The sequence below is a fragment of the Oncorhynchus mykiss genome, chromosome 1, assembly GCF_013265735.2.
Source record: "Oncorhynchus mykiss isolate Arlee chromosome 1, USDA_OmykA_1.1, whole genome shotgun sequence".
Lineage (NCBI taxonomy): Eukaryota > Metazoa > Chordata > Actinopteri > Salmoniformes > Salmonidae > Oncorhynchus > Oncorhynchus mykiss.
The window spans coordinates 18,074,256-18,146,344 of NC_048565.1; the positions used below are offsets into that span (position 1 = coordinate 18,074,256).

General features: G+C 43.4%; 1 protein-coding gene, 1 long non-coding RNA gene and 1 pseudogene across 2 annotated transcripts; 2 read left to right on the forward strand and 1 right to left on the reverse strand.

Moving 5' to 3' along the window:
• The first annotated feature begins 1,721 nt into the window (after positions 1–1,721).
• LOC118943582 lies at positions 1,722–22,152 on the forward strand. Its single transcript, XR_005038806.1, has 3 exons — positions 1,722–1,876; positions 2,338–2,607; positions 21,705–22,152. It is a non-coding gene; the product is annotated as an uncharacterized LOC118943582 (long non-coding RNA).
• On the reverse strand, positions 15,265–24,423 carry LOC110497564 (annotated as a pseudogene).
• Positions 24,424–32,566: 8,143 nt separating this feature from the next.
• Positions 32,567–34,571, forward strand: LOC110497621 (protein FAM43A). Its single transcript, XM_021573900.2, has one exon. It carries the CDS (start codon positions 32,814–32,816, stop codon positions 33,852–33,854), a length of 1,041 nt encoding a protein of 346 aa, XP_021429575.1. The 5' UTR covers positions 32,567–32,813; the 3' UTR covers positions 33,855–34,571.
• Positions 34,572–72,089: the final 37,518 nt, after the last annotated feature.

A 72,089-nucleotide genomic window follows, 5' to 3' on the forward strand; every position in this document is an offset into this window, starting at 1 on the left:
ATGACTCTATATGATGGCCATAACACAGCACGTGTAGAGCAACATAATAACAGTTTCAATAACAATAACTGTTGTTATAACTGTTCAATAACAGTTTGGGAGCGCATACCACACACACACACACACACGCACACAAAATGTGTAAATTTCAGAGCAACTACAAAGAAGTCAAAATCTGTGTGACATTAAATAAAAAATGATTGATTGCAAGGCAATCAAACAAGCTAAGCGTCAGTATAGAGACAAAGTAGAATCGCAATTCAACGGCTCAGACACAAGAGGTATGTGGCAGGGTCTACAGTCAATCACGGATTACAAAAAGAAAACCAGCCCAGTCACGGACCAGGATGTCTTGCTCCCAGGCAGACTAAATCACTTTTTTGCCCGCTTTGAGGACAATACAGTGCCACTGACACGGCCCGCAACCAAAACATGCGTTCTGAGCCCTCTCCTGTACTCCCTGTTCACCCACGACTGCGTGGCCACGCACGCCTCCAACTCAATCATCAAGTTTGCGGACGACACAACAGTGGTAGGCTTGATTACTAACAACGACGAGACGGCCTACAGGGAGGAGGTGAGGGCCCTCGGAGTGTGGTGTCAGGAAAATAACCTCACACTCAACGTCAACAAAACTAAGGAGATGATTGTGGACAGCAGAGGGAGCACCCCCCTATCAACATCGATGGAACATTAGTGGAGAGGGTAGTAAGTTTTAAGTTCCTCGGTTTACACATCACAGACAAACTGAATTGGTCCACCCACACAGACAGCATCGTGAAGAAGGCGCAGCGGCGCCTCTTCAATCTAAGGAGGCTGAAGAAATTTGGCTTGTCACCAAAAGCACTCATGAACTTCTACAGATGCACAATCGAGAGCATCCTGTCGGGCTGTATCACCGCCTGGTACGGCAACTGCTCCGCCCACAACCGTAAGGCTCTCCAGAGGGTAGTGAGGTCTGCACAACGCAAACTACCTGCCTTCCAGGACACCTACACCACCCGATGTCACAGGAAGGCCATAAAGATCATCAAGGACAACAACCACCCGAGCCACTGCCTGTTCACCCCGCTATCATCCAGAAGGCGAGGTCAGTACAGGTGCATCAAAGCTGGGACCGAGACACTGAAAAACAGCTTCTATCTCAAGGCCATCAGACTGTTAAACAGCCACCACTAACATTGAGTGGCTGCTGCTAACACACTGACTCAACTCCAGCCACTTTAATAATGGGAATTGATGTAAAATATATCACTAGCCACTTTAAACAATGCTACTTAATATAATGTTTACATACCCTACATTATTTATCTCATATGTATACGTATACTATATGATACTGTACTCTATATCATCTACTGAATCTTTATGTAATACATGTATCACTAGCCACTTCAAACTATGCCACTTTGTTTACATACTCATCTCATATGTATATACTGTACTCGATACCATCTACTGCATCTTGCCTATGCCGCTCTGTACCATCACTCATTCATATATCTTTCTGTACATATTCTTTATCCCTTGAAACTTGTGTGTTTAAGGTAGTAGTTTTGGAATTGTTAGTTAGATTACTTGTTGGTTATTTCTGCATTGTCGGAACTAGAAGCACAAGCATTTTGCTACACTCGCATTAACATCTGCTAACCATGTGTATGTGACAAATAAAATTTGATTTGAATAATATAATTGAATGGCACATAGCATTGAACAACAAAGGAGCTGATTGGCTGACACTGCCATTCCAAAATTGCTGCAGTGGCTACAACTAGCTAGCATTAGGACGTAAAGTAGTATTTCAATCTCCTCGGTGTATCATTGTGGATCAAGTTACAATATGGAGAACAGTGGCATAACCCATCCCTGCATTAAGGTACGTTTTCTGACCCACCTCTCCCGCTGGCTCCATGGTGTCTTACGTTTCGAACACACCGACTGTGTCATTGCGTTTTGATACACCAGAACAAGTACATTCATTTCCAATGGAACGCCACGTTTCCTGCAGCATTGGGTTGCAGAAGCAGTTGCTGTGCGTTCTGTGTGGTGCATACTTTAGATTTATCGAACGTATGCATCAAATTGTATGCATAGACTTACTTGACAGAAAGTAACGAAATGTGAATGTTGAATTTTTGTTGCACATATATCCAGAAAAAAAAGTGGGATAACATAATAAAAACAGTTTGACTAGCATTTCTTAAAAAAAAAAAAAAACATTTATTTGCCAAATATATTATTTATTCGATGACATCCACAAATTAATTATGAGAGCATATAATATAATTTCCCTCCAAAATGCAGTTTTGGAGCGAAATGCAATAATAGTCAAGATAGCAGATTACGTTTCAACGTTGAGGAAGGTGGTCTTGATCGCGCTGTTGGGCCGGGACCCAGAGATGGTTGAAGTCCCGAAAGCAGGCAGGCGGAGTTCCACCGTCTCATTCAAGAGCTTCGACTGCTTGGAGAGCAATTCCGACGTTACTTTCGTCTGGACCGAAGCCAGTTCGATCACCTGCTCCAGATCGTTGGAGCCAGGATCGCCCGGATGGAAACCAACTACCGGGAGTCCATTAGCCCAGTTGAACGCCTGATGATTTATCTCAAGTAAGCTAAATTCAAGTACATTTTTAAAGCCTTTAATACCATAATTGATTGATATTTGATACATTGTTTTTATGTGCAACCTAGCTAGCTAAAGGGCTCTCTAGTTAATAATCCCTATTTGACATCAGATGTACTTTTACAGAATGTTCATTAGGACTATAACTTTTCCCGAAGTTGGTTTATAATCCTTTTTTAATTATGCAATGTACCAAATGAAAAGAAAGTTGAGGTGCCTTCTGCCCTGATGAAAGTAGGAGTTTCAGTATGATATGTTGGATAAAGGAATAAAGACAGACACCAATGTCAAGTTCAATAGCCTTGTTTGTGCATTGTACAAATCCCTACACATGGAGTCCGGGGAACATCATCCTCTTCAATAGAAAGTGCAAACATAAAGGCATAACATTAAGTTCTTAACAGTCAGGTCATAACAATAGAAAAAGCATTACATTTTCTTTTTACTTCAGTTGTCATCTTCCTTTTTTAATTTAATTTAATTATTTAAGAAAAAATATATATATTTTAATTACCCGAGGGCAAGTTAAGTCTCTTGCTTACAGAGTAAGCCTGTCCGGTGGCTTGCACAGCCAACCCATCCGTGAGTAAGTATTGGCTCTGACAGGGGTAGGATTAGGGGCACAAGCTGGAGAGCTTGGTGGGGTAGAAGCCTCACCTTCAGTTGGCTCATATCTCAATTAGGTGAGTGTACGCGCAGATCCACCCGATTGCGACGATAGAGGGAGCCACCAACATCCACCAGGTAAGAACATGGTGCAACTCTCTATAGGCATGTGCCCAGCTTCCAAAGTCCTGTGTGGTCTCCCGGCAGCGGTTTCATCCTTATCGTTTCACCCACCTCCAGCTCTGGTAGGTCTCGAGCAGTCCGGTCGTAGAAGCACTTAGCGAGCTGCTTTCTGTGATGCAGTTTGTCCGTGACGCCAACCATGACGCAGGGCTCAAGTAGCTTGTTAGCTATGGGGATGGTAGTCTTCAGACGTCTGGACAGAAGGGCGTTGTGCTGGGCTGCTGTCCATGTTTTCGGTGGGTGTGTTCCTCCACTGTAAGATCGCTTTCCATGGGTCGTTGCTGTCGCGCAAGGCCCTGCTTAACAGTTTTTTTGCAATCTTGACAGCCGATTCTGCCTTACCATTTGCTTTTGGGTGTCTTGGAGAGGAGGTCACATGGTCAAACTCCCATTCTGAGACGAAACGCTTGAACTGTGCAGTGACTTGTGGGCCAATGTCCGTGATTACCTTGTCAGGCTGACCTTGCAGCGCTTTATGTTCGTCTCTGCAGACAAGTCAGGGAGCAGTTAAATTTCCCAAAAGTCAGAGTAGTGATCAACGATGAGAAGATATTCAGCCACAGACAAAAGGACTAAGTCCATGTTGACGATTTGCCAGGCCCTTGTGGGCAGTTCGTGTGACATCATGGTTTCCATTTGCTGTTCATGAGCGTACTCGTTGCATGTGGAACAGTTGCTGACAAAGTCTTTAATTTCTGCTTGCATGTTTGGCCAGTATAATGTTTCACGAGCCTGGCGGTAGCATGCGTCACCTCCAACGTGACTGGAGTGTATGCGGGTAAGCATCTCTGGACGTAGTGATTTGGGAATAATGACCTTCTGACCTCTAAACAAGATGCCATTTTGTACGCTGATCTCATCTCGAAAGGTCCAGTATTGTCTCACTGTGAAAGATGTCTCCTCTTTCAGGTATGGCCAACCTGTGAGAGCCATGGACTTCAGTGACTAGGTGTTCGTCCTTGTCAGTGTGTTGCCTGATCTGGGCTAGGCGGTGATCTGTGACGTTTAAGTAGTCTGCCTGATTGATCTGTTGAACATCTTGTTGTTCCTGCTGTAGCGAACAGATGGCCTGCCGCTGATAGACAGTGCCTCTGCCTGTACATTGTGTTGTTGCCCTGCTCAGTGTGTCGCTGATGTACATCTCTGGTCCTGGCTTGTAAATTACCTTCAGGCTGTAGTTTTGCAGAGTCAGGAGCATGCTTTTTTAGCCTCGCTGGCAGGAGAAGACGATGCTGAGGCACTCTTTCTCAATTTGTGCATAGTTTTGTTCGGTGGGGGTGAGCGCTCTCGAGGCAAACGCAACTGGCTGGTCTTCCTGCATAACGCAGCATCCAAGTCCCCTTTGGCTGGAGTCGCTCTGGATTGTGACAGGCTTCATGACGTCGTAGTAGCGCAACACTGCCAAGGATGAAGCCAGAGATTTAATCTCCTGCACTGCGGCCTCGTGCTTGGGTAGCCAGTGCCATGGGGTGTCTTTGTCCAGCAATCGGCGCAGAGGCGCAAGATAGTTTGCAAAGCCGATGAGACGCTGTACTTCTTTTGCATCAGACGGGTTTGGCATGTCGAGGATCGCTCTGACCTTGTCTGGGTCCAGCTTCAGGCCTTTTGCCGAGAGAATGTGGCCATGGAAGTGGACGTCTTTCACCTTGAACTGCAGTTTCTTCTGGCCAAGGCCAAGCTTAACTGATCGGCAGCGCTCCATCAGTGCCAGGAGCTTCACATCGTGGTCGCGTTCTGCTTCTTCGTCTGTGTCACCACAGCCTACGATCAGGACATCATTGGCGATGGGTTCAATATCCTTGAGCCCAGCCAGTAACTCGTGCTGCTTGCGTTGGTATATCTTAGGCGCCACTGAAACACCAAACGGGAGCTTGAGCCAGCGTTTCCGACCCCAGGGGTCCAGAAGGTAGTCATGAAGTTGCTTTCTTCGTCCAGCTTGCATTGAAGGAATGCATCTCGGGCATACACCAAGGTGAAAATCCTGGCCTTGGGACGCTTATAGAGGACATCCTCTAGTGTCGGCATGATGTAGTGGGATCGTTTCAGTGCTTGGTTCAGATGCTTTGGGTCGATGTAGACCCTCAGCTTCTCTGTTTTTTTCACTATGACCATATTGCTGATCCAGTCAGTTGGTTCAGTCACAGATGTCATGTGGCCATACTTGTCCAGCTGGGCCTTCACAGCCATTTTCATTGCAATGGGCACATTGCGAGGAGCACACTGGACTGGAGTGATGCTCTCATCCACTTCAAAGTGTACCTCCCCAGGCACAGATTCAACGGGCATGTTGAATACATCGTCATATCTGCTGAGTAGTTGTTCTTTGGACAGGGGTCCATGCTGGACATGATCCACAATATGCAGGTCATTTGGTACAGTGAACTGCATCAGTCCCAGGCGTTCGCATGTAGAGCCTGAGAGGAGAGGATGTTGACTGGTTTTCACAATCTCAAACCCCAGCTTGTGTTTGCGTCCCCTAATAACACAGTCGGTCTCAAAGGTGCCCATAGAGCTCATTAGCTCTCCTGAGTACAGCTTTAGTCTAGTATCGCTGGGCAATAGATGTGTGTCTGGTGCCAGATTGATTTTTGTCTTTGTAGCTCATTACGTTGCATGTAGCACCGGAATCCAGTTGACATTGTTGTTGCTTGTTGTGTAATCGTAGTGTCACAAACCATTTCTTCCCTCTTGAGTGTACAGCCCCAATGGATTCATGCATGAACTTTCACTGTTCAGCTCTGAACATTGAGTGACATCATCAACACAGTGAATCTTGCCCTCACTCCCCGTTCTTTTGCTTTTGAGACACACTTTTGCAAAGTGATTATTAGTTTCACAAGATCTGCATGGTTTTCCGTAGGCAGGGCAGTGCTCTTTGCCACGTGTGTGTGTATTCCCACAGTATTTACATGCTACGGGGCTCTCTGTGTTCACCGTTCGTGGTGAATTACTCTGCCTCGATTGGTTTTGTCTGAATGTCTGCCCTGCCTACGGAAATCTGCGATTTCTATTGCTCTCATTCTCATGTCAGTGACTTCAGCAGTGCGGCACATTTCGATGGCAGTTACTAATGTTAAGCCTCTCTCTCTCAGTAGACGCCGGTGCGTATCCTCATTTGCAATTCCCAGTACTATTTTGTCACGAATCAATTCATCTTTCAATCCCCCGTATTCACAAGTGGCGGATTTCTCTCTCAAACGGGTTACAAAGTTGTGTACTGACTCACCCTCTTCCTGTTTGCAGCTTCCGAAAACGAACCGCTCGTAAATTACGTTTCTGGCGGGTTTGAAGTAATTCTCCAATGCATCCAATATAGCCTTTGCATCACACTGTTGTCCTGCTGTGAGGGTGAGATTGTGCCGGTAGATATGCCTGCATTCGCTGCCCATTAAACTCCTCAGAGTTGCAGCTTGTACCTCGTTGGGTTTCTCATCTAGACCGGTCGCCAGCGCATAGTCCTCGAATTAATTCCTGAAGTTGTCCCAATTAGTATTCCAGTCCCCTGTGAGAACCATGGGATTTGGTGGTGGAATGTTCGCTGCCATAGCAATGGAATAGGAGATTTCTTTGCCTTCAGTCATCGAGGTAGGTAGTGATGCTAGCTAGCTAGCTAACAACGAGGTGATCAGTGTTGTGAGTAGAAAACGGCGTGTGTTCGCATATGGAACGTAACTGCGCCTATACTGTACTTAGCTACAAAAATAACAAACGTGTGTTTTCCGAGCCACTTCTGATACCATGTTTTGTATGATATGTTGGATAAAGGAATAAAGACAGACACCAATGTCAAGTTCAATAGCCTTGTTTGTGCATTGTACAAATCCCTACACATGGAGTCCGGGGAACAGTCCGGCTAGTCAAATACCTATCACCTAGACTCCGTAACAGTAGGCTAGTCTTCTCCAGGACCCATTGTTGTTAAAGACAGTTACAGTAATTCATTACATTCTTATTGGCTCACATACACTCTTAGAGAAAAAGGTTCCAAAAGTGTCCTTCTGCTTACCACATAGAATAACCCTTTTTGGTTCCAGGTATAACCCTTTGGGGAAAAGGTTATACATGGAACCCAATATATATATTTTTTATTTCACCTTTATTTAACCAGGTAGGCAAGTTGAGAACAAGTTCTCATTTACAATTGCGACCTGGCCAAGATAAAGCAAAGCAGTTCGACACAGAGTTACACATGGAGTAAAACAAACATACGGTCCATAATACAGTATAAACAAGTTTATATACGATGTGAGCAAATGAGGTGAGATAAGGGAAGTAAAGGCAAAAAAAGGCCATGGTGGCAAAGTAAATACAATATAGCAAGTAAAACACTGGAATGGTAGATTTGCAGTGGAAGAATGTGCAAAGTAGAAATAAAAATAATGGGGTGCAAAGGAGCTAAATAAATAAATAAAATAAATACAGTAGGGAAAGAGGTAGTTGTTTGGGCTAAATTATAGGTGGGCTGTGTACAGGTGCAGTAATCTGTAAGCTGCTCTGACAGTTGGTGCTTAAAGCTAGTGAGGTAGATAAGTGTTTCCAGTTTCAGAAATGTTTGTAGTTCGTTCCAGTCATTGGCAGCAGAGAACTGGAAGGAGAGGCGGCCAAAGAAAGAATTGGTTTTGGGGGTGACCAGAAAGATATACCTGCTGGAGCGCGTGCTACAGGTGGGTGATGCTATGGTGACCAGCGAGCTGAGATAAGGGGGGACTTTACCTAGCAGGGTCTTGTAGATGACATGGGGCCAGTGGGTTTGGCGACGAGTATGAAGCGAGGGCCAGCCAACGAGAGCGTACAGGTCGCAATGGTGGGTAGTATATGGGGCTTTGGTGACAAAACGGATTGCACTGTGATAGACTGCATCCAATTTGTTGAGTAGGGTTTTGGAGGCTATTTTGTAAATGACATCGCCGAAGTCAAGGATTGGTAGGATGGTCAGTTTTACAAGGGTATGTTTGGCAGCATGAGTGAAGCATGAGTGAAGGATGCTTTGTTGCGAAATAGGAAGCCAATGATGTGGGTCTGGAAGGAGAGTTTACAGTCTAACCAGCCACCTAGGTATTTGTAGTTGTCCACGTATTCTAAGTCAGAGCCGTCCAGAGTAGTGATGTTGGACAGGCGGGCAGATGCAGGCAGCGATCGGTTGAAGAGCATGCATTTAGTTTTACCTGTATTTAAGAGCAATTGGAAGCCACGGAAGATGAGTTGTATGGCATTAAAGCTTGCCTGAATTGTTGTGTCCAAAGAAGGGCCAGAAGTATACAGAATGGTGTCGTCTGCGCAGAGGTGGATCAGAGACTCACCAGCAGCAAGAGCGACATCATTGATGTATACAGAGAAGAGAGTCGGTCCGAGAATTGAACCCTGTGGCATCCCCATAGAGACTGCCAGAGGTCCGGACAGCAGACCCTCCGATTTGACACACTGAACTCTATCAGAGAAGTAGTTGGTGAACCAGGCGAGGCAATCATTTGAGAAACCAAGGCTGTCGAGTCTGCCGATGAGGATGTGGTGATTGACAGTTGAAAGCCTTGGCCAGATCAATGAATACGGCTGCACAGTAATGTTTCTTATCGATGTCGGTTAAGATATCGTTTAGGACCTTGAGCGTGGCTGAGGTGCACCCATGACCAGCTCTGAAACCAGATTGCATAGCAGAGAAGGTATGGTGAGATTCGAAATGGTCGGTAATCCGTTTGTTGACTTGGCGTTCGAAGACCTTAGAAAGGCAGGGTAGGATAGATATAGGTCTGTAGCAGTTTGGGTCAAGAGTGTCCCCCCCTTTGAAGAGGGGGATGACCGCAGCTGCTTTCCAATCTTTGGGAATCTCAGACGACACGAACGAGAGGTTGAACAGGCTAGTAATAGGGGTGGCAACAATTTCGGCAGATCATTTTAGAAAGAAAGGGTCCAGATTGTCTAGCCCGGCTGATTTGTATGGGTCCAGATTTTGCAGCTCTTTCAGAACATCAGCTGACTGGATTTGGGAGAAGGAGAAATGGGGAAGGCTTGGGCGAGTTGCTGTCGGAGGTGTAGTGCTGTTGACCGGGTTAGGAGTAGCCAGGTGGAAAGCATGGCCAGACGTAGAAAAATGCTTATTGAAATTCTCGATTATAGTGGATTTATCAGTGGTGACAGTGTTTCCTATCTTCAGTGCAGTGGGCAGCTGGGAGGGGGTGTTCTTATTCTCCATGGACAGTGTCCCAGAACTTTTTTGAGTTAAGTGTTACAGGAAGCAAATTTCTGCTTGAAAAAGCTAGCCTTGGCTTTTCTAACTGCCTGTGTATAATGGTTTCTAGCTTCCCTGAACAGCTGCATATCACGGGGGCTGTTCGATGCTAATGCAGAACACCATAGGATGTTTTTGTGTTGGTTAAGGGCAGACAGGTCTGGGGAGAACCGAGGGCTATATCTGTTCCTGGTTCTAAATTTCTTGAATGGGTCATGCTTATTTAAGATGGTTAGGAAGGCATTTAAAAAAAAGAAACAGGCATCCTCTACTGACGGGATGAGATCAATATCCTTCAAGGATACCCCGGCCCAGGTCGATTAGAAAGGCCTGCTTGCTGAAGTGTTTCAGGGAGCGTTTGACAGTGATGAGTGGAGGTCGTTTGACCGCTGACCCATTACGGATGCAGGCAATGAGGCAGTGATCGCTGAGATCTTGGTTGAAGACAGCAGAGGTGTATTTAGAGGGCAAATTGGTTAGGATGATATTTATGAGGGTGCCCGTGTTTAACGCTTTGGGGCGGTACCTGGTAGGTTCATTGATCATTTGTGTGAGATTGAGGGCACAGCTTAGATTGTAGGATGGCTGGGGTGTTAAGCATGTTCCAGTTTAGGTTGCCTAGCAGCACGAGCTCTGAAGATAGATGGGGGGCAATCAGTTCACATATGGTGTCCAGAGCACAGCTGGGGGCAGAGGGTGGTCTATAGCAGGCGGCAATGGTGAGAGACTTGTTTTTAGAGAGGTGGATTTTTAAAAGTAGAAGTTCAAATTGTTTGGGTACAGACCTGGATAGTAGGACAGAACTCTGCAGGCTATCTTTGCAGTAGATTGCAACACCGCCCCCTTTGGCAGTTCTATCTTGTCTGAAAATGTAGTTAGGGATGAAAATTTCAGAATTTTTGGTGGTCTTCCTAAGCCAGGATTCAGACACAGCTAGAACATCCGGGTTGGCAGAGTGTGCTAAAGCAGTGAATAAAACAAACTTAGGGAGGAGGCTTCTAATGTTAACATGCATGAAACCAAGGCTATTAAGGTTACAGAAGTCATCAAAAGAGAGCACCTGGGGAATAGGAGTGGAGCTAGGCACTGCAGGGCCTGGATTCACCTCTACATCACCAGAGGAACAGAGGAGGAGTAGGATAAGGGTACGGCTAAAAGCAATACGAATTGGTCATCTAGAACGTCTGGAACAGAGAGTAAAAGGAGGTTTCTGGGGGCGATAAAATAGCTTCAAGGTATAATGTACAGACAAAGTTATGGTAGGATGTGAATACAGTGGAGGTAAACCTAGGTATTGAGTTATGATGAGAGAGATATTGTCTCTAGAAACATCATTGAAACCAGGAGATGTCATTGCATGTGTGGGTGGTGGAACTAATAGGTTGGATAAGGTATAGTGAGCAGGACTAGAGGCTCTACAGTGAAATAAGCCAATAAACACTAACCAGAACAGCAATGGACAAGGCATATTGACATTAAGGAGAGGCATGCTTAGTCAAGTGATCAAAAGGGTCCAGTGAGTAGTGAGGTTGGTTGGGGTCACGGCGATTCAGACAGCTAGCCGGGCCATCGGTAGCAAGCTAGCATAGGATGGAGGTCTGTTTTTAGCCACCTCATGCGTTTCCGTCGGTAGGATTAGTGGGGTTCCGTGTGGTAGAGGGGATTAATCCAATTAGCAAAAAAAAAAAATATATATATATATATATATATATATATATATATAGGAGGCCCAAGAAAAAATTTAATTAATAGATAAATTGTCCGATAGGTCTATTCAGATACAGTGCCTTGCGAAAGTATTCGGCCCCCTTGAACTTTGCGACCTTTTGCCACATTTCAGGCTTCAAAGATAAAGATATAAAACTGTATTTGTTTGTGAAGAATCAACAACAAGTGGGACACAATCATGAATTGGAACGACATTTATTGGATATTTCAAACTTTTTTAACAAATCAAAAACTGAAAAATTGGGCGTGCAAAATTATTCAGCCCCCTTAAGTTAATACTTTGTAGCGCCACCTTTTGCTGCGATTACAGCTGTAAGTCGCTTGGGGTATGTCTCTATCAGTTTTGCACATCGAGAGACTGACATTTTTTCCCATTCCTCCTTGCAAAACAGCTCGAGCTCAGTGAGGTTGGATGGAGAGCATTTGTGAACAGCAGTTTTCAGTTCTTTCCACAGATTCTCGATTGGATTCAGGTCTGGACTTTGACTTGGCCATTCTAACACTTGGATATGTTTATTTTTGAACCATTCCATTGTAGATTTTGCTTTATGTTTTGGATCATTGTCTTGTTGGAAGACAAATCTCCGTCCCAGTCTCAGGTCTTTTGCAGACTCCATCAGGTTTTCTTCCAGAATGGTCCTGTATTTGGCTCCATCCATCTTCCCATCAATTTTAACCATCTTCCCTGTCCCTGCTGAAGAAAAGCAGGCCCAAACCATGATGCTGCCACCACCATGTTTGACAGTGTGTTCAGGGTGATGAGCTGTGTTGCTTTTACGCCAAACATAACGTTTTGCATTGTTGCCAAAAAGTTCAATTTTGGTTTCATCTGACCAGAGCACCTTCTTCCACATGTTTGGTGTGTCTCCCAGGTGGCTTGTGGCAAACTTTAAACAACACTTTTTATGGATATCTTTAAGAAATGGCTTTCTTCTTGCCACTCTTCCATAAAGGCCAGATTTGTGCAATATACGACTGATTGTTGTCCTATGGACAGAGTCTCCCACCTCAGCTGTAGATCTCTGCAGTTCATCCAGAGTGATCATGGGCCTCTTGGCTGCATCTCTGATCAGTCTTCTCCTTGTATGAGCTGAAAGTTTAGAGGGACGGCCAGGTCTTGGTAGATTTGCAGTGGTCTGATACTCCTTCCATTTCAATATTATCGCTTGCACAGTGCTCCTTGGGATGTTTAAAGCTTGGGAAATCTTTTTGTATCCAAATCCGGCTTTAAACTTCTTCACAACAGTATCTCGGACCTGCCTGGTGTGTTCCTTGTTCTTCATGATGCTCTCTGCGCTTTTGACGGACCTCTGAGACTATCACAGTGCAGGTGCATTTATACGGAGACTTGATTACACACAGGTGGATTGTATTTATCATCATTAGTCATTTAGGTCAACATTGGATCATTCAGAGATCCTCACTGAACTTCTGGAGAGAGTTTGCTGCACTGAAAGTAAAGGGGCTGAATAATTTTGCACGCCCAATTTTTCAGTTTTTGATTTGTTAAAAAAGTTTGAAATATCCAATAAATGTCGTTCCACTTCATGATTGTGTCCCACTTGTTGTTGATTCTTCACAAAAAAATACAGTTTTATATCTTTATGTTTGAAGCCTGAAATGTGGCAAAAGGTCGCACAGTTCAAGGGGGCCGAATACTTTCGCAAGGCACTGTAAATGTAACTATTGAAAGAGGTGTGTGTGTGTGTTTAGACAGCAAACTGTTGTTTTAGGATATGTTGTAATTCAGAAACAACAGCTATACATTTGCCTCATTAATACTTTGATCTGAAATACCAATTAGCGTACATAACTATACTGTAAAAATGACCTACTTTACTTCACTGTCGCAACATTGTGGAGGAAAAAAAAGACGTACCATTGAACTCGGCTTCGAAAAGCAGCTGATACATTTTATCCTTGACTGCTGCTTTTCTTTGCTGAGGCAGCCTCTTCAGTGTTGGCACCAGGCTCATGGTAAAGAGGGTCTCATCATCCTTTCTGTGAGAATCAGGTTGTGCTGCATCCCTCTCGACGGCTTGGAGCCTCTGCTGAAATTAGTTCAGTGGATCTGGGGGCTGGTACCTCCGATGACGCCTGGTGTGACGTTCCTCTTCGTTTCTCTCTCTGTTTCTCTCCACGGCCACATCCTGTTCAACGAGGTCCTCAGTGGTCACTTTCGTGAGGTTCATAATAATCTCAGGTGGTCCTAGATCCAGAGGTGCTTCCTCCATTTCATCATCTTCCATGGCTGCACCGGTGGTGGTCATACTTGTGGATGATGTAGACGTTGTAGAGGGTCTCGCTGCACCGGTGGAGGCGATGGTCGCACTTGTAGGTGACGTTGAGGGTCTTGATGCACCGGTGGCAACAACACTTGTGGATGACATAGTAGAGGGTCTTGGCTGTAAAATTGCCACTTGTTGCTCTAGGCACAATAAATGGATCCAGAAAAGAAAGAATGTGGCAGAAGCGCCAAGGCTGCTGGCCTGAAGCTGCTGACCCAGACTTCTTCTTCTCTTTCTCTGCCCTCATCTCTCTCTGATACCTGTCCCTGAGTCCTCTCCACTTCCTCCTAGTCTTCTTCTACATAGACATGAACATGATAAGCCAAACCATTACCTAGCATAACTATAGTGATTAGATAGCTATCATGGACATGTCACCTACTCTACACATAGACACACACACACGGTTATCTGACCAAATTATCAGGGTACAGTAGTATCTACCATTTCTATTTATCTGACATACACACTCACACTCTTTCAAACATGATTATTTGGTAGCAATCAGGGGTAGTAACTAGCATAATTTATTTGACTATTTCTTTCACACACACACGTAACAGTATAATTTACTGGCCACATCTAGCACAAGCTCACTACTAAACTGACAATCCTACTATCGTGGACACTTGTCTCTAAGCAGCATTTTTTTGTGTTTATGTCCCTGTAGCTGTCAGCAGTTATGTAAAAAATACCGTTTTGAGGATACTGCGAAAATGATTCTCTCCTCCATGTGTCCAACCGCATGCGACCATCTGCAAAAGAGACCTGCATCAGTATAGTTGCCTAGTTGCGCAAAATATTATGCAGCAGTGATGCCATGACACAATTGGTGTGTTCGAAGTGTTAATATAACCACGATTGCATTCCGACCCCAGTGCAGCTCAGTGTAAACAATCGTAATCGTAATCTTCGGGCAACACTTAAATATAAACATTACCGGCACACGAAATGAGTACCGGCAGTTATTTCAGTCCAAGTAAATCACTAGACATGCAATTCCTCCATATTTAAATGCGTATTTACCCACAGGCCTACTCACATAAAACATGCTATTATCAAAAGCACCGCCAAACAGATGAGTCAGGTCGGGATGCAAACTTTGTCGGTTTGAAAAACAGGTTTATATGTCGGGCACTACAAAGACATCACACCAAAGGCTTTCTGCTCTGTTAATTTGTGACAATGTGCGTCCTCTCCCATGTCGCTAAACTGTGCCTACGTTGTCCTAAAGAGAATATTTGGAATAGCATTGGCAAATACACCCAGTGGGGTGGAGCTGCGTCAGTAGTGCACAGCACAGGTATGTAATCTGGTCAATGCTATTTGGGATACTTGGGCCCTAAACCCTTACCTAACCATTTCAAATTTCAGCTTAAATGGGGGGTAGAGTCATCCCGATAATCACGGCGAGCACGGACCTATGAAAAAGGTGTGGGAAGTTGTGCCCTAATAGTATGCAAATTTACTTCACAAAAGCGCTGCCTGGTTATTCAAACGTAAACACATTTCCCTGTAGATTAGAGAATGACAATGAGATTGACATGATTTTGCCAGGGCATGGTGATGCTCTTACTCAATTCTTTGAGTTATAAAGACACTCGAGCTGGGCCAATTGAATGTTTATTAATGATAGTCACATTAAATAATTTATTAGTCCCATTTTATGTACTTTTCTTTGGACATAATGCCCCGATTTAGTGGACCAGTCATGTGCAACAAACCAAAGAACACCTTTCCTAATTTCTGCTGTTGCCCTACACTGAAAGATCAAGGCCATTTCTAAAAGATAAAATGTAGGTCAGCTTCAGGTAGCCCTAGCTCAATGAAGCCTCTGGTGGCAGTTTGAGGGTCCTTTGGGCACATAATCACAGCAAATATTAGAAACACTAATGAGAGCCAAAAACACCACAAAGTAACATTTGAAAACCATCTGAAATATATAATCAGGGATATTACTCAATTGTTATTGCTTCAGACATTTATTGCAGAGTTAGCAGTTGGTTGTAAAATCTTAGGGAATCCAACTACTGCCAAAATAATGGAAACACTTGAGTAAATGGACATAAAGTATATTGAAAACAGGTGCTTCCACACAGGTGTGGTTCCTGAGTTAATTAAGCAATTAACATCCCATCATGCTTAAGGTCAAGTATAGAAATACTGGGCAGGCTATTTATTATTTTGGCTACCATGGCCCCATAGGATGACAATGCCCCCATACACATGAGAGGACTTGAGTGGTCACTGAATGGTTTGATGACCAGATCTCAACCCAATTGAACACTTATGGGAGATTCTGGAGCAGCACCTGAGACAGTGTTTTCTACCACCATCAACAAACACCACATAATGTAATTTCTCGTGGAAGAATGGTGTCACATCCTTCCAATAGTTTCAGACACTTGTGAAATCTATGCCAAAATGCATTGAAGCTGTTCTTGCTCGTAGTGGCATTCCACTCCCTATTAAGACACTTTGTTGTTTCCTTTATTTCGGCAGTTACCTGTAGTTCATTATCTCTGTAAAGTTCAAGTCTGACCTTTCTGTATATGTAACAAACGCATATAACCAAATAAATCTTGATTGATCTCCTTAGCGATTACTTCTCTGGTTCAGAGTAAGGCTCAATTCCATTCAATTTCTGAAAATCCTGGAATTTAGTTGACCCCCTACTCTGCTCTTGTTGCTACACTCATAACTTCTGTGAGATTTGTTGCACAACTCAATCATAATCAAATGCTGGAATGTATCGTCACTGCAATGCATGATAATTCACAATATTCAGAATGTTTTTATATCAAAAGGCAACCTATCCCTGGTTCTCCATATTGCAAAATGCAATGGAGGTTACTGTTGTTGACCAGTATCTATGTACAACAAAGCACCAATACCTGTGGATTGCATTGAAAAGTCCTTTGTGGGTTAACAATCCATTCCACTCTAGACTATCAGCGACTTCTAACAGTTTATAGATATTCTTCAGGCATCCAGGTGCTTGGTGAGTTGGCGTACTTTCTCTTTCTTGTTTCTATTGCCATGCTTCTTCCAGGGTTCGATCACAGGCTGTTCCGTGCCAGGTTGCCCTATCTGTTCACGCTGGCCTATGCTGCCTAGCTTGTAGCCCATGTAAGACTGGACCCCCTTGGTGAGTGCTCAAACATTCTCCTGGAAACGAAATGCACAACAATGTGGTTAGTATAGTGATTCAATTCAAATTTATTTGTCACATACACATGGTTAGCAGATGTTAATGCGAGTGTAGCGAAATGCTTGTGCTTCTAGTTCCAACAATGCAGTAATAACCAACGAGTGATCTAACCTAACAATTCCAAAACTACTACCTTATACACACAAGTGTAAAGGGATAAAGAATATGTACATAAAGATATATGAATGAGTGATGGTACAGAACGGCATAGACAAGATGCAGTAGATGGTATCGAATACAGTATATACATATGAGATGAGTAATGTAGGGTATGTAAACAAAGTGGCATAGTTTAAAGTGGCTAGTGATACATGTATTACATAAAGATGCAGTAGATGATAGAGTACAGTATATACATTGGGGCAAAAAAGTATTTAGTCAGCCACCAATTGTGCAAGTTCTTCCACTTAAAAAGATGAGGCCTGTAATTTTCATCATAGGTACACTTCAACTATGACAGACAAAATTAGAAGTCCTCCACTCGTTACCTGTATTAATGGCACCTGTTTGAACTTGTTATCAATATAAAAGACACCTGTCCACAACCTCACAGCCACACTCCAAACTCCACTATGGCCTAGACCAAAGAGCTGTCAAAGGAGACCAGAAACAACAATAACAAAAGTTTCTCAATACTTTGTTATATACCCTTTGTTGGCATTGACAGAGGTCAAATGTTTTCTGTAAGTCTTCACAAGGTTCACACACGGTTGCTGTTTTTTTGGCCCATTCCTCCATGCAGATCTCCTCTAGAGCAGTGATGTTTTGGGGCTGTTGCTGGGCAACACGGATTTCAACTCCCTCCAAAGATTTTCTATGGGGTTGAGATCTGGAGACTGGCTAGGCCACTCCAGGACCTTGAAATGCTTCTTACGAAGCCACTCCTTCGTTGCCCGGGCGGTGTGTTTGGGATCACTGTCATGCTGAAAGACCCAGCCACGTTTAATCTTCAATGCCCTTGCTGATGGAAGGAGGTTTTCACTCAAAATCTCACGATACATGGCCCCATTCATTCTTTCCTTTACACGGATCAGTCGTCCTGGTCCCTTTGCAGAAAAACAGCCCCAAAGCATGATGTTTCCACCCCCATGCTTCACAGTAGGTATGGTGTTCTTTGGATGCAACTCAGCATTCTTTGTCCTCCAAACACGACGAGTTGAGTTTTTACCAAAAAGTTATATTTTGGTTTCATCTGACATTCTCCCAATCTTCTTCTGGATCATCCAAATGCTCTCTAGCAAACTTCAGACGGGCCTGGACATGTACTGGCTTAAGCAGGGGGTCACGTCTGGCACTGCAGGATTTGAGTCCCTGGCGGCGTAGTGTGTTACTGATGGTAGGCTTTGTTACTTTGGTCCCAGCTATCTGCAGGTCATTCACTAGGTCCGCCGTGTGGTTCTGGGATTTTTGCTCACTGTTCTTGTGATCATTTTGACCCCACGGGGTGAGATCTTGCTTGGAGCCCTAGATCGAGGGAGATTATCAGTGGTCTTGTATGTCTTCCATTTCCTAATAATTGCTCCCACAGTTGATTTCTTCAAACCAAGCTGCTTACCTATTGCAGATTCAGTCTTCCCAGCCTGGTGCAGGTCTACAATTTTGTTTCTGGTCTCCTTTGACAGCTCTTTGGTCTAGGCCATAGTGGAGTTTGGAGTGTGACTGTGAGGTTGTGGACAGGTGTCTTTTATATTGATAACAACTTCAAACAGGTGCCATTAATACAGGTAACGAGTGGAGGACAGAGGAGCCTCTTAAAGAAGAAGTTACAGGTCTGTGCGAGCCAGAAATCTTGCTTGTTTGTAGGTGACCAAATACTTATTTTCCACCATAATTTGCAAATAAATTCATAAAAAAATCCTACAATGTGATTTTCTGGATTTTTTTTCTTCTCATTTTGTCTGTCATAGTTGAAGTGTACCTATGATGAAAATTACAGGCCTCTCTCATATTTTAAGTGGGAGAACTTGCACAATTGGTGGCTGACTAAATGCTTTTTCGCCCCACTGTACATATACATATGAGATGAGTAATGTAGGGTATGTAAACATTATATTAAGTAGCATTGTTTAAAGTGGCTAGTGATATATTTTACATCAATTTCCATCAATTCCCATTATTAAAGTGGCTGGAGTTGAGTCCGTGTGTTGGCAGCAGCCACTCAATGTTAGTGGTGGCTGTTTAACAGTCTGATGGCCTTGAGATAGAAGCTGTTTTTCAGTGTCTCGGTCCCTGCTTTGATGCACCTGTACTGACCTCCCCTTCATTTCATTACAACCAATGGCTGTGAGGTAATGTGCCTAGACTGGCATCAATCTCTGCCAGTGTCATTTTAATGTAATTTCTGTGGAGTTACCTTCTATTGTACCTGACGGAAGAAGTTCTTGTCCACCAGATTCTCATGTCTCTTGACTTTGCTCTGTTTGTGGCCCGTCTTGGAGCCTTTACCGTTTGCATCTCCAGACTGGAACTTGCTGTGCTGGGGCTGGAAGTCTGCTGCACTGATGTGGGGAGGAAGATGGCAGTAAAGCAGTTTCCCCTGGGGACGGTCAGAAATAACCTTTTAGTGCTGCCATTACTACTACTGAATTTCTCCTGAGCAAAAATATAAAACGCAACATGCAACAATTTCAAAGACTTTGCTGAGTTTCAGTTCATATAAGCAAATCAGTCAATTTAAATACATGTATTAGGCACTAATCTACAGATTTCACATTACTGGGCAGGGGTGCAGCCAGGGGTGGGCATCGGCCCATCCACTTGGGAGTCAGCCCCCACCCCAGACAATCCCAAATGTGAAGAAGCTGGATGTGGAGATCCTGGGCTGGCATGGTTACATGTGGCCTGCGGTTGTGAGGTGGACGTACTGCCAAATTCTCTAAAATGACATTGGAGGCAGCTTATGGTAGAGAAGTGAACTTTCTATTATCTGGCAGAGAAGTGAACGTTCTATTCTCTGGCAACAACTCTGGTGGACATTCCTTCAGTCAGCATGCAAATTGCACACTCCCTCAAAACTTGACATCTGTGGCATTGTCTTGTGACAAAACTGCACATTTTAGAGTGGCCTTTTATTGTCCCCAGCACATGGTTCACCTGTGTAATGATCATGCTGTTTAATCAGCTTCTTGATATGTTGTACCTGTCAGGTGGATGGATTCTTTACAAAGGATACAATGCTCACTAACAGGGATGTAAACAAATTTGTGCACAATTTTTTTTAGAAATTATATATTTTTTCAGTGTAGGTATACAGACAAAACAATGTTTAGACTACTGCCTAATAAACCATACCTTTACATCAAGAGGATGGTGGAGGAAGGAGGAGGGTTAACTTACAACAACATAGTCCTTGAGGACGTAGCGGGCTGATCTCGACTGGTCAGGCTGTCCGTGTGTTGTCATGAAGCCCCTCATGTCTGACAGAGAACAGGACAGTGTCAACAGCTTGCTCCGACTCCATCACTATCATATGGCTTATGTTGTGCTGTGTATTGTACTATACACTGTACTATATAAGGACAGGGTTTATGGTCTCACATCCGTAGGCCATCAGTAGCTCCTCATAGTTGGGTATGCGGTCGGGGTCCTCGTCCTCTCGCGGGCGGATGATGTTTATGCCATAGGTGCCCTCTAGCACATCCCGAGGAATAGTCTGACACACATGAGCAGTCTGTTAAGGCCTTAACCATAATAAACACCCAATCAAACATCTGAAAAATCCTTTACCCAAGTGAAACGATTAGGTCTCTAAATTTAGCTGTATGTTTGTAATGTGAAATTATAACATAGTATGCAGCTCCACTTTTGTTCTACTGAAAAAACAAATTAAAATGGATTTTAGAAGAGAAAACAAAAACTCCAGTATCTACTGATAGGGACAATAAATATGACTTCTACACCCATAAGTTAACAAAATCAGTTTGTAGGGTTGGTAAGTGAAGGATATGAGGGAGATGGCAGGCACGTGGTCTCTTATCTGGTCGATGGGCGGGATCCCACAGCAGATCATCTCAGCTTTAGTGGCCACAAAGGAGGGCATGACCAGGCCGGGGCAGTCACACAGACACAGACCTGGCTCCACGTACAGCGTCTGGAACACACACACACACTTGAATTCTTTATTTGACTCCACAAGAAAAAGTTATTGTAACTAAGGCACACAGTTTTAGAGGTCATGTAGGCTACATCAGAGAGCAGTGCTTTACCTGAAAGTGCTTGGTGTGCCCAGGCGTGACTGAGACGGACACCTTCTTATTTCTCAGAATAGTATTGATGGTGGAACTTTTTCCCACATTGGGATACCCCACCTGTTTAGAGAGCAGATAGGAGAATTGAGATCACTCCAAACAAGACCTGTTCTCCTACTTCATAAATGACTTCCTATAGTAATATAAAGTGTATTATAAACTGGGTGGTTCAAGCACCAAATGCTGATTGGCTGAAAACTGTGGTATATCAGACAGTATACTACAGGTATGACAAAACATTTATTAATGTTCTAATTACGTTGGCAACCAGTTTATAATAGCAATAAGGCACCTTGGGTAAGGGCTGTATCCATGCACTCCACGTTGCGTTGTGCATAAGAACAGCTCTTAGCCGTGGTATATTGGCCATATACTACACCCCCTTGTGCCTTATTGCTTAAACATGACCTAGTATTTAAGCCGACTGATATCCAGTGTGTGTGTGTATCTGTTAATCGAATTATTAGAATATTCCACCCTGAAACCATATAATTGTATGGAATTGATTAGAATGTATAAAATTATAATCAATAAATGTGTAGTTCTAGTAAATTATGGTAAAACAATATAGCTAATGTTTATGTCTTTATAGTGTCTTAAAACAGACTGTCTGAGCAGAATTCGGCACCGACCTTGGCTGGGGTCCACAGAGTACTTCCCAGGATCTCCCTATCTTGAGGGAGGACGGGGAATGATTCCCACGGCCACCCCTAATCTTTGTCAGCTGGGTAGTGGGACAGTATGTGCGTGGGATACCTACTGTTGTGTGTGTGTGTGTGTATGTATGTGCGTAGGATATCTACTGTTTGTGTAGAAGTATGTGCGCAGCTATAAAAATGGATGTCTTTGTATTCTTGGCTTTAGAACGTTCTCTGAATAAACTGTACTAACCTTTTGCATAAGCTGAGTCTTTGACTAATTATTATTATACCCATGGTCTTACAAACCTCTGGGATTGGTCAGAGCTATTGATTGTTAGTTATTATCATTGGGATTGAAAATTCTCGTGACAGTCTCTGTACTCACCAGCCCCACTGTGAGCTCGCCCTCTTTCAACGTTGGCCCATCGTGAGCAGCCTTAAATATGGCCAGCAGCTCGTCTTTGGTCAGCAGGCCACTGGAGTTGTGGAAGGAGGAGGAGTTGTGGGTGGAGCCGTCTATACTCTCTTCGTCGTCTGCTTCCTCACCCTCTGAGCAGGTCTGCCAGTCTCCCTCTGCTACACAGTCTTCAAACTGCTCCCCTCTCTGCTGCTCCTCATCCATATCACTCTCCTCATCTTCCTCCTCACTCTCTTCCTCATCCTTCTCCTTGTTATCCTCTACCTCCTGTCTTTGACTCACATTGTCTGTCATTCCCTCATCTTCATTTTCTGTGTCGCTCTGTTCATCTTCCTGCTCCTCCACTTCCATTCCCTTTTGAGAATGAACAAGGGAAGGTATCACTGAAGTCTGAAGAGGAGAAGCCTAACAACTCATCTTTCATCAGTCAAAAAAGTATACCAGACCTAAGTGAAACAATGGTGAGCATAGCATTCAGTCTGCTTTAACCAGGCCATCTAAGACCAGCCCTTCCAATTAAAATGTGAATGACTCCTCACCTTCTCCTCTGCCTCCAGCCTCTCATTCTCCACCAGTGCAGACCAGAAAACAGCATGGAGGCCCTCTCTCTGGAAATATCTGGCCCAGATCCTCCGCTGCTCCCGGGTAAGCAGGTCAGCCTTGTTCACCAGCAGCAAGTTCACCTTGTCCGGGGACACTTCCTTGACATAGCACTCCTACAGGAACCTTGAAGGTCAATGGGTGAAATGCCACAGTGTTTCCCCACCTATCAGTTTGGTTTGGCGGATTCCCTCACCTGGTAATGCCATCCCCAATCCAAGAAAAATTTGCCTAAATTATTTGATGACAGCCTTTGGCCAGACTGATCCGTAGAGAACGGACACTAATTAGAACGGTGGATTAAATCAATGGGCTAGTTTGGCTGCGCCCTTCGGCACTGTACTTACCAGGTCAGGGCAACGAAACAGCAACGGGTTTCTGGCATCAACGATCTGAACAACGATGTCACTGCGTAGGAAAATTCACATTTCCATCATCATACAAGGCACTGAAAGGCTGAAACAGGACACAATTAGTCATGAGACACAGCAGCTCTAATTCCTACCTCCTCTCAATCACTCGCCAGAGCTGTCTCCAGAAATCCAAATTCCTTTCAAAAGGGGTGAGAATCATTTTCTGCTCCTCTTCAAGTCTATGAAACAAAATAGATCAACTTTAGGGCACTGCTGAAAGAAAACCATGTTACTAAAGGCATACAATCTATAAACATCAAAACAATGAGATCCTATTCAATTGATCGGGGGGGGTAAGTGTTGTGATTGTAGTGGGTTTCATACAGTGCCAGTTCTCGTCTCCACTCCAAGAAGCTGTCTCTCTCGGTCTGCTGGAGGACCTCTGGACTGGTGCTCCCATCCCAGTGAGGCCTGTAACATGACAAGACAAAGAAGAGACAGTAATGGAACATCAGAGGCAATCAGCACAATCCCTACTACTAAGACAACTAGAAAGAGGACATGAAATAACATTTGGAAGTAATATCTTTGGAGTCACTGTGCCTACTGCACGGTAGCGCTATCCGGAATCTTTGGGACGTCCCTACCCTAAACCCTAATCATTTAAAATGTAAACTTCAATAGGATAACGTCGGAATTGGGACAAACTCAGTCCCTGTCATTTCTGCAGTTGCAAGGAAGTCATCCATAGAACTCTGCTCAGTCACTGACTGCAGGTTGAGACGACCCCAATCGTAGCCATCGTTCAGTTCACTGGTGTGGAGCTGGCAATGTGATATCACGTTAAATCATCAGCAAGGTAGCTAGCTAACAAGACAGACGACCATTAAAACAAGATTTGTTACTTTATTTTCAGGGGAGCAGTATTCACCAAATCCTGGTTCTCCCAAATGTTTTACTTTACTCTGCTAACTAGCTAGCTAGAAGTTAGAACAGGCTAGGACCCCTGGAGGTAGGTCTAGCTATATAAATAAATAACTATAGTTAAATAACGTAGCGTTAATTAACTTTACCCAAGTATCGCCCCTCTTGTTGCCTCGGCCTGCGTTGAGTCTCTCCTTTATCAACGATCTCCCGAGCCCCATGGCAGACTTCTTCTTACCCATTTTAGGTTTAGTCTTACTTGTTACCACAAATAACTTTTTGTCAGTCTCATTAGATTACATTGGTATATCGAGTACAGCCCAGCAAACAGGACCCCATGTGAAGTGAATTGTTGTCCCATGAGGAGGAAGTGGAACGGAACATACCAACTTAGTTAATATTATTAGTAATTATTCAGCTATCGAGATTGATCTCAAGTGTATAAATCGCTGGAAGTAACTGAACCAGATTCAGTATGTTTGTTTGTTGCTTAAAGTGTCATTTTATTATGAATTACTAATGATTTGTGCATTGACTTTGGTTGTGGTACATTCCAAAAGATGTGTACAACACTCAAATACGCATTGAAGGAAACACACTCCGCCAAATAACATTTCCGCCAAGGACACGTTCTAAAATAGAAACTTTTTGTGACAGGTGCTATCATCTAAATGTCGATTCTCAATTGTACACGTTTCTAAATACTTAATATATTTGTAATTATATTTCTGCAATGTATGCGCAACACAAGATAATCGTCCCTTCATTGGTTATTTGATTAAAAATTGACTTGTTTTGTCATTTATTTTGTCAAAATTGGACATGGAATAACGGAAAACAATAACAACAAAAGTTATAAACATTTTGGATTTTCGCTTTTCGTTTTGTTCATACGCGGAAGTACACGCCTCCTCATAGAATATTCATAATACTTAGGTGTGTGTTTAGACCAGAGCTTAGTGGTCATTTTAACAAAGAGTTTCTAAACCCAGAGGCGCAACATCGCAAGACTTTTGGGAACGCTTACACAGTGTTCCCAACTTAGCCGCTATATTTAGCGAGTATTCAGACCCCTCTAGCGACAAATCTAGTGACTTTTTCTGGTGTTATTGGAGACTTTTGGAGACTCTGACGTGAAAGCACGTATCGTTCTTAATCTTCTCAACGAGCAGCGAGTGCTGCCGTGGGCTCTACCCCGTCTCAAAGCACTTAGAGGCGGCCCAGTCCTCACGCAGCAGTCCCTCCCAGCTGCAGTCAGAGCAGGAGATGTTCACCCCTTCGCTTCTAGACTGCAAATGAATCGCGCATGCGGGAAGCTGCCGCTGGCTGATCCCGCACTTGCTTACATAAAAAAAACAATTAACCTGAATTAGGGCCAGACTAGTTACCATAATTTTCTCACATTGCCATTGACAGTTTTTCTATTGTCTCTTTTTGGTCCATTTAGATTGTTAATGTAGATTGTATACAAAAAAATGTAAAAAATGTTATGGTTAAAAATGTTAATGTTTTACTGTGACTTGTTGTAGGCTCCTAAGTGGACCATAAGGTTAAAAACCAAACCAAATTAAGAAAAATAAACTAAAAAGCAAAAAAATAAAAAAATAAGTAACTCCGCCAGAGTGTCTCTTTTGGGGTCACTTTTGCCGGTCCCAAGCCCAGATAAAGGAGGAGGGTTGGAATTGTGACATAAAAAAAACCAAGAATCGACAGAAAAAAATTCATTTGTAGTTCTAAACATATTTAGGGTGTTTTTTACTCACTTTTTGTCTCTCCCACAACGTTATTCCTCTCTCCTACAGCGTCCATCACAATTACATGCACATGGCCAATTATGCAAATTAGGCGATGACGTCATTTAGCGTCTTTTAGGACAGCCAATAGCGACTTTCCTTACTGAGGAGTTGGCAACACTGCTTACTGTAACGATCATCGTAGGTGGAAGAAGGAGAGGACCAAGGTGCAGCATGGTACGTGTTCATGATCTTTTAATTACACTGAACACTAGAACAAAAATAACAAAACGGAACAAACGAAACAGTCCTGTCTGGTACAGAGACAGAAAACAGGGTTAGGCCTAAGTATGGTTCTCAATCAGAGACAACGATTGACAGCTGCCTCTCATTGGGAACCATACCAGGCCAAACACATAGAAATACAAACATAGAATGCCCACCCCAACTCAAGCCCATACCAACCTAAAATAGAGACATAAAAAAAGGAACTAAGGTCACGGCGGGACAGTACCCCCTCTCCCCCCAAAGGTGCGGACTCCGGCCGCAAAAGCTAAACCCATAGGGGAGGGTCTGGGTGGGCATCTGTCCGCGGTGGCGGCTCTGGCGCGGGACGTGGACCCCACTCCACCTTAGTCTGGGCCCACTTAGGTGGCGCCTTTGGAGCAGCGACCCTCGCCGCCGACCCCGGACTGGGGACCCTTTCAGCTGGCCCCGAATAGTCTGGAGACTCTGGCAGCGCCGGAGTGACGGGCGACTCTGGCAGCGCCGGAGTGACGGGCGACTCTGGCAGAGCCGGAGTGACGGGCGGCTCTGGCAGCGACGGAGTGACGGGCGGCTCTGGCAGCGCCGGAGTGACGGGCGGCTCTGGCAGCGCCGGAGTGACGGGCGGCTCTGGCAGCTCCCGACTGACGGGCGGCTCTGGCAGCTCCCGACTGACGGGCGGCTCTGGCAGCTCCCGACTGACGGGCGGCTCTGGCAGCTCCCGGCTGACGGGCGGCTCTGGCAGCTTCCGGCTGACGGGCGGCTCTGGCAGCTCCCGGCTGACGGGCGGCCCTGGCAGCTCCCGACTGACGGGCGGCTCTGGCAGCTCCCGACTGACAGGCGGCTCTGGCAGCTCCTGACTGACGGGCGGCTCCAGACAGGAGGAAGGCTCTGGAAGCGCTGGACAGGCGGGAGCACCTGAAGGGAGGAGACGGAGAGACAGCCTGGTGCGTGGAGTAGGCACCGGATGAACCGGACCGTGGAGGCGCACTGGAGGTCTCGAGCACCGAGCCTGCAGAACCTGCCCTGGCTGGAGACCGGGGAGGAACAGACCGCACTGGGCTGTGCTGGCAAACCGGGGACACCGTGCGTAGGGCTGGTGCCATATAACCCGGGCCGAGGAGACGCACTGGAGACCAGATGACCTGAGCCTGCTTCATTCCTCCTGGCTCAATTCCCACTCTAGCCCGGCGAGGAGGAGCTGCGATGTAGCGCACCGGGCTATGCGTACGCACTGGGGACACCGTGCGCCTCACCGTGATATTCCCCAGCCTGTGCCCAGGGTCCCTTACCGTCCGAAATCTCCTCCCAAGTCCAAGAGTCCAGAACCCTATGCTCCAGGTTACCACGCTGCTTGGTCCTTTTTTGGTGGGTAGTTCTGTAACGATCGTCGTAGGTGGAAGAATGAGAGGACCAAGGTGCAGCGTGGTACGTGTTCATGATATTTTAATTACACTGAACACTAGAACAAAAATAACAAAACGGAACAAACGAAACAGTCCTGTCTGGTACAGAGACAGAGACAGAAAACAACTACCTACAACTCAAGGGCGAAACCAGGCTGCCTAAGTATGGTTCTCAATCAGAGACAACGATTGACAGCTGCCTCTGATTGGGAACCATACCAGGCCAAACACATAGAATTACAAACATAGAACAAAACATAGAATGCCCACCCCAACTCACGCCCTGACCAACCTAAAATAGAGACATAAAAAAAGGAACTAAGGTCAGGACGTGTCACTTACGAAGCAAACCAAGACTGGGTTAGAGGGAGGAGATGTCAATGACAGAAGTGAAACGTTCTTCCTTAGCTGTAAATTTTTCCGAAATCTAAAGGCCCAACCCAGATTCGAGCCAATTAACTAGTTGAACATGTTATTACTCCAACCTTGTGAAAGTGACAAACTGACACGTTTAAATATTTTGCCAAAAAATCTTTATATCGAAGGCGTGCCTTTGATTTGACTGCCTGCACATGGCAAATCGGCACGAGACGTGATTTAGAAGCAGTTTCTGCCTATCTTCCTACTGTACGGTCTTTAATTATACTGTGTCTGTGATAATGAAGATAACAATACTTATGTTAGCTAAGATGCAGAACTTATCATTAAGTAAGCATGCCAATTGAACAAACTCAACAACAATTGAACACTCTGGTGTGGTGTTTGACATCACTTTGTTGGGTTATGCTGGCCGAAAGGTTCCATGGCCACAATAAAATTAAATTATTGTAGCGACCCGCACAGACAGCTGTGTGTTATGTGTTAGGCTGTTAGTTGGTTGTGTTGTACTTACCCATACCCAGTGTTCGTGGGGTCCGCCATGCCAATCAACCTGCTATCTGCCAATCACAGGAATGCCTGGAATGTTCTGATGCCGGGCATTCTGGTGGTTGGAGGAGGGTGGTTGGGCAGGGGGATGGAGCATTGGAAGTTAAGTCTTACATCTGGCCTTCACAAGAGAAGGTCACGGTTGTTTTATAGGGTATCCTTCATTTATTTGGCGTGGGCTACGGCCAAGCAGTAGCCTGTGTGAAGTTCGGTTAATTAAACCGTAAATTCGTAAACTCACTCCTCTGTCTGGACAATTGTTCCTTTATGATCTAGTCAGGTCATTACATTATGAATGAGAATGTCATGACAAGTTGGAGAATAGTTTGTCTCACTATGGCTCTACCCCTACCTACACCTACTCAGTGTAATATTGTTGTTGTGTTACAGCCTGAATTTAACATTTATTAAATTGAGATGTGTCACAGGCCTACACACAATACCACATAATGTGGAATTAAGTGGAATTATGTTATTTTTTTATTTTATTTTGAACTAATTAATTAAAAATTAAAAGCTGAAATGTCTTGAGTCAATAAGTGTTCAACCCTTTGTTTATGGCAAGCCTAAAAAAGTTCAGGAGTACACTTTTGCTTAACAAGTCAAATAATATGTTTCATGGACTCACTCTGTATGCAATAATAGTGTTGAAAATTATTTTTGAATGACTACCTCTGCATCCCACACATACAGTTATCTGTAGGGTCCCTCAGTCAAACAATGAATTTCAAACACAGATTCACAGACACAGATTCAACCACAAAGAAGGGCACCTATTGGTAGATGGGTAAAAAAAAAAATAGCATGGTAGCATGGTGAAGTTATTAATTACACTTTGGATGGTGTATCAAATCACCGAGTCACTACAAAGATAGATACCATGAGGTCAACTAAGCACAGGCAAAATCCTAGAGGAAACCCTGGTTCAGTCTGCTTGCCAACAGACACTGAGAGACAAATTCTCCTTTCAGCAGGACAATAACCTAAAACACAAGGCCAAATATACACTGAAGTTGTTTACCAGTTCGACATTGAATGTTCCTGAGTGGCCTAGTTACAGTTTTGACTTAAACTGTCTGGAAAATCTATGGCAAGACTTGAAAATGGCTGTCTAGCAATGATCAACAACCAACTTGACAGAACCAGAATTTTTTTTGTTTATAATAATGTGCAAATATTGTACAATCCAGGTGTGCAAAGCTCTTAGAGACTTAACCAGAAAGACTCAGCTGTAATCGCTTTCAAAGGTGATTATATAACCTTTTTTTTTAAATAACTTTATCATTATGGGGTATTGTGTGTAGATGGGTAACATGTTTTTTATTCAGGCTGCAACACAACAAATTGTGTAGTAAGTCAAGTGGTAGACTTTCTGAAGGCACTGTACATAAGCATAATAATACAGCTTGTATCACATTTTGACACTTACGAAAAGCAGGTAATGCTAGCTGAAGTGGATGGCAAATGCAGTTGGCCAGTAGATGTGTAAAGACAAAGTAAATGTCATTACACAATATTTTGTCTTAGCTTTTAACTTATAAAATATTACATTTTTTTAAATTTAGGATCACAGGTAAAATGAAGCAATTGCATTCACTTTTTTGACTCATCAAGACTAGGTGGGGAGGTAGAGTGAGTTTCTTTAACCAAACTCGTCTATCCCATCTCCCTCCCCAAACCCACACTCCCCCATGCCGACATCCCTTAGATTTGAGTAAAAACCACACTTGAAGCACATTTAAACATTGAATTAAACCGATTTAATAAAAAAAAGTTGAACAAGAGTGAGTTACATTTTGGATGAAGGTGTGCTTGGCTCAACCATTACTGCTGGGAAAGAACAGGTCGACCCATGTCTTTCCTTTCTCTCCAATTTTTACTCACGCTCTGTCTCCCTTCAACACATTTGCCCATTGTACAGGTCAGGAGTCACCTCTAGCTCTTAGGAACTCCACCCCTCCTCCTTCTCCTCACTTTCATACATACATCACTTCCTACAACTGACAGCAGCTGTCGGCCCACTCTCCTATCACTTCTCAATTTCTCATACAAGACAACATGAATGTCATTGATTTCCATGGATTTGAGTATTTAACAATATTTTGGAGATTATTTCATTTTCAAATAACATAAAATGAGTGAGGAAAAAGGCCATTATTGAACATGGGGTGAGACATTGTTACTAATATGTAAATAAAGCTAGTTTGTTATTTATAATTATTTATTGATAAATAAGAAACCAAAAACCTACAGTCATCTCATGGGTCTCCCAGTCAAGGCCGGCATGGGTATTGAACCAGAATCTGTAGCAATATTTCTTGCACTGTGATTCAGTGTCTTAGACTGCTGCGCCACTCAAGCACTATACAACATGACTGGCCGGGAGTAGGCTACAGTACTACAGAGACACAGTATCGCCTTGGGACCCAAAAGCATAATCAGTGCTCTAACTCCCCCTTGCGCTGGTCTGGAGCAATGAAGTAGTGATGCAGGGTACTGTACTAAACCACAAATTACCCCTAAATCCTGCAGCATAATTGCAAAACTTTTAGTGGAGCAACCACTGTACATGATTCCATATGTCTTATTTCATAGTTTTGATGTATTCACTATTATTCTACAATGTAGAAAATAGTACAAATAAAGAAAAACCATGGAATGAGTAGGTGTGTCCAAACTTTTGACTGGTACTGTGTATGACATTTGTGGTGCTACAATTAATGAAGCTTTGGATTTTGTATTCTTTATCTGTTCTCGGGTGGTAAAAAAAAACTTTAGTATTGGTCGTACTGTCACAATGTACACAGTGGCCACACTTGTAATTGCCATTGGGTGCTCCTGGGAGCCAAGTGTCACGCTTCTTGAGCAGCTGCATGCTGTGCGTAACAGAACGGCTAGTTTTCTCGCACTGCGAAAACAGTGTTTCAGTACAATGGATTTGATGCGACCGGCACATGGGCTGTACTCTGTGGGGGCGTTTTTCTTTCTTTTGTCACACTCACACAGACTAACATTCAAGTCGGAAAATGTAATACAGTTTGTCTTTATTTGTTTTCCGTTATTCCATGTCCAATTTTGACACAATAAATGACAAAACAAGTAGATTTCAAATTTTCGTCTTTCAAATTCAGAAATCGAAAACAAGACATTTTCCATTTTTACAGGTTGTTTAAAAATAATCTAATGTTTGGGGTGTTTCATGAAGAGAAAATTATACTATAGCCTAATTATATGCATAGCCTACTTATTATTGTTATTATTAACAATATGAATATTATTAATGTTATTATTGGATTTTAAGCTTGTTACAGACTAGGTAGCCCAACTGGCCGCCAGATGGCGATATACGGAAACTATAGGTTCTACTGTTATCCATCTTGTATTTCATTTTGTTTTCAAACTAACTATATGCAGACTCTTTATATCAAATCAAATCAAATTGTGTTGGTCACATACACATGGTTAGCAGATGTTATTGCGAGTGTAGCGAAATGCTTGTGCTTCTAGTTCCACAGTGCAGTAATATCTAACAAGTAATCTAACAATTCCACAACAACTACCTAATACACACAAATCTAAGTAAAGGGATGGAATAAGAATATATACATATAAATATATGGATGAGCGATGACTGTGCGGCATAGGCAAGATGCAATAGATGGTATAAAAATACAGTAGATACATATGGGATGAGTAATGCGAGATATGTAAACATTATTAAAGTGGCATTATTGAAGTGACTAGTGATTTATTTATTAAAGTTGCCAATGATTTGAAAATCTATCAGTTCTGCTCTGAGTGAGTATATATATGTACAATGGAAGTATTATTGGAATTATTAAAGTGGCATTATTGAAGTAACTAGTGATTTATTTATTAAAGTTGCCAATGATTAAAACAAATCTATCAGTTCTGCTCTGAGTGAGTATATGTACAATGGAAGTATTATTGGAATTTACAGGCCGATGTATATAAGCGGTTATATCAGTTTGTACATTAGCCTATTATTTCCAAATTCTTCTTATTTCAGTTCAGTAAATGAACCTCGGCAAAAGCACCCTGAGTGCCAATTGCATCCTCAAGGTAGAGCTGTTTGACTTTGGTCTCTCTCATAATGGTTCCATCCATCCCTCCCTCTATGTTCCCCTACAGAGACACTGTAATGGTTCAACCCAGTATATAGCCAATGTAGACCATTCAATTCTCAGCAGACCCAACCTCTGTCAGATAGACAGCGATCATAGAATGGGAGAGCGCACTTGTGGTTATGGCGAAGTCTTGAGAGGATAAACAAATTAAGTACAGGATAACTTGAACGTTTGTTGTATAGGAGTCTCTAATAAATCATCAAAGTCAGTAAAATATATACGATTTAGTTGCAGTAAAACGTTCGCTATAGTGTACGTAATTGCTGTGGACGTGACACGACCATATAATGCTGCCTTGGAAGAAGAATAAGTTCGACTTGATTGAGGAAGATAAACAGTCGAAGCAGAAGGGTTATGCCGTGAGTTTGAACTACTCTGCCCTGACCTCCTTTGCCAAGTCTTGCCCGGAGAGTGCTTTGAACAGGGTTGGAAGCATGTTCAAGACAAAAAGGAAAAAGGTTAAAATTACCAGTGAGGACCCAACCTACACGGTCCTCTACCTGGGTAATGCCACCACCATCCAGTCGAAAGGCGAAGGCTGTACGGACGTGGCTGTGAGCAAAATTTGGGGCAAGAGTGAAATGGGCAAAAATGGCACGAAGATGAAACTGACCATCAGCTCGCAGGGCATCCGAATGGTGCATGTGGACGACAAAGCGAGGAGACCGGGACATTTGTATTTATTGCACCGGATAACCTATTGCGTTGCGGACCCAAGGCTACCCAAAATTTTCGCTTGGATATACAGACATGAGATGAAGCACAAGGCAGTGATGCTGCGGTGCCATGCGGTGCTGGTGTCCAAGCCGGAGAAGGCAAAGGCCATGGCACTGCTTTTGTACCAGACCTCGGCGACAGCGCTTTCTGAATTTAAAAGACTTAAAAGGAGGGACGATGCAAGGCACCAGCAACAGCAGCTGATAGGGGAACAAACCATACCCCTTGTGCCCCTCAGGAAGCTTCTAAATGGACAGTGTTATTACAAACCGCCGGTGGAGCGCAGCAGGAGCGCACCCAAATTGGGCTCTATCACAGAGGACTTGCTCGGAGAGGAGGAAGAGGAGAAAGCGATGCACTTTGAGTGTGAGGACATTTTAGACACGGATGACGATTGTGTGGGCAATGGTAAACAGGAGCTGTCCCAGATCATCAGTGACCTTGGAGAGATGAGCATAGGAAACGACGTACAAACACTAAAAGCTGACCTTAGGGTTACACGACTCCTCTCAGGGGAGAGCACGGGCAGCGAGTCGTCAATAGAAAGCAACCAGGAGCCAATTTCTGTCTCAAACGGATTAGAGGAGGGGAAGATGCAGGAAATATCATGAAGTCTACGTTTTCCTGGAGCCAAAATTCCCTCCACTGGGATAAGAACAATTTCCTTTTCTGTTTATTTTCTGCTGTCGGCTGTGAGTGTAGCCTATGCCTGTAGTATTGTACCCCCTCGCCGACTTGAAAGGATCTAGAGGGGTAGCCTATGTTATAGTTATTTAATGATATTTTGACGAACATTGATAGCCTACAGAAAAGGGGCAGGACTGCATGCTGAGACTGAACCCCGAAGTCACCGTGCGTCCCAGGAGAGTGATGCACCGCGGATTCCCACTTTAATAAGATGCTTTGTATTAGAACTTGTTTACCCAACCCATTTCCCGCGTGGAAATGCATTTTTTCTTGCACAACATTGTCCAGAAATGTGTAGCCTAACATTCCATTTTGAAAGCACGTTTCCTTTTTTTCGCAATGGGTTAAATTAGAAGTCACTCACTCTCCTTTCAGGACGCTTTTCTACAATTATGTTTTTGCACTGTTGTGAAATTCAGTCGAGTATTACGTTTATTATGTGTATAATATCGTTTTCTCGTATATGTTATCAGAAACATAAATGTCATATCTTTGCTGTGCAAAAGAACAATACCCTAATGTATTAAGATATACATAGTAAATGCATTGTGTATAAAAATATCCATTATTTTTTAAAGGAGAAAAATGTGGTTTGTTTATGTGAACCTAAAAAAAATACAAATAAAAACAACAAAATAACATGCAGGCGTTTGTATAGTTTATGCACTCATTTGGAACATTATTTGTTCAAATCAGGTATCATCTCCATCAAGCGCACCTTGTAATTTGATGGCTCTTAACGTTCCGCCTCCAAATGAAGTCCTGATTATATCCATCACTGGGTTTAGAATTGCGATGAATTAATAGAAACATTAATGTCAGCATTCACACCTCAAAATTTGAAGGCCTGCTTTTTGTTGTTGATTGATAAGTGATCAATTTGCTGACATGACACCCCTCATTCTTGGGAATCACATCATTTTGGGGAAATTGTTTTGCTACAGGGTGGCATGCATAGGAGAGACATGTAGAGCCTAGATCTCAAGGACAAATTTCTTCTGGGGAAGGAAAAATACTATTTTGTTCTAGTGATTTCTAGTCAACTGTCAGTTCTCTCACAGACATTCTGCATTGCTCAGTTTATTTTGGTCACTGTTTCAAGATGTTACATATAGTAGCTGTATTAGGCTACTTGTTGAGTCGACAAGCCACACCTCTCCAACACCTCTATTTTCTCTCCTGCTCTGTGTGCCTACAGTATTGCAGTCACCATGGGAATGATGGAATTACTAGAAATGCTTCATGATTGTTATGGTTGCAGTCATAGAACCTTACGGGCAGGGCAGGCCCAGCTAAACCACAACAACACAAGGTGCTCAAGTCATGAAGGATAGAGCATTGTGTTACATCAAACAAATACTTAATGTAAGACCAAGGAGTCTTTTTTATAGTAGTTACTAAACTAAATGTTATTCATCTATTATTACAACTTAGTTACTGCATAATTTGGTACAGATTTAAGTACCTTAAGTATATCTGCAATAGCTATGTGTATCAGTACATCTCTGAGTCATGTTTGTATCTTAGTCCAAATGTCATCTTGACAGGTTTGATATTTGAAATCTTGCCTACAGCCTGGGTTGTCTCGTCTGAACAGAATAAGGTCTTAGGCTATGTAAGGTCTTAGGCTATGTGCATTCACACACTGCCACCACACTCTACTTTAGCTGCTTTTCTATAAGTGAAAGGACTGGCATGGCTACTTCCCTCCCATGCACTACCAAGCCCGCTTAGCACCAGGCCCACATGGATTCCACCAAATGTATACAGTTCCTGTCTGACACTGAGTGGTATTAATAACTCGGTAGTGCCACTGTGGTCACAGCAGTGTTCTGTCGGGGGCTGGGGCTGTCACACTAAGCATGGCATTTTTCATATAATTTTTCATGAGAAGAGCTGAGGGGAGTCACTACTCTCTGTGGCTGACTATGTGGGGGGACTACTGTATTGATGTGGACATTAATATTCTAGTCAGCTATAGTGCAGTGCAACTCCAGCCCGGCATTAGCCTCATTCTATCTGCCAGTGCTTTACCTAAGAGACCTCTACTGGACGCAGAGATGCTGCTTCAGAGGCAGCCACTTCTACCTCTGCTGCAGCTGCTCAGTAGCGAATAGGAACTGAATTAGAGATTAGGGGAGAAAGGTGAGCTTGCTCCCTGTTTAGTACCCAGGTGATGTGTGGATGTGTCTTGTTATATGAACAGTGTCTCAATCAACCTAGGCTGTCTCCAGACTTTTACAACACTTCATGTATGGCCTGGATGGCCTACCATGGCTCTAAAAATGGTAAGTCGGTGCTTTGGGCTAAACTTCTCATTTTGAATTGATGCAGTGGTGCTCCATAGAACACGGTAACACAAAACTCCACTACTGGGCTGTGTCACTCACTTCACTCTCCTTTTTTTCTATCAGGAAGCGTATGAAACTGTACCGAAATAGCAAGCGGGTCAAAACCCACACAGTTTCCCACAGTTTCCCTTCTCGATGTGATGCTGCTCCAGCTGCTGTCTCATTGAAGCCTCCCGTACAATAATTACACCACAGACAGTACGACATCATCAGCCCACGCCCACCCTGAAAATAAAGCAGCAGGATGTGCTATTAGTGGACAACTGCAAACTAGAGCTATAAACCTCTCATAAAGACAGTGAAACTGTCCATTGGTATAGTATTTAAAGCTCCCCTTGCAATCACTAGACAGTTTGGCCCTAGTGCAGCAGTGACCTGTATATTTTCACTCCGTGCCAGCAAGCTCCATTTAGATGCTCTATTACAGGGCCGCCAAACATCACACGTTGTTCCTCTCTCTCTTGTATCTCAGGGTAACCTGGATATCCTCTCAATGTGTATTGACTGCGTGTGATTAAAAGTAGGATACGACGTGTTGACATTTAGTGCATGTGAACATATGGTAATTAAAACCTCCTGGGAAAAGAGCCGACTTTATTGTCTCTCCTTCTGTGTTGATAATTATAATAAAACAGGCTTTTAATTTGAACCTTTATTTAACTAGGCAAGTCAGTTAAGAACAAATTCTTATTTACATTGACGGCCTACCCCAGCCAATTGTGCGCCGCCCTATGGGACTCCCAATCACAGCCGATTGTGATACAGCCTGGAATTGAAGCAGGGTGTCTGTAGTGACGCCTCTTGCACAGATATGCAGTGCCTTAGACCGCTGCACCCTCAGGGAACCCCTATAATGTTCAAAGCTCACCTACAATTTCCTCTTAAAGGTCCCGCAGAGTCATCCTATTTCCCAAGTAAAAGTAGCCAATGAATGACCAAAACATCACCCATAATATTTTTGAGCGGGTGGGGAGCTTATATTCATGAGCTTGCCTTGACTGACAGCTCTTTGAAACACCCTTGTGGTTGTTGCCAGGAAACAAGGTAAATAATGGGCCACATGTCATTGATGACCAGTTAACAATGGGCCACATGTCATTCCGAGCCTAAATAGTATGCCTCAACCCATTTCTCTGCAAAATGCTCTCATGGTCAACAGAGCTGTTCATGGACTATTGGATATCAGATAAACAGCAGCAATACACAACTGCATATCTATTGTTTTGTAACTAATTGCAGAATACAATTCGCTGATACACTTCTTCACAATAATTAGTCTAACCTGAGTCACCTTAGAACCTTACACATAAGGGAATGTACATGAAAACAGCATACATTAACTGTATTTGACAATTTATTGGTGCCTCTGCATTAGCATTATAAATGACAAAATGTTCAGAATTGTGTGTATTGATCAGACATTTATTTAATAATTTACAAAAAGGCCAGCATAGCTGACATATTAATAAACATGAACACAATTGAGAAATACAGGTGAGAAATAATAGTGCGACGTCATTTGACATAAAACAAATAATAAAATAAGCCTAATATAGGCACCAGACTCCCCTACAGTCTGGATGGACCCCATTGATTTGTCCAATCATCTCCCGTCTGAATGCTTGGAAAACCAGCAATACAAAGTGACAAAATGTGACATCATATCACGTAAAAGTGAATTACTTAGACTTTAGGAAATGCAACCAACTACAGAGATTGTCAGGGAGGGGGGTGGGAGAGGAGGGGGACCGATGTACCCGGCATCAATCAAGCAGGTTTCAGTTAACCACGTGGCTTCAGTCACCCCCAAGATTGAAGCGGGAGACAAATCCAGCTATGGCCTCTCACACTGAGCAGACAGGGATCCTGGGATGGACAGCTCACACAGTTTCCTCACATACGGCGCTGGATCAAGGGTGACCTCGTTGAGAGGAGATCCAGGAGCCTGTCTACGTTGTCTGTGATGTTTTTGAAAAGGGAAATGTTTGTTAAATGGGTAGTACATTTTGCTTCCTTTGATTTACTGTTCTGAGTTATGATTCTATCAAATGATCTACTCATTCTACAATATTTTCTGGTGTTTTTGAAGTATTCAATTTTAAATATGCAATATTTGGTTGTGTACTTTTTTGTGAAACATTTCAATGTTTATATTTTGAATTTTGGTGTGCCTGAAATGCTCAATTGATCTGAAATGAATAACTATGACTTATAGGATGTTGGGTCTGTCTTCAAAGGCTTCACAGCATATCCCCCCTTCTTTGTCCTGGGAAAGCTGATTTTGTATCACTGCATTCCTGCTGTGGTGGTTGCCTAGGAAGCTGTGCAGACAGAGTAGATGTTTAATTTTCTAAAATGTCCATCATTACAACTTGATAGGAAAGACAAAAGGAGGTTGAAAGTAAAATAATAATTTTCAATGTAGCCTGTCCACCAGAAATGAAAAGCAGCCACTGCTGTCAGATTTCTTCATTCTTCAGAAAAACTTTAAATTAACACTATGGCATCCAGTCACAACACAGTGTGCTCTTTCCCGGCATGCTGGTAACTATTTGCTAGATAAAAGTCAGAACATAGATGAAAAGGGTTAGTTACCAGTGTCGTTCTGCTTGAGTTACATGTGATGACGGTTTTAAGGCATTAAGTATTTAAATTAGTTAAAATTATAGGATCCTACCATTGGTGTATAACATTTCCAGCTTTACATGACATTGCATGAAGCCGAAAGTAATGCCTGCATCCTGAATCCAAACTTTTCACATGGGGGGAGGGGACCATCTATGTACCAACTACAGTCATTTTTCATACTTTGGTCTACCTACCATGAACTGGTTTCATCCAAATATCATCCAATTAAAAAAAAATTAAACAACATGATTTTTACTGTTCGGAACCTTTAAACAAACAGCATAATGTTTGCTTAACCTACTGTAATGTACGTATATGACTCAACAGGAGAGTTTTGTGTCTGTAATAACTATAATGCGAGAAATGACGATGGAAACGCCTTTATGCGCAAATATTGATATAATAACCATCATATTGAAGTAAACTTGGAGTCACGCATGATATGGTGTGTGGTCCTCCCCCTACGACTTGGGAAACCATGCAATTTATTAAGCTACAGATTAAATAAATTATGAGGAACTTCACAGGGTGGTGAAAGAACACAGTATGAGCTAGATGCACCTTTCCAATAAATGCAGAGGGTCTTATTCAGGTGACATGATGATTGATGCTTGACTGCAGTTTGACAAATATTCTCATCGTGTAGACTGACCTACCTGCAGAGCCTACCCGGACTGTATCTGTAAGTCGTTGGCTGGAGCGCACTTGCCAAGACCAGAATAGGCACATTTGCTATTTAACACAAGAGTTTGGAACAAAACTATCGGTAGAGTTGAAAATGCGATGGAAACACATTGAACATTAGATTTTTATTCCCTACATGAAAACTTAAGCGAAAAGGTAAATGTTGTGTGCGCTACGTCATCACGCACAGATTTTTATCCGCAACAAGTCAGTTTGGTGGGAACACCACTGGTGGGAAAATGCAATTACAGTTGAAGTCAGAAGTTTACATACACCTTAGCCAAAAACATTTAAACTCAGTTTTTCACAATTCCTGACATTTAATCCTACTAAAAATTGAAATACATACTTTGGTGCGAAAAGTGTAAATCAATCCCAGAACAACAGCAAAGGACCTTGTGAAGATGCTGGAGGAAACGGGTACAAAAGTATCTATATCCACAGTAAAACGAGTCCTATATCGACATAACCTGAAAGGCAGCTCAGCAAGGAAGAAGCCACTGCTCCAAAACCGCCATGAAAAAGCCAGACTACGGTTTGCAACTGCACATGGGGACAAAGATTGTACTTTTTGGAGAAATGTCCTCTGGTCTGATGAAGCAAAAATATAACTGTTTGGCCATAATGACCATCGTTATGTTTGGTGGAAAAAGGGAGAGGCTTGCAAGCCGAAGAACATCATCCCGACCGTGAAGCACAGGGGTGGCAGCATCATGTTGTGGCGGTGCTTTGCTGAAGGAGGGACTGGTGCGCTTCACAAAATAGATGGCATCATGAGGCAGGACAATTATGTGGATATATTGAAGCAAAATCTTAAGACATCAATCAGGAAGTTAAAGCTTGGTCGCAAATGGGTCTTCCAAATGGACAATGACCCCAAGCATACTTCCAAAGTTGTGGCAAAATGGCTTAAGGACAACAAAGTCAAGGTATTGGAGTGACCATCACAAATCCCTGACCTCAATCCTATAGAATATTTGTTGGCAGAACTGAAAAAGCATGTGCGAGCAAGGAGGCCTACAAACCTGACTCAGTTACACCAGCTCTGTCTGGAGGAATGGGCCAAAATTCACCCAACATATTGTGGGAAGCTTGTGGAAGCCAACCCAAAAAGTTTGACACAAGTTAAACAATTTAAAGGCAATGCTACCAAATACTAATTGAGTGTATGGTAACTTCTGACCCACTGGGAATGTGATGAAAGAGATAAAAGCTGAAATAAATAATTCTCTCTACTATTATTTTGACATTTCACATTCTTAAAATAAAGCGGTGATCTTAATTTACCTAAGACAGGGAATTTTTACTAGGATTAAATGTCAGGAATTGTGAAAAACTGAGTTTAAATGTATTTGGTTAAGGTGTATCTAAACTTCCAACTTCAACTGTTGTTGTTTTTGAGTATGATTTAGAATCTGGAGACATACAATACCAGCTAAAAGTTTGACACACCTACTCATTCAAAGCTTTTTCTTTATTTTTTACTATTTTCTACATTGTAGAATAATAGTGAAGGCATTAACACCATGGAACAATACACTACACATATGGAATCATGTAGTGACCAAAAAAGCGTTCAACAATTCAAAATATTTTTTACATTTGTCAGTGTTTTCGCTGCTGGTCATTCGAGTCAAGTGCAGGAGAGCAAAGATAGTTGATCAGGCGACTTTATTTGCCAAGAGCAATAACAGACGGGCGCAAACAGCTACAACTCAAGCCAACTGGCAAAAGTGACAAGCGCAAAATACCGTCAAGAACACAACCATAAGTTTCACCAGAATTTTCTCAGTAGGGTACAGGCAATGCCCAGGTTGAAAAAACCAGACTGGTGCGATACAATAAACACAAAACAAAACAATTCCACACAAAGACATGGGGGGTACAGAGGAATATATATATGCAGTGTGATTAGGGAATGTAAACCAGGTGTGCTGAGAACAAGACAAAACAAATGGAACAATGAAAAATGGAGCGTTGATGGCTAGAAGACCGGTGACGTCGACCGCCGAACGCCGCCCGAACAAGGAGAGGAGCCGACTTCGGCGGAAGTCGTGACAACATTTGAGATTCTTCAAAGAAGCCACACCTTTTCTTGATGACAGCTTTGCACACTCTATGCATTCTCTCAACCAGCTTCACAAGGAATGCTTTTCCAAACAGTCTTGAAGGAGTTCCCACATATGCTGAGCACTTGTTGGCTGCTTTTCTCTGACTTTGCTTTCCAACTCATTCTAAAATCTCAATTGGGTTTAGGTCGGGTGATTGTGGAGGTAAGGTCATCTGATGCAGCACTCCATCACTCTCCTTCTTGGTCAAATAGCCCTTACACAGCCTGGAGGTGTTTTGGGTCATTGTCCTGTTGAAAAACAAATGATAGTACCACTAATCGCAAACCAGATGGCATGGTGTATCGCTGCAGAATACTGTGGTAGCCATGCTGGTTAAGTGTGCCTTGAATTCTAAATAAATCATAGACAGTGTCATCCGTTCACCTACTCTGCGTCTCACAGAGACATGGCGGTTGGAACCAAAAATCTCAAATTTTGACTCATCAGACCAAAGGACAGATTTCCACCGGTCTAATGTTCAATGCTAGTGTTTCCTGGCCAAAACAACTCTCTTCTTCTTATTGGTGTCCTTTATTAGTGGTTTCTTTGCAGCAATTCGACCATGAAAGCCTGATTCAAGCGGTCTCCCCTGAACAGTTGATGTTGAGATGTGTCTGTTACTTGAACCCTGTGAAGCATTTATTTGGGCTGCAATCTGAGGTGCGATTAACTCTAATGAACGTATCCTCTTCAGCAGAGGTAACTCTGGGTCTTCCTTTCCCGTGACGGTCTTCATGAGAGCCAGTTTCATTATAGCGCTTGATGGTTTTTGCAACCACTCTTGAAGAAACTTTAAATGTTCGTGAAATGTCTTAAAGTAATGATGGACTGTTGTTTCTCTTTGCTTATTTGAGCTGTTTTATGGACTTGGTCTTTTACCAAAAAGGGCTATCTTCTGTATACCATCTCGACCGTGTCATAACACAAATGATTGGCTCAAACACATTAAGAAGGAAAGAAATTCAACAAATTAACATTTAACAAGGCACACCTTTTACTTAAAATGCATTCCAGGTGACAACCTCATGAAGCTGGTTGATATAATGCCAAGAGTGTGCACAGCTGTCATCAAGGCAAAGGGTGGCTACTTTGAAGAATCTCAACTATAAAATGTGTTTTGATTTGTTTAACACTTTTTTGGTTACTACATGATTCCATATCTGTTATTTCATAGTTTTGATGTCTTCACTATTATTGTACAATGTAGAAAATAGTCAAAATAAAGAAAAACCCTGGAATGAGTAGGTGTGTCCAAACATTTGACTGGTACAGTATAATCAAACTGAGCTTCAATTACAGTAATCAACTTGCAGCTCAAACAAGGCTGCTATTATAGTGCATTTTGCGGTACCCAGTACGTATAGGCTAGATTCAAATCAAGGCCAACTTTGGTTGTATTGACTCAATGTTATCTGTATGCCTGTGGCCCCATTCCCTGGCAGTGGCATAATACAACAGGGTGCTCTGGTTTAGTGACATGGCAGGTGTCAAAGACAAAGACAATCGTTTCTGACACTCCCCATTACATTCCTAGGTTGTGTGAGGGAAGGTAAGCTCTGAGAGACATTAGCCTGGACATTAGTGTGAGGCTCCACCACAATGCCAGCCACAACTCTAATTTTTTGGCTGGGACAGCCTACCTTCAGGAGTGTAGGCGTGTAAGCGTTTGTGTGCGTGTGCGTGTGTGTCCGTGCGTGCTCGTCTGTGGCATTAAGACACTTTCATGTCGACACATTTGTAGGAATGTTTGTTCAGAGGTGTCTCTGGAATTTTGGCATCAAAGGAACAAGAACTTGTTATGCTATTCTGGTAGCGAAAGAATACAGACACATCAATGATGTGACAAATATTCACATTAATTAAATAAAGGTAAAGTGAAGAAGCACACAGCAGGAAAGGCCAATCTGATTTCAGCATCAGCTGGAAAGATATATTCTTGGCCTAACATTTTTCGCTTACTGTACCACCAGCTGAATTTTGCTCTGCCAGGAGTACCCCTGAAGTACTCCCATATGTGCATTATTTAACTAGGCAAGTCAGTTAAGAACAAATTCTTAACTGGTTGGGAACCACTGCTCAGTCAATTGCCTCTTGAGAATGTACCAGGCTCACACAACTTCTACATTATGAATATGTCACTTTGCTCTCAGATGTAGTTTGGGCAATGTGACCCCTCCACTAGTACTTTTTAGTCTGAGACACAGGGAGGTTCTCATGGAGAGGCATATCTTGTCCTATCCCCATAATGGCCACCTGGTAATGAGCCGTGAAACACTAGAGCCCCCAGAGCACCACTCTGCGGCCAGTAGCTCTTGTTTTTCAGAGTTTCTGACACAAAAGGTTCCCCCCAGGAGAGTCATACATTTCACCATGGTTATTTGCGTCCTTCCGTTAGCAGTTAGGAAATGGAATAATAACAGGAGGAAAGTAGGGAAATCACGCGTCTGGCTGACAGATAGACTACCTGTCTGTATGGCTGGGGAGATCCCATCGAAACAAAATCTGTCCACGGCCATTTTCAGAACAGGATACTTATCATTATTGAAAATATAAGAGGTCATTTTGTGATTGTGTGGGAAGACATGGCGGCTATGTTAATTTCCTAAAATACTACCTTGTCATTCATGTGGAAACAGTGGACTCAGTGAGAATATTACAATATGTACAGTATCTTCTTATCGTATTACAGTACTTCTCCCGAAACTCTAGATGATCTCTTAGATTCTTAGAAAATGTGCTAATGCACTCTCTAGATTAATTCCTCCAGTAGCTTTAGTGTGTTTATGACCAGGAGACAGAAGCAGGGGTTACAAGACTAGAGTCTCTCTGCTATGCTCTCCCAGAGGGACTGAGTTCATCGTTTGATGAGGACTCAACCTCATCTCAGAGCATTCCGTATTATTCTGTACATAATTCCGAAACAGTCCACTTAGTATGATATGTTACATTTCATATGGTATGTATTGATTTGTGGACATCCATCACCCATTTCGTATGATGTGTTACGAATTACAATTCCTATTATATGTTACAAATTTGCAAAATGTACAATTTGCAAAATGTACAATTTGCAAAATGTATAATATGTTACGAAGTCTAGCTAGGTGGCTAATGTTACCCAGTTGGCTAATGTTAGCTAGGCTAGGGGTTATGGGTTAGAGTTAAGGTTAGGTTTAACTTTAGGAGTAGGCTAAAAGACCACACTGAGGTCTGTTCAACGCTGGTCCGACCAATCTGATTCCACACTCCAAGACTGCTTCCATCACGTGGACTGGGATATGTTTCGTATTGCGTCAGACAACAACATTGACGAATACGCTGATTCGGTGTGCGAGTTCATTAGAACGTGCGTTGAAGATGTTGTTCCCATAGCAACGATTAAAACATTCCCAAACCAGAAACCGTGGATTGATGGCAGCATTCGCGTGAAACTGAAAGCGAGAACCACTGCTTTTAATCAGGGCAAGGCGACCGGAAATATGACCTAATACAAACAGTGTAGCTATTCCCTCCGCAAGGCAATCAAACAAGCTAAGCGTCAGTATAGAGACAAAGTAGAATCTTAATTCAACGGCTCAGACACAAGAGGTATGTGGCAGGGTCTACAGTCAATCACTGATTACAAAATGAAAACCAGCCCCGTCACGGACCAGGATGTCTTGCTCCCAGGCAGACTAAATAACTTTTTTGCCCGCTTTGAGGACAATACAGTGCCACTGACACTGCCTGCAACCAAAACATGCGGTCTCTCCTTCACTGCAGCCGAGGTGAGTAAAAAACATTTAAACGTGTTAACCCTCGCAAGGCTGCAGAGCCAGATGGCATCCCCAGCCGCGCCCTCAGAGCATGCGCAGACCAGCTGGCTGGTGTGTTTACGGACATATTCAATCAATCCCTATCCCAGTCTGCTGTTCCCACATGCTTCAAGAGGGCCACCATTGTTCCTGTTCCCAAGAAAGCTAAGGTAACTGAGCTAAACGACTACCGCCCCGTAGCACTCACTTCCGTCATCATGAAGTGCTTTGAGAGACTAGTCAAGGACCATATCAACTCCACCCTACCTGACACCCTAGACCCACTCCTATTTGCTTACCGCCCAAATAGGTCCACAGACGATGCAATCTCAACCACACTGCACACTGCCCTAACCCATCTGGACAAGAGGAATACCTATGTGAGAATGCTGTTCATCGACTACAGCTCGGCATTTAACACCATAGTACCCTCCAAGCTCGTCATCAAGCTCGAGACCCTGGGTCTCGACCCCGCCCTGTGCAACTGGGTACTGGACTTCCTGACGGGCCGCCCCCAGGTGGTTAGGGTAGGCAACAACATCTCCACCCCGCTGATCCTCAACACTGGGGCCCCACAAGGGTGCGTTCTGAGCCCTCTCCTGTACTCCCTGTTCACCCACGACTGCGTGGCCACGCACGCCTCCAACTCAATCATCAAATTTGCGGACGACACAACAGTGGTAGGCTTGATTACCAACAACGACGAGACGGCCTACAGGGAGGAGGTGAGGGCCCTCGGAGTGTGGTGTCAGGAAAATAACCTCACACTCAACGTCAACAAAACTAAGGAGATGATTGTGGACTTCAGGAAACAGCAGAGGGAACACCCCCCTATCCACATCGATGGAACAGTAGTGGAGAGGGTAGCAAGTTTTAAGTTCCTCGGCATACACATCACAGACAAACTGAATTGGTCCACCCACACAGACAGCATCGTGAAGAAGGCGCAGCAGCGCCTCTTCAACCTCAGGAGGCTGAAGAAATTTGGCTTGTCACCAAAAGCACTCACAAACTTCTACAGATGCACAATCGAGAGCATCCTGTTGGGCTGTATCACCGCCTGGTACGGCAACTGCTCCGCCCACAACCGTAAGGCTCTCCAGAGGGTAGTGAGGTCTGCACAACGCATCACCGGGGGCAAACTACCTGCCCTCCAGGACACCTACACCACCCGATGTTACAGGAAGGCCATAAAGATCATCAAGGACAACAACCACCTGAGCCACTGCCTGTTCACCCCGCTATCATCCAGAAGGCGAGGTCAGTACAGGTGCATCAAAGCTGGGACCGAGAGACTGAAATACAGCTTCTAATACAGCTTCTAAGGCCATCAGACTGTTAAACAGCCACCACTAACATTGAGTGGCTGCTGCCAACACACTGACTCAACTCCAGACACTTTAATAATGGGAATTGATGGGAAATGATGTAAAATATATCACTAGCCACTTTAAACAATGCTACCTAATATAATGTTTACATACCCTACATTATTCATCTCTTATGTATACGTATATACTGTACTCTATATCATCTACTGCATCTTTATGTAATACATGTATCACTAGCCACTTTAACTATGCCACTTTGTTTACATACTCATCTCATATGTATATACTGTACTCGATACCATCTACTGCATCTTGCCTATGCCGCTCTGTACCATCACTCATTCATATATCTTTATGTACATATTCTTTTTCCCCTTACACTTGTGTGTATAAGACAGTGGTTTTGGAATTGTTAGTTAGATTACTTGTTGGTTATTACTACATTGTCGGAACTAGAAGCACAAGCATTTCGCTACACTCGCATTAACATCTGCTAACCATGTGTATGTGACAAATAACATTTGATTTGATTTGATTTGATTTAAAAGGGTTAAGGTTAGGGGAAGGGTTAGCTAACATGCTAAGTAGTTCCAAAGTAGATAAAAAGTAGTAAATATTTCAGAAGTTGTCCGTGATGATATTCGATCTCGCAACCTTTAGGTTGTTAGACATTTGCGTTATATTTCTAACATATTGTACGTTTTGAAAATTGGTACCGCATAATATATTTTAAATTCGTAACATATCATACAAAATGGGTGAAGGCCATCCAGAATATTAATTGATACCATATGAAACGGTATTCTAAACGGAGTGTCTAGCATTTATGTACAGAATAATACGAAATGCTCTGAGACCAGGTTGGAGGACTAGTGGCGACTGGTGTCTCAAGCTGACACAGGAATATAGTGTTGATGTGTAAAGAATACACTAACCACTGAGGGAGATTGACTGGGAGGTCTGCTGCTGAGCCAAATCTACACTGAGTGTACAAAACATTAGCACCTTCTTAATATTGAGTTGCAACCCCCTTTGCCGTCAGAACAGACTCAATTCGTAAGGGCATGGACTCTACAAGGTGTCGTAAGCGTTCCACAGGGATGCTAGCCCATGTTGACTCCAATGCTTCCCACAGTTGTGTCAAGTTGGCTTGAAGTCCTTTGGGTGGTGGACCACTGGGAAACTGTTGAGCATGAAAATACCCAGCAGCGTTGCAGTTCTTGACACACTCAAACTGTTGCGCCTGGCACCTACTATCATACCCCGTTCAAAGGCACTTAAATCTTTTGTCTTGCTCATTCATCCTCTGAATGGCACACATACACAATCCATGTCTCAATTGTTTTAAGGCTTAAAAATATTTTCAACCTGTCTCCTCCCCTTCATCTACACTGATTGAAGTGGATTTAACAAGTGACATCAATAAAGGATTTTAAAAAATATATATATTTGACCTTTATCCAGGTGGGCCAGTTGAGAACAAGTTCTCATTTACAACTGCGACCTGGCCAAGATAAAGAAAAGCAGTACGACAAAAACAACAACACAGAGTTACACATGGGATTAACATACGTACAGTCAATAACACAATAGAAAATCTGTATACAGTGTGTGCAAATGAAGTAAGGAGGTAAGGCAATAAATAGGCCATAGTGGCGAAGTCATTACAATTTAGCAATTAACACTGGGGTGATAGATGTGCAGATGAGGATGTGCAAGGATCATAGCTTTCACCTGGATTCACCTGGCCAGTCTATGTAATGGAAAGAGCATGTGTTCCTAATGTTTTGTACACTCAGTGTAGATTTCTTTGTTTCTATTTAGAGGTCTATATTTTGGCTGGCTGCATGATGTAACAAAACAGTACAGTGCCCTCTTATTTAACATTAGTGGAAATCATAAACTCACAACTGTTGTGAACAGATATGGGAATCTTGTTTGGTGCCAGCCTCTACACTTTGCCCCAGTTGTGCACTTTGTGACAAAGGTGAGGTCCATCACTCATCAGTTTCTGTGTGATGATGAAAACATGCCACCATATCTTTATGGACTGTACAGTCTGGGTATACCTGTCAGTATGGGCAGGTTCCGCGGACCCAGATTAAGCCTAGTCCTGGACTACAAATCATTCTCAATGGAGAATTTCCATTGAAAGTGCATTTTAGTCCAGGACTAGGCTTAATCTGGGTTTGGGAAACTGGCCCCAAGTGTTCTTAGCTATGGGATTCTGTTTTGTAACTATGGGATTCTGTTTTGCAACTATGGGATTCTGTTTTCTAACTATGGGATTCTATTTTGTAACTATGGGATTCTATTTTGTAACTATGGGATTCTGTTTTGTAACTGTGGAATTATGTTTTCTAACTATGGGATTCTGTTTTCTAACTATGGGATTCTAGGAACTATCATTATTGATGAGATAATATGAAACTAGAGCTGAGTGTTCCATGGGCAATAACTTATAATAGACAGGTCATATTTTTGATAGGCCAGTGTGACTACACTGTATTTAGATCAGCCTAGAAGAGGACATGGTGTACAGTCAGGCCACAGTGCAGTATTGACACATGGTTATGTTCTACCGTGCTGTCTGGTGAGCACTGTCTGGGTGGTGTCATCGATCTGTGCTATTTCACTGACGTACGTGTTTCTCACAATGGGTTCTCACATGGTTCTCACAATTCCTCAATGGGAATGATTGGATACAATAACCCCTTCAAATCAGAGGATGTTGTTTTTCACCTGCTTCCCCATATCAGTCCTTCACAGGAATCTCACTGTCTAGGTGGATTAAATATATCATCAGAAAATTCATACCATAATGAGTTTTCTCGGAAAACACCACACAAATTACCTTACAGTATTTAAAAATATTGTTTATGAATTGCAAAAAGTGCATGCAGGGCAGTTTTGATTGAATTCCACTGAACAGCCATAAGAGAACATATAACACAGTACTAGATAGACTGTGTGCTGCTGGCAGACCTAAGGAACCATTCCATGCATTGTCTGAGACAAGAATGTAAAAAAAAGGGCCTTTGGTCCACAGACATCCCAGCAATGTTTATCCTGTGGCCTGCAGCCTCAGCCTGAAAAGCAAACAGCTGCAAACCTGATGTCTTCTAGGCCTCTTCTATACGTCTGTTGTGTTTACAATGACATGTATCAATCTCAAGGTTGGAGAAGTATAGTATAGCCTTATGAACTAAAGTAGTGTATAAAACTTGAACCCATGAACCTTAGAAACCCCAGTTAATCATAAGGCTACATGCAGACTGGTCACTGGTTAGGCTAACTGGTTCAGCTGGTTCCTTACTACCCTAGGGCATTATGGGAGATGATGATACAGCAGTTAGTGGATGTTTTGACAGGTCGTCATTGTAAATAAAAACGTGTTCTTAATTGACTTACCTATATAAATAATGGTGAAATGCAAAAATAATTGTTTTTTAATTGTGTGCAATTGGATGATTTCCACAACAGATATATCAAATCAAATCAAATTTTATTTGTCACATACACATGGTTAGCAGATGCTAATGCGAGTGTAGCGAAATGCTTGTGCTTCTAGTTCCGACAATGCAGCAATAACTAACAAGTAATCTAGCTAACAATTCCAAAACTACTACCGTATAGACACAAGTGTAAGGGGATAAAGAATATGTACATAAAGATATATGAATGAGTGATGGTACAGAGCGGCATAGGCAAGATACAGTAGATGGTATTGAGTACAGTATATACATATGAGATGAGTATGTAAACAAAGTGGCATAGTTAAAGTGGCTAGTGATACATGTATTACATAAAGATGCAGTAGATGATATAGAGTACAGTATATACGTATACATATGAGATGAATAATGTAGGGTATGTAAACATTATATTAGGTAGCATTGTTTAAAGTGGCTAGTGATATATTTTACATCATTTCCCATCAATTCCCATTATTAAAGTGGCTGGAGTTGAGTCAGTGTGTTGGCAGCAGCCACTCAATGTTAGTGGTGGCTGTTTAACAGTCTGATGGCCTTGAGATAGAGGCTGTTTTTCAGTCTCTCGGTCCCAGCTTTGATGCACCTGTACTGACCTCGCCTTCTGGATGATAGCGGGGTGAACAGGCAGTGGCTCGGGTGGTTGTTGTCCTTGATGATCTTTATGGCCTTCCTGTGACATCGGGTGGTGTAGGTGTCCTGGAGGGCAGGTAGTTTGCCCCCGGTGATGCGTTGTGCAGACCTCACTACCCTCTGGAGAGCCTTACGGTTGTGGGCGGAGCAGTTGCCGTACCAGGCGGTGATACAGCCCGCCAGGATGCTCTCGATTGTGCATCTGTAGAAGTTTGTGAGTGCTTTTAGTGACAAGCCGAATTTCTTCAGCCTCCTGAGGTTGAAGAGGCGCTGCTGCGCCTTCTTCACGATGCTGTCTGTGTGGGTGGACCAATTCAGTTTATCTGTGATGTGTACGCCGAGGAACTTAAAACTTACTACCCTCTCCACTCCACTACTCCCTCTGCTGTTTCCTGAAGTCCACGATCATCTCCTTTGTTTTGTTGACGTTGAGTGTGAGGTTATTTTCCTGACACCACACTCCGAGGGCCCTCACCTCCTCCCTGTAGGCCGTCTCGTCGTTGTTGGTAATCAAGGCTACCACTGTTGTGTCGTCCACAAACTTGATGATTGAGTTGGAGGCGTGCGTGGCCACGCAGTCGTGGGTGGACAGGGAGTACAGGAGAGGGCTCAGAACGCACTCTTGTGGGGCCCCAGTGTTGAGGATCAGCGGGGTGGAGATGTTGTTGCCTACCCTCACCACCTGGGGGCGGCCCGTCAGGAAGTCCAGTACCCAGTTGCACAGGGCGGGGTCGAGACCCAGGGTCTCGAGCTTGATGACCAGCTTGGAGGGCACTATGGTGTTAAATGCAGATGAACAGCATTCTCACATAGGTATTCCTCTTGTCCAGATGGGTTAGGGCAGTGTGCAGTGTGGTTGAGATTGCATCATCGGACCTATTTGGGCGGTAAGCAAATTAGAGTGGGCCTAGGGTGTCAGGGAGGGTGGAGGTGATATGGTCCTTGACTAGTCTCTCAAAGCACTTCATGATGATGGAAGTGAGTCCTACGGGGCGGTAGTCGTTTAGCTCAGTTACCTTAGCTTTCTTGGGAACAGGAACAATGGTGGCCCTCTTGAAGCATGTGGGAACAACAGACTGGGATAGGGATTGATTGAATATGTCCGTAAACACACCAGCCAGCTGGTCTGCGCATGCTCTGAGGGCGCGGCTGGGGATATACTCTAAGCAGTTATGTAAACAGCCACCATGAATAACAAGAAGTGCCATGAGAGTGAATACATGTCTTGCTTGATTGTGCATCAGCAAATATAGGGACGAGCATTTACTAGAACAGAGTAGAACAGAGTAAAGTAAAATGCAATAGGTATTGGTTTGGTTCTACGGGGGCTAATCTCCCAGATACACAGAAGGACCCTGTCCAGAACATTGAGACAGATGGTCGCCTGGTCGGTACCCACTCAAAGCCTCTTAGAGACTCTTAGGACTGAGGCCAATATCCTCTGGACACAACAAGACCATAGTACACTACCAATACTATCTATTGGTGTACTATTTACTGTAATCTCTTACCACTTCATGCTGTCTCGAGTCTTAATTAATGTGATGTCTCAAGTACCTCCCAACACAATATATTCTAGGACAAACAATTGCTCACACAAAAAAATAAGTTATGCATCTTGCATGGTGTACAGTCAGTCCACAGTGCAGTATTGACACATGGTTGTACTGCCGTCTTCTGTCTACTTTGCTGCAGGGCTGCAGTGATACACTGGGAATGGAGGACATAGAATGCAGGTGCTTGTAGACACACATATTCATAGCCGTGGAGGGTAAACACATGTAAACATAGTTTACGCAGCTTTTTGCGATTTACGCGATCTCAGTTAACCCAACAATTTTCTTTAACACTACATTAATGCACACACACACACACACACACACACACACACACACACACACACACACACACACACACACACACACACACACACACACACACACACACACACACGCATGCACATCAACAACAACAAAAAGAAGTTCCCATAGCCGCGGGAAGTAGGTGTGCTGAGGGTGCTGCAGCACCCCCTGAAAAAGCAAAATATATATATAAACAATTAAAAAGAAAGAACAAAACCCTGTCCTCAAACATTGACATTAAACGGTGAAAATGAGGTGCAAAGACACAAAACATCCATATCAAATTAAATATTTAAGTATTCATTTACCATCCTTACAAACCACTTAATGTAAATGTACATTACTGTATTGTACATATGGTCATCTAGGTTTGTACCTGTAGACTTTCCATCACCATGAAGAAAAACAATGACCAATACTGTAATTGAGTACATTGAGACATCAAGTGGTTTGTGATGACGTGATGATGTTGCTCAGTTGGCACTTGAAATTCTTGGTTGTGGGTTTGATTCCCATGGGGGAACAGTATGACAATGTATGCACTCACTACTGTAAGTTGCTCTGGATAAGAGTGTCTACGGAAAATGAACAAACAGACCATTACAGTTTTCACATAGAAATAAGTTGCATTTGCAAAGTATTTCAAGAGTCTGGAAGACATTCAGAAAGTATTCAGACCCCTTCCCTTTTTCCACATTTTGTTATGTTACAGCCTTATTCTAAAATTGATTAAATTATTGTTTTTACTCATCAATCTACACATAATACCCCATGACAAAGTGAAAACAGTTTTTTTTATGTTTGCAAAGGTATAAAAAACAACAACAGAAATACCTTATTTATATAAGTATTCGAAACTGAGACTCGAAACTGAGCTCAGGTGCATCCTGTTGCAATTGATCATCCTTGAGATTTTTGGAGTCCACCTGTGGTAAATTCCATTGATTGGACATGATTTGGAAAGGCACACACGTGTCTATATAAGGTCCCTCAGTTGACAGTGCATGTCAGAGCAAAAACCAAGCCATGAGGTCGAAGGAATTGTCCGTAGAGCTCCGAGACAGGATTGTGTCAACGCACAGATCTGGGGAAGGGTACCAAAACATTTCTGCAGCATTGAAGGTCCCCAAGAACACGGTGGCCTTCGTCATTCTTAAATATAAGACGTTTGGAACCACCAAGACTCTTCCTAGAGCTGGCCTTCTGGCCAAACTGAGCAATCGGTGGAGAAGGGCCTTGGTCATGGAGGTGACCAAGAACCCAATGGTCATGGAGGTGACCAAGAACCCAATGGTCATGGAGGTGACCAAGAACCCAATGGTCATGGAGGTGACCAAAAACCCAAAGGTCACTCTGACAGAGGTCCAGAGTTCCTCTGTGGAACACCTTCCAGAAGGACACCCATCCTGCAGCACTCCACCAATCAGGCCTTTATGGTAGAGTGGCCAGGCGGAAGCCAATCCTTAGTATAAGGCACATGACAGCCCACTTGAAGTTTGCCAAAAGGAACATAAAGGACTCTCAGACCATGAGAAACAAGATTATCTTGTCTGATGAAACCAAGATTTGGCCTCTTTGGCCTGAATGCCAAGTGTCACATCTGGAGGAAACATGGTGCCATCCCTACGATGCAGCATGGTGGTGGCAGCATCATGCTGTGGGGATGTTTATTCAGTGGCAGGGACTGAAGATTTGTCAGGATCGAGGGAAAGATGAACAGAGCAAAGTACAGAGAGATCATTGATGAAAACCTGCTCCAGAGCGCTTAAGACCTCACACTGGGGTGAAGGTTCACCTTCCAAACGGACAACGACCCTAAGCACACAGCCAAGACAACACAGGAGTGGCTTTGGAACAAGTCTCTGAATGTCCTTGAGTGGCCCAGCCACTTGAACCCAATCGAACATCAATGAAGAGACCTGAAAATAGCTGTGAAACGACGCTCCCAATCCAACTTGGCAGAGCTTTAGAGGATCTGCTTTTTTGACACCACACTCCACAAAGCAAGTCCTGCAGGCTTTAGTTTTATCTTATCTTGATTATTGTCCAGTCATATGGTCAAGTGCTGCAAAGAAAGACCTAGTTAAGCTGCAGCTGGCCCAGAACAGAGTAGCATGTCTTGCTCTTCATTGTAATCAACATTAAGACTATGTATGTCAATCTTTCTTGGCTATGATGTGAGGAAAGACTGACTGCTTCTCTTCTTGTTTTTATAAGAAACATTCATGTGTTGTAAATTCCAAATTGTTTGCATAGTCAACTTACACACAAGACTGACACACACACTTACCCCACCAGACATGCCACCAGGGGTCTTTTCACAGTTCCCAGGTCCAAAACAAATTCAAGGAAACATACTGTATAATACAGATCCATGAGTGCATGGAACTCCCTTCCATCTTATATAATGCAAGTGACCGGCAAACCTGGTTTCACAAAACAAATAACGTAACACCTCAACGCACAACACCTCTCCCACATGTGACCTACTTGTTGTGTGTATGTACTGACATGTATGTGTAACTGATAGATGCACACACATACTACATGTTAATGTTTTGAAATGTTTGTAAATTTTTATTTTTATTTATTTATTTTTTTTATTTCACCTTTATTTAACCAGGTAGGCTAGTTGAGAACAAGTTCTCATTTGCAACTGCGACCTGGCCAAGATAAAGCATAGCAGTATGAGCAGACAACACAGAGTTACACATGGAGTAAACAATTAACAAGTCAATAACACAGTAGAAAACAAAGGGGGGGTCTATATACAATGTGTGCAAAAGGCATGAGGTAGGCGAATAATTACAATTTTGCAGATTAACACTGGAGTGATAAATGGTCAGATGGTCATGTACAGGTAGAGATATTGGTGTGCAAAAGAGCAGAAAAATAAATAAATAAAAACAGTATGGGATGAGGTAGGTGAAAATGGGTGGGCTATTTACCAATAGACTATGTACAGCTGCAGCGATCGGTTAGCTGCTCAGATAGCTGATGTTTGAAGTTGGTGAGGGAGATAAAAGTCTCCAACTTCAGCGATTTTTGCAATTCGTTCCAGTCACAGGCAGCAGAGTACTGGAACGAAAGGCGGCCAAATGAGGTGTTGGCTTTAGGGATGATCAGTGAGATACACCTGCTGGAGCGCGTGCTACGGGTGGGTGTTGCCATCGTGACCAGTGAGCTGAGATAAGGCGGAGCTTTACCTAGCATGGACTTGTAGATGACCTGGAGCCAGTGGGTCTGGCGACGAATATGTAGCGAGGGCCAGCCGACTAGAGCATACAAGTCGCAGTGGTGGGTGGTATAAGGTGCTTTAGTGACAAAACGGATGGCACTGTGATAGACTGCATCCAGTTTGCTGAGTAGAGTGTTGGAAGCCATTTTGTAGATGACATCGCCGAAGTCGAGGATCGGTAGGATAGTCAGTTTTACTAGGGTAAGCTTGGCGGCGTGAGTGAAGGAGGCTTTGTTGTGGAATAGAAAGCCGACTCTTGATTTGATTTTCGATTGGAGATGTTTGATATGAGTCTGGAAGGAGAGTTTGCAGTCTAGCCAGACACCTAGGTACTTATAGATGTCCACATATTCTAGGTCGGAACCATCCAGGGTGGTGATGCTAGGCGGGGATGCGGGTGCAGGCAGCGATCGGTTGAAAAGCATGCATTTGGTTTTACTAGCGTTTAAGAGCAGTCGGAGGCCACGGAAGGAGTGTTGTATGGCATTGAAGCTTGTTTGGAGGTTAGATAGCACAGTGTCCAATGACGGGCCGAAAGTATATAAAATGGTGTCGTCTGCGTAGAGGTGGATCAGGGAATCGCCCGCAGCAAGAGCAACATCATTGATGTATACAGAGAAAAGAGTCGGCCCGAGAATTGAACCCTGTGGCACCCCCATAGAGACTGCCAGAGGACCGGACAGCATGCCCTCCGATTTGACACACTGAACTCTGTCTGCAAAGTAATTGGTGAACCAGGCAAGGCAGTCATCCGAAAAACCGAGGCTACTGAGTCTGCCGATAAGAATATGGTGATTGACAGAGTCGAAAGCCTTGGCAAGGTCGATGAAGACGGCTGCACAGTACTGTCTTTTATCAATGGCGGTTATGATATCGTTTAGTACCTTGAGTGTGGCTGAGGTGCACCCGTGACCGGCTCGGAAACCAGATTGCACAGCGGAGAAGGTACAGTGGGATTCAAGATGGTCAGTGACCTGTTTGTTGACTTGGCTTTCGAAGACCTTAGATAGGCAGGGCAGGATGGATATAGGTCTGTAACAGTTTGGGTCCAGGGTGTCTCCCCCTTTGAAGAGGGGGATAACTGCGGCAGCTTTCCAATCCTTGGGGATCTCAGACGATATGAAAGAGAGGTTGAACAGGCTGGTAATAGGGGTTGCGACAATGGTGGCGGATAGTTTCAGAAATAGAGGGTCCAGATTGTCAAGCCCAGCTGATTTGTACGGGTCCAGGTTTTGCAGCTCTTTCAGAACATCTGCTATCTGGATTTGGGTAAAGGAGAACCTGGAGAGGCTTGGGCGAGGAGCAGCGGGGGGGGCGGGGCTGTAGGCCGAGGTTGAAGTAGCCAGGCGGAAGGCATGGCCAGCCGTTGAGAAATGCTCATTGAAGTTTTCGATAATCATGGATTTATCGGTGGTGACCGTGTTACCTAGCCTCAGTGCAGTGGGCAGCTGGGAGGAGGTGCTCTTGTTCTCCATTGACTTCACAGTGTCCCAGAACTTTTTGGAGTTGGAGCTACAGGATGCAAACTTCTGCCTGAAGAAGCTGGCCTTAGCTTTCCTGACTGACTGCGTGTATTGGTTCCGGACTTCCCTGAACAGTTGCATATCACGGGGACTATTCGATGCTATTGCAGTCCGCCACAGGATGTTTTTGTGCTGGTCGAGGGCAGTCAGGTCTGGGGTGAACCAAGGGCTGTATCTGTTCTTAGTTCTGCAAATTGTAAAGTCTATTGACAGTTTTGCCTCACTGCACTGTTAATCAGCATGTTTTGTCTACTGCGTTAGTGCGTCTGCGTAGCAGTGGCATAAAGTAACAAAGTAAAAGTATCTATACTTTACTATTTATACTGTGTTTTTTGAAAACATACTTTTACTCAGCTACATTCCTAAATAAAATATAGATTTTTTACTCCCATACATTTTCCTTGACACCCAAAATTACTTGTTACATTTCGAATGCTTCGGAGGACAGGAAAATGCTCTAATTCACACACTTATCAAGATAACATGTATTCATCGCTACTGCCTTTTTTTTCTGGCAGACTCACAAAACACAAATGCTTAATTTGTAGTGTTGGAGTGTGCCCTTAGCTATCCATCTAGCCATGTGGGTTGCTTAATATAAGGATTAAACAATTATTTATAGCACCTACTTTTACTTTTGATACTTAAATATATTTCAGCATTTACTATTACTTTTTATATATAACTATACACTGAGTGTACAAAACATTAGGAACACCTTCCTAATATTGAGATGCACCCCCTTTTGCCCTCAGAAATCAGCCAAATGTTGTCAAATGTTCCACAGGGATGCTGGCCCATGTTGACTCCAATGCTTCCCACAGTTGTGTCAAATTAGCTGGATGTCCTTTGGGTGGTGGACCATTCTTGATACACACAGGAAACTGTTGAGCGTGGAAAAACCCAGCAGTGTTGCAGTTCTTGACACATTCAAACCGGTGCCCATGGCACCTACCACCATATCAAATCAAATCAAATGTATTTGTATAGCCCTTCTTACATCAGCTGATATCTCAAAGTGCTGTACAGAAACCCAGCCTAAAACCCCAAACAGCAAGCAATACAGGTGTAGAAGCACAATACAGGTGGAAAAACTCCCTAGAAAGGCCAAAACCTAGGAAGAAACCTAGAAAGGAACCAGGATATGAGGGGTGGTCAGTCCTCTTCTGGCTGTGCCGGGTGGAGATTATAACAGAACATGACCAAGATGTTCAAATGTTCATAAATGACCAGCATGGTCAAATAATAATAATCACAGTAGTCATCAAGGGTGCAGCAAGTCAGCACCTCAGGAGTAAATGTCAGTTGGCTTTTCATAGCCGATCATTAAGTGTATCTCTACCGCTCCTTCTGTCTCTAGAGAGTTGAAAACAGCAGGACTGGGACAGGTAGCACGTCAGATGAACAGGTCAGTGTTCCATAGCCGCAGGCAGAACAATTGAAACTGGAGCAGCAGCACGGCCAGGTGGACTGGGAACAGCAAGGAGTCATCATGCCAGGTAGTCCTGAGGCATGGTCCTAGGGCTCAGGTCCTCCGAGAGAGAGAAAGAAAGAAAGAAAGATAGAATTAGAGAGAGCATACTTAAATGCACACAGGACACCAGATAAGACAGGGGAAGTACTCCAGATATAACAAACTGACCCTAGCCCCCCGACACATAAACTACTGCAGCATAAATACTGGAGGCTGAGACAGGAGGGGTCAGGAGACACTGTGGCCCCATCCGATGATACCCCCGGACAGGGCCAAACAGGAAGGATATAACCCCACCCACTTTGCCAAAGCACAGCCCCCACACCACTAGAGGGATATCTTCAACCACCAACTTACCATCCTGAGACAAGGCCGAGTATAGCCCACAAAGATCTCTGCCACGGCACAACCCAAGGGGGGGCACCATCCCAGACAGGAAGATCACATCAGTGACTCAACCCACTCAAGTGACGCAGTCCCCTCCTAGGTACAGCATGAAAGAGCACCAGTAAGCTAGTGACTCAGCCCCTGTAATAGGGTTAGAGGCAGAGAATCCCAGTGGAGAGAGGGGAACCGGCCAGGCAGAGACAGCAAGGGCGGTTCGTTGCTCCAGAGCCTTTCCGTTCACCTTCACACTCCTGGGCCAGACTACTCTCAATCATATGACCCACTGAAGAGATGAGTCTTCAGTAAAGACTTAAAGGTTGAGGCAGAGTCTGCGTCTCTCACATGGGTAGGCAGACCATTCCATAAAAATTTAGCTCTACAGGAGAAAGCCCTGCCTCCAGCTGTTTGCTTAGAAATTCTAAGGACAATTAGGAGGGCTGCGTCTTGTGAGTGAAGGTATGTAATGCAGGACCAAATCGGAAAGATAGGTAGGAGCAAGCCCATGTAATGCTTTGTAGGTTAGCAGTAAAACCTTGAAATCAGCCCTTGCCTTAACAGGAAGCCAGTGTAGGGAGGCTAGCAATGGAGTAATATGATGACATTTTTTGGTTCTAGTCAGGATTCTAGCAGCCGTTTTTAGCACTAACTGAAGTTTATTTAGTGCTTTATCCAGGTAGCCGGAAAGTAGAGCATTGCAGTAGTCTAACCTAGAAGTAACAAAAGCATGGATTAATTTTTCTGCATAATTTTTGGACAGAAAGTTTCTGATTTTTGCAATGTTACGTACTGTAGATGGAAAAAAAGCTGTCCTTGAAACAGTCTTGATATGTTTGTCAAAAGAGAGATCAGGGTCCAGAGTAACGCCGAGGTACTTCACAGTTTTATTTGAGACAACTGTACAACCATCAAGATTAATTGTCAGATTCAACAGAATATCTCTTTGTTTCTTGGGACCTAGAACAAGCACCTCTGTTTTGTCAAAGTTTAAAAGTAGAAAGTTTGCAGCCATCCACTTCCTTATGTCTGAAACACAGGCTTCTAGCGAGGGCAATTTTGGGGCTTCACCATGTTTCATTGAAATGCACAGCTGTGTGTCATCCGCATAGCTGTCACGCCCTGACCTTAGAGATCCTGTTTATGTCTCTATTTTGGTTTGATCAGGGTATGAGTTGGGGTGGGTATTCTATTCTCTATTATTTGTATTTCTATGTTTTGGCCGGGTAGGGTTCTCAATCAGGGACAGCTGTCTATCGTTGTCTCTAATTGAGAACCATACTTTTTCCACCTGTCTTTGTGGGAAGTTGACTTTCGTTTATGTGTTTGTAGTGTTTATTGTTTTGTTGGCGTAATTTTTTATAATAAAAGAAAATGTATGCTCACCACTCTGCAACTTGGTCCACTTCATTGAACAGCCGTGACAATAGCAGTGAAAGTGAAATGTTTTCGAATGATATCCCCAAGAGGTAAAATATATAGTGAAAACAATAGTGGTCCTAAAACGGAACCTTGAGGAACAACGAAATTTACAGTTGATTTGTCAGAGGACAAAACATTCACAGAGACAAACTGATATCTTTCCGACAGATAAGATTTAAACCAGGCCAGAACTTGTCCGTGTAGACCAATTTGGGTTTCCAATCTCTCCAAAAGAATGTGGTGATCGATGGTATCAAAAGCAGTACTAAGGTCTAGGAGCACGAGGACAGATGCAGAGCCTCGGTCTGATGCCATTAAAAGGTCATTTACCACCTTCACAAGTGCAGTCTCAGTGCTATGATGGGGTCTAAAACCAGACTGAAGCATTTCGTATACATTGTTTGTATTCAGGAAGGCAGTGAGTTGCTGCGCAACAGCTTTTTCAATTTTTTTTGAGGGGAATGGAAGATTCGATATAGGCCGATAGTTTTTAAAATGTTTTCTGGGTCAAGGTTTGGCTTTTTCAAGAGAGGCTATATTACTGCCACTTTTAGTGAGTTTGGTACACATCCGGTGGATAGAGAGCCGTTTATTATGTTCAACATAGGAGGGCCAAGCACAGCAAGCAGCTCTTTCAGTAGTTTAGTTGGAATAGGGTCCAGTATGCAGCTTGAAGGTTTAGAGGCCATGATTATTTTCATCATTGTGTCAAGAGATATATTACTAAAACACTTGAGTGTCTCTCTTGATCCTAGGTCCTGGCAGAGTTGTGCAGACTCAGGACAACTGAGCTTTGGAGGAATACTCAGATTTAAAGAGGAGTCCGTCATTTACTTTCTAATGATCATGAGCTTTTCCTCAAAGAAGTTCATGAATTTATTACTGCTGAAGTGAAAGCCATCCTCACTTGGGGAATGCTGCTTTTTAGTTAGCTTTTCGACAGTATCAAAAATTTATTTAGGATTGTTCTTATTTTCCTCAATTAAGTTGGAAAAATAGGATGATCGAGCAGCAGTGAGGGCTCTTCGATACTGCACGATACTGTCTTTCCAAGCTAGTCGGAAGACTTACAGTTTGGTGTGGCGCCATTTCCGTTCAAACTTTTTTCACAACTGCTGCATACAGATAGATAGATGTCGGATTTTAATTTCAGACAGCTACAGCAGATAAATTATCCTGTAGAAAAATACATTTTTAATTATCATGTGGATCATAATTAACTGACATTTTTGTATGGGTTCATACATTTTTCATCAAGTCTGAAATTTCAAGGTGCAAATGACAAACTTCAGAAGCCTTTCAAAATTAAATGCACTACAAGTTTTAAATGTCCTGCGTTGCAGGAAAGTTCTGCAACAGGGTGATTCAGTTGAGATCCTACATCTGTAGTGAGCATGCTGAGCCTGTCATCTGAGCATGCAGCCCTATCCATCAGGTGGAGAAACACTGACATACACTTTTCCTCAACAGTGGAGATGCAGGCTGCTGGAGGCCTTCCAAGAAACCGGTTTTCCCTTGCACGCTGTGTGTGTGTGTGTGTGTGTGTGTGTGTGTGTGTGTGTGTGTGTGTGTGTGTGTGTGTGTGTGTGTGTGTGTGTGTGTGTGTGTGTGTGTGTGTGTGTGTGTGTGTGTGTGTGTGTGTGTGAATGTGCATGCGTGCAACTGGGTGTTTCCATGCCCTCCTGCTGAGATTAACAAGGTGTTCCCATGCAAATGAGTATTGCATATTGCATTATTGCAATGCTGAATTACAGGTGGAACATGTTATCAAGACAGACATCAACATGTCTCAACAGAATACTCTCAATAACCCGAACATACTATCACACACAGAGTGACGCCTGATAGGCGTGGGAAATGGAGAGGCTATACAGTAATGCCTGGTGCCCAAATTGATGACGTACAGTAAGCCGTGCAGCTGAGAGACCAGAGGAGACGAACGGATTAGGTTAAGTCAGTTCAGACAGTCATCCTGATGAGCCCTTCCCAGTTAGCTAATTTATCCTGGCTAGCTGGCAACAACAGCAGCATGGCTTTAATTAAAACTTTTAAAAGAAAGTGATGTTTTTTTCAATGGGTGAGGGAGAAATAACTTGTAGTATTGGTCACCATCTAGATGTCACCGTGAAATACCAATTATCTAATGTAACGACAAGCAGGTGTGAATTACCAGTGCAATGATGTTGTATCGAGGTGCTTGCCACTGTTGCTTCCCACTTGGCAGGAGTTGCTTCACCAAGCAGCTGTTATCACATGTCCCTGGCAGTAGCTTACGCCCCAATTTGTTCCATCCCACTTGATTATATTTAAAATAGGATTGCAGCCTACACAAGAAATAACTTGTAATATTGGTAGTAACCATCAAGATGTCACCGTGATACAGTCTACTGCTCAATGGGGAAAATTTGCACTACAAGCACACAACAACGCGGGGCACAGTGTGTCCTTCGCTCCCACATGCCAAGTTGCCAAGCACACAACAACGCGGGGCACAGTGTGTCCTTCGCTCCCACATGCCAAGTTGCCAAGCACACAACAATGCGGGGCACAGTGTGTCCTTCGCTCCCACATGCCAAGTTGCCAAGCACACAACAACGCGGGGCACAGTGTGTCCTTCGCTCCCACATGCCAAGTTGCCAAGCACACAACAACGCGGGGCACAGTGTGTCCTTCGCTCCCACATGCCAAGTTGCCAAGCACACAACAACGCGGGGCACAGTGTGTCCTTCGCTCCCACATGCCAAGTTGTCAAGCACACAACAACGCGGGGCACAGTGTGTCCTTCGCTCCCACATGCCAAGTTGTCAAGCACTGCTATCCTGCAAAAAGCTAGATAGTGTAGCTAATATCAAATCAGGGTGACAGCTAAAGCACACTTAATGTAGTAATTTTCACACAATTACTGAATAATTCTTTACACTCTCAAGTCCCAACTTCGGCAGACAAGTTTCAAATTCTCGTTGAAGTTTCCAGCCACAAGCATAAACTATATAGCTGGGGAGGGCTCATCAGGACCACTGACTGAACCTAATCCATTCGTACCCACGCAACTCTCGCTGTGCGACATACGGAATCAATATTGGGCACCAGGCTTGTGCGTATAGCCTCTCCCCGTGGGAAATGTTTACAATATTACACTTCACTCTTGAGAAATGTAGAGACAGGTGGTGGCATTCTGAAATTGAATCAGAATAGTGTCAAACAATGTCCTCACTCCAGCTTTACTCACACTTCTGAATAAATGGGTCATGTTCAAATGTGTTAGGGGGGAAACAACAGCCAAAGATTAATTGAGACTGCTGTTATAAACTATTTTTGTGGGCAGAGAGGCCCTGAGTAAAATAGATAAAGAGAAGAGAGAGACAGAGATAGAGATTGAGATTCTCTGGTGCCTGGCCAGGGTGAGTGTCTGGCTGGGGTTGAAGGGTTGAAGGTTGAATCCTTTGAGTCCCTGGCTCTCCCCTCCCGTCTGTCATCGGTCCACGTAACATGCTGCAGCACTGACTAACCTGTAGCTACAGCAGACCTCATGAAGTCAGCATGCTAGGAATGCCTCTGATATCTGCCTCTTCATTGTCCTTGACTTCCCTGCAATACCTGTGGAGGGAAAGAGAGAGAGAGAGAGAGAGAGAGGCAAAACCATATACTGTTGTTGACAACTCCCTGTCTTGCCCTCTGGTCAGGTAAACAACACTCGCTCCTGGCGGCTCAGCTCTCCCACGCTCTGCTAATGTTATCACCATGGCTCATCACTATGGCAATGTCTCAGAGTACCTGCATGCAGATTCTTAGAATGCTAGGCTACAGTGAGAACACCCACCTAGATACTGTAGGTCCACTTGATATTGGCACAGAAGTCTGTTCATTCAGATACATACATGAGATGTGTGAAAGGGAGATATAAAAACAGGAGAGATAGGAGAAAAGAGAGCAGGTAAGAGGCCTTGGTTCATATCTATTGACAGCAAGTCATCTGAATGGTATATTCCCAGTTCGAATACTCTATGTACTGTATATGACACTATAGAGTTACGTTAAATCTGGTTCAAATCAGGAAATAAGTAAAGCAAGGTAATACAAATGTCATGAAATTCTATCTGAGTAGTTCTGGTGCTAAAAACAAAAGACAACATGTCTTTATGACTGATATCAAATGGACTTTGGCAGTTTAGGGGTGCACAGTGCAGCACAACACTGAATCTGTGAGCTTGGCATGCTTACTACTGTGAGGCTGATGATAATAATGTAAACCAGGAAAGCTGCGACTTCACTGTTAGACTCAATGTTTATTATCAGAGTGCTACACAACTTAAAAGGGGAAAAAAATAATAAAGTGTGGCTCCTTCTTCCACTCTCAACTCAAGACTCAAGCATTATCCATTAACCTTTGCTCTTCTCCCAAGAGCCAGAATACCGCTTCACAATAAATGTCCCACCCATTATATTACCATAATAAAGGTCTCAAACTGCTAACACCAGCTAGTTGGGTCGGCCCTACTTCACCAGTCCAGAAATAGAACAAGTAGACAAACTCAAGCTGGCTCCGGCTAGGGCTTCCTAACCTTAATCCACAGACTTTCTCAGTATTTCAAAACCAGCATTTTGAAATACCTCAGTAGTATTCTTCTACACTCACCCAGGGCCTGTATACCATACTCCTCCTTCTCCTTACTCTGTCCCATCCCTCTAGTTCTCTCTTCCCCATAAGGGCTTTATGTGGAGTGCCTGCGTGGGAGCCAGAGAAAGAGGAAAAGAGAGTAAAGGGTAAAAGAGAGAGAATGAAGAAGAGAGATAAAAATGGTGAGCTGGGACTTCATATGCATTAACCTGGTGAAAAACAACAGCAACAAGCTAGAATTAGAATTCCACTCGGCCGGGAGCACAGCTCAGGTCTGCCGAGATGGTTGATGTTTGACCAAGTGTTGTAACCAGGCTGTAACAAGGTTAAGGTGGACGTGGTGCACCCTGCACCGAGCATGAGGGATGCCATTACACTGTCGAGGATGCATGAATTCCAAATAAAGATGTCCCGTCATTGAAAAGATTTTGAGAGACAGTCTTCAGCGCTGACTGTGTCCGTCAATGCACTTTACTGTACTGTTGAAATAAGAATCAGCGAGTATATACCCTCTGGGTAACACAGTCCTAACTGAGCATGCTACCAAACAGTAAAGGCCCAGTGCGGGCAAAAACATTATGTTCCTGTGTTTTATACAGTTGAAGTCGGACGTTTACATACACCTCAACTAAATACATTTAAACTCAGTTTTCACAATTCCTGACATTTAATCCTAGTAAAAATGTCCTGTTTTAGGTCAGTTAGGATCACCACTTTATTTTAAGAATGTGAAATGTCAGAATAATAGTAGAGAGAATTATTTATTTCAGCTTTTATTTCTTTCATCACATTCCCAGTGGGTCAGAAGTTTACATACACTCAATTAATATTTGGTAGCATTGCCTTTAAATAGTTTAATTAACTTGGGTCAAACGTTTTGGGTAGCCTTCCACAAGCTTCCCCAACTAAGTTGGGTGAATTTTGGCCCATTCCTCCTGACAGAGCTGGTGTAACTGAGTCAGGTTTGTAGGCCTCCTTGCTCGCACACGCTGTTTCAGTTCACACATTTTCTATAGGATTGAGGTCAGAGCTTTGTGATGGCCACTCCAATACCTTGACTTTGTTGTCCTTAAGCCATTTGCCACAACTTTAGAAGTATGCTTGGTTCATTTTCCATTTGCAAGACCCATTTTGCGACCAAGCTTTAGCTGACTGATGTCTTGAGATGTTGCTTCAACATATCCACATAATTGTCCTGCCTCATGATTCCATCTATTTTGTGAAGTGCACCAGTCCCTACTGAGGCAAAGCACCCCAACAACATGATGCTGCCACCCCGTGCTTCACGGTTGGGATGGTGTTCTTCGGCTTGCAAGCCTCCCCCTTTTTCCTCCAAACATAACGATGGTCATTATGGCCAAACAGTTCTATTTTTGTTTCCTCAGACCAGAGAACATTTCTCCAAAAAGTACGGTCTTTGGACCCATGTGCAGTTGCAAACCGTAGTCTGGCTATGTTATGGCGGTTTTGGAGCAGTGGCTTCTTCCTTGCTGAGCGGCCTTTCAGGTTATGTCGATATAGGACTTGTTTTACTGTGGATATAGACACTTTTGTACCTGTTTCCTTCAGCATCTTTACAAGGTCCTTTGCTGTTGTTCTGATTTGATCTTTTCGCACCATAGTACGTACGTTGATTTGAGACATGTATGAAGTGTTTGGGTAGTTTTAGTACATTTTGGATGTGAAATTAACTGCTGTGCCAAGCTGAAAGTTGGTTAGGTGAACTGTGTGAAGAGTTTTGAAAAAGTGACCCAAGTATTGAGAAATGCGTCTTAGCGATTGTAAAAAAAAACTGTAAGCAAACCAGACTATACTTTTACGGATAGCCAGGGGCACACTTCAACACTAAAACATAATTTACAAACAAAGCATGTGTGTTTAGTGAGTCTGCCAGATCAGAGGCAGCAGGAATTTTGTTGTCCTGCTAAGTATTCAAAATGTAACTAATTCTTTTGGATGTAAAAAGTACATTATTTTCTTTAGGAATGTAGTAAAGTAAAAGACAAAAATATAAATAGTAAAGTACAGACACCCCAAAAAAATACTTAAGTAGTACCTTATAGTATTTTTACTTAAGTACTTTATACCACTGACCACTCCCAGACAGTCCTAGCAAAATTATTGCTTGGGAAATTGCTCTTTGCTAAGAAGCTATTTTTGTTTGTTTTGACCATTTTACAGTAAGGTACTTAATTGTTACCCAGAAATGATTTGATATTGAGATACAACTAGCTGTATTGGACCTTTAAGCATATTCAGAAAAAACAGGTGTTAAATATAGACCTGCTGTGTTGTGTTTGAACTGTGGAGGGATACAAAATGGAGCTGCTGTGACGGAGAGAGCAGCCATCCCTCTCTCTCTGTGTGTGTGTGTGTGTGTGTGTGTGTGTGTGTGTGTGTGTGTGTGTGTGTGTGTGTGTGTGTGTGTGTGTGTGTGTGTGTGTGTGTGTGTGTGTGTGTGTGTGTGTGTGTGTGTGTGTGTGTGTGTGTGTGTGTGTGTGTGTGTGTGTGTGTGTGTGTGTGTGTGCGTGCGTGCGTGCGTGCGTGCGTGCGTGCGTGCGTGCGTGCGTGTGTGTGTGTGTGTGTACAAATGCCCAAAGAGCACTCTGAGCGCAGTCTGGCACTCCAGAGTGACTTTATGAACACACCCAAAGTGACAGACAGTGACTCATTCAATACCGACTTGCACACTCTTGCCTGTATCTAGCTGATCTAGGGTGTTATATTTAGTCCAACAGTTGCAAACAAGAGTTTCTATTGGACAAATTCAGGTATGTTTATCCCCATTTCGTTTGCTTCCATTTAATAAATGTTTTTCAACAGAATCGGTGGAATGAATACACACCTGGCCACATGCAAACACAGTTCACTTTCATAGCAGCCACATACAAAAAGCTCATTGTATATATAATTCATTCTCGCATCTATCTACGTGCTCTCCACTTCTCACATTTTGTCTTCTCTTGTGGACATCAGTGCACAACATATCAGCTGTCTGTGACCAGGCTAAAAAACCTTTTCAAGTCACACCTTCATATTATCACCGCTAACCGCTAGACACAGTCTACATAATTGTCACATCACAGTCAACATAGCTACTAGAACTAACGCGTTAGTTAACCCACTACAATCATGCAGTACAGTGTACAGTCAGCAGCAAGCAGTTTAGCAGTTACAACGGTGGGCCCCGGTGGCAATAAATTAATCAAACCAAAAGCTTACCTTGCCCTCGAAGAGTTCCAGTGTTGGATAGCCATAGCCAGCTAGCTAACATGGTATTGAGTAGGCTAAACTAGCTAGCTGCATTTGATGCTAGCTCAGTAAGTGAGAAAAAAAATGACTACGAAATATCTCTCTCGATCTTTCTCTCTCTCTTGCTTCTCCCTAATTTTGGAAGAAATTAATTTGTTCAAAACCGTTCAACTATTGTCTTTCTCTCTCTTTGAGTCAATTACTCACCACCTTTGATGCACTGCAGTGTTAGCTAGCTATTGCTTATGCTTTCAGTACTAGATACATTCTCCAATCCTTTGATTGGGTGGACAATATGTCAGTTCATGCTGCAAGAGCTCTGATAGGTTTGAGGACGTCCTCTGGAAGTTCTCATAATTACTGTGTAAGTCTATGGAAGGGGGCCTCCTAGGTTTTGTATTGAAGTCAATGTACCCAGAGGAGAACAGAATCTAGCTGTCCTTTGGCCACGGGGGCCCCCCGGGGTGCGGGCTTAGTACCCTTTTGTTCTCTCTGTTCACCCACGACTGTGTAACCATACACTACTGCGGGATTATTTAAGATAATCTTTGAAGAGGATGTGTTTTCGGAAGATGGGCAGGGACTCTGCTGCTGCCCTAGCTTCATGGGGAAGCTGGTTTCACCATTGGGGTACCAGGACAGAGAAGAGCTTGGACTGGGCTGAGCGGGAGCTGCCCTGCCGTAGGGGAGGGAGGTCCAAAAGACCAGCGGTGGCAGAACGGAGTTGGGGTGTAGAGTTTGAGCACAGCCTGAAAGTAGGGAGGGGCAGTTCCTCTTGCCTCTCCATAGGCATGGCCCCCCAGATCCTCAAAAAGAAAATTGTGCAATTTTATAACACATTTCGTACAATCCTATTCATTATGCCATGGGGCAGGGAGACATTTTTGCAGTTTTAAAGCTAATTTTGTGCAATTCTACACATTTTGCCATGACTTATGCCATGTTAATGATACTGTATCTGAGTGAGAATGAGTAGCAAAACCAATGGGGCCCCTTGGAGGTCAGGGCCCGTGGGAACGTGCCCTTCATGTCCGCTCGGTATTTGGCCATGATTACTACAAGTTTAGATAGCTGGCTACTCTGCATTGTTTGGAAAGGTCTCGTAAGTAAGCATTTCACAGTAAAGTCTTCACCTGCTGTATTTGGCTGTCGTGACTTGACTTTTACATTAATCTGAAGACTGTTATTTATCTAATCAACCTAAATATGTTTAATTGTTACCCGATTAAATTCATTATGTAACAATTAACTCATTAGGAATTGGGGCACCACGAGAGCGGTTCTTTAAAGAGTTGCCATCTCCCAAATTAAACTTTAATGGTCTTTACTCATTACATCTATAAATAGTCAACTTATTAATCATAACCTCATATCATCATTCTGAACAGTTGTAAACTCCTTGCATCTGCAAAAACCCGAGCCTTACTTATGACTCATTACTACACAAATTGGTTTAATTATTTATATACTAGCTAACTAAATGGTAACACAGGATAAATATAAACACTTAATATGTTAAAAACAGGTCTCTAGCGGACTGAAAACTACAAGTCCCAGAAGCAAGGGGAACCCTCAGAAGGTGGAGCCGACCCACAGATAAAGGGTCAAGAAAAACCAGGAAGAGGGAGAGAGAGTGCTGGAAGGATATATGAACAACAGAGAAAGAGATAATCGATTGTTTCTCCGTCCTGGTCCACCCAGGCCGTAGGCGAGGTCAAGGATAGCAGGGTTCGGTAGACGAATCGGGTTCTCGGTAGGTCCAGGTCCAAACGCCAACAGGTAAGTCCAAAACAATCCAGCTCATACACGGTAAATCCAGCCAATCTCTATCGTCTCTTTCTCTATTGTTCATAGATCCTTCCAGCACTCTCTCTCCCTCTTCCTGGTTTTTCTTGACCCTTTATCTATGGGTCGGCTCCACCTTCTGAGGGTTCCCCTTGCTTCTGGGACTTGTAGTTTTGGCGGTCGGCCATTTTGTGATCTGTAGTTCTGACAGGGGTGGCCATTTTAGTGATCGGGCAGAGACCGTTTATTACTTCTGCTCTCACATATCTGCCATTTATCACTCGACCCCCTTCTTTGCCACAGTATTTAAGTAAAAATTCCCTGGTTCGCCGCGTATCTCTCCTAACTGGGCCACCTTGGAAAGGGGGTTGAGCCTTTTTGCTGCATGCTTGTAAGGCTCTGATTGTCCAAAATGGTTCCGAAAGGTCTCCTACTATTGTTCCCCTCTGCAGTCGTCCGGTATCCGGTGACTTGTAGTGTAGTTCTGAACAGAACTACAAGTTTGTTCTCCTTCCATTCGCTCTGGAATATTCTTCTTTGAAGATAGGCTAGCCAGCCGTGTCGATGGTTCCCAGTGGAGTGAGGAGAGTATGATGGTTTGAAAAGAGTAGTAGAATGTCCCACTTCAATTCGCTTTCCTAGATATTTTACTTAGGACAGCTAATCAGCAGTACAAGTGATTGTCCGGGAGGTGACTTTATTGTCTCTGCCTCGTGTTGAGATTCAGAGTTCAAACAACTTTAAACGTGAGCTGCAGCTCTACGTCTCTCTGGTCTGATATATTAATTCTTAACCCATCATTTTATACAGTTCATTCAAAAGAGGCGGTTCCGTTAGGCTGACACGCTCTCTGACCTCATTCAAGAGGGCGGTGACTAGACTACTTACTGTGCACAGTTACAGAAACTATTTCTTTAGAACGTGTTAGCGTTTTGGTGGGAAAAGTCTGTGAAACAAAGGCACATTCCTCTGGTGAATTTGGAGAGGGAAACCTGAATATTCTCTCCTTGATTTACAACAGGGTGTGAGGTATTAACCCCCACCAGTTTCCTCCTCCTCCCTCTGCAGTTGAGTTAGTGTCTGGTTGAAGTTATTTATTGCAAAGCTGATCTGACCAATTTGGATCCTCACAGGACAGTCATGACACGGCACATGTGACAAATAACATTTTATTTTATTAGATTTTTGTGTGTGTGTCTGAGCAAGTGTGCATGTGTGTGTGTGTGTGTGCGTGTGTGTGTGTGTGTGTGTGTGTGTGCGTGTGTGTGCGTGTGTGTGTGTGTGTGTGTGTGCGTGTGTGTGCGTGTGTGCGTGTGTGTAACTGAGACAAGGTCTGCACGTGCACAAAGTGTGTAAGATAAATAGGCGTCATAGCGGATGGAAGCAGGGCCAGGACAGACAAGACAGAACTCTGTGAGTGCGCTTTCCTGATTTATGGGCCACGCTTTCCATTCCTCGTCCCCTGGCCAAGTGCCCTTAAGAGGTAAGCAAAGGTTTTTGGTCACCCGTAGCACTCCATGAAAAGTGATTACATTGATATGTACTTTTATAAATAGTTCGCACACATGTGCTTATTACCAG

Excerpts from the sequence above, each read along its gene's own strand:
- LOC110497621 (XM_021573900.2), top strand. The coding sequence starts at position 32,814 with ATGCTGCCTTGGAAGAAGAATAAGTTCGACTTGATTGAGGAAGATAAA.